Source organism: Colletes latitarsis, unplaced genomic scaffold (genome assembly GCF_051014445.1).
Source record: "Colletes latitarsis isolate SP2378_abdomen unplaced genomic scaffold, iyColLati1 scaffold0013, whole genome shotgun sequence".
Classification (NCBI taxonomy): domain Eukaryota; kingdom Metazoa; phylum Arthropoda; class Insecta; order Hymenoptera; family Colletidae; genus Colletes; species Colletes latitarsis.
Window position 1 is genome coordinate 13,853,129 of NW_027488368.1, and position 72,089 is coordinate 13,925,217.

At 43.3% G+C, this 72,089-nt stretch overlaps 1 protein-coding gene across 1 annotated transcript; it reads right to left on the minus strand.

Moving 5' to 3' along the window:
• Positions 1-24,368: 24,368 nt before the first annotated feature.
• LOC143350673 (uncharacterized) lies at positions 24,369-29,568 on the minus strand. Its single transcript, XM_076782695.1, has 8 exons — positions 29,560-29,568; positions 27,983-28,257; positions 27,381-27,580; positions 26,856-27,285; positions 26,551-26,659; positions 26,240-26,434; positions 25,941-26,187; positions 24,369-25,237 (listed from the first exon to the last, which is right to left on the minus strand). Exons 1-8 carry the CDS (start codon positions 29,566-29,568, stop codon positions 24,369-24,371), a joined length of 2,334 nt encoding a protein of 777 aa, XP_076638810.1.
• Between the last annotated feature and the right edge of the window lie 42,521 nt (positions 29,569-72,089).

Here is a 72,089-nt window from a genome sequence, read left to right on the forward strand (position 1 = left end):
TCATACTTTCGCGATTTTCGCATACTTGTTGGCCAGGTCCTGGCGTTTTTCTGGTTTGGATCACGTAGTAATGCGGTACCACACCGAAACAGTCAATTAAACCTGGATGCGATTAATATTTTAGAGGATAACGCCGGTTATGTCTCGGTCAGGTCTGGGGTTTGCCCTCATATGTCTCGTACCTTCGCATTTTTCGCATACTTGTTGGCCAGATGCTGGCCTTTTTCTGGTTTGGAACACGTAGTAATGCGGTACCACACCGAAATAGTCAATTAAACCTGGTTGCGAGTAATATTTACGAGGATAACGCCGGTTATGTCTGGGTTAGGTCTGGGGTTTGCCCTCATCTGTCTCGTACCTTCGCATTTTTCGCATACTTGTTGGCCAGCTCCTGACCTTTTTCTGGTATGGATCACGTAGTAATGCGGTACCACACCGAAACAGACAATTAAGCCTGGTTGCGAATAATATTTCAGAGGATAACGCCGGTTATGTCTCGGTTAGGTCTGGGAATTGCCTTCATCTGGCTCGTACTTTCGCATTTTTCGCATACTTGTTGGCCAGATCCTGGGCTTTTTCTGGTTTGGATCACGTAGTAATGTGGTACCACAGTGAAACAGACAATAAAAGCTTGTTCCGGTTAGTATTTTAGAGGATAACGCTGGTTATGACTGGGTTAGTCATGGTATTTGCAATTATCTGGCTCATTCTTTCGCTTTTTTCGCATACTTGTTGGCCTGAACCTGCGTTTTTTCTTGTTTGGATCCCGTAGTAATGTGGGTCCTCAACGAAGCAGTCTATTAAACCTGGTTCCGATTAATATCTTAGAGGATAGCGCCGGTTATCTCTGTGTTAGGTCTGGTATTTGCCCTCATGTGGCTCGTACTTTCGCATTTTTCGCATACATGTTGGCCAGATCCTGGGCTTTTTCTGGTTTGGATCACGTAGTAATGTGGTACCACACTGAAACAGTCAATAAAAGCTGGTTCCGATTAGTGTTTTAGAGGATAACGCTGGTTATGTCTGGGTTAGTTCTGGTATTTGCAATCATCTGGCTCATACTTTCGCATTTTTCTCATACTTGTTGGCCAGTTCCTGGCCTTTTTCTGGTTTGGATCACGTAGTAATGCGGTACCACAACGAAACAGTCAATTGAACCTGGTTGCGACTAATATTTCAGAGGATAACGCCGGTTATGTCTCTGTCAGGTCTGGGAATTGCCCTCATCTGGCTCGTACTTTCTCATTTTTCGCATACTTGTTGGCCAGATCCTGGGCTTTTTCTGGCTTGGACCACGTAGTGATATGGTACCACTCTGAAACAGTCAATAAAAGCTTGTTCCGATTAGTATTTTAAAGGATAACGCTGGTTATTTCTGGGTTAGTTATGGTATTTGCAATCATCTGGTTCATACTTTCGCGTTTTTCGCATAATTGTTGGCCAGATCCTGGGCTTTTTCTGTCGTGCATCACGTAGTAATGCGGTACCACCCCGAAACAGACAATTAAACCTGGTTGCGATTATTATTTTAGAGGATAACGCCGGTTATGTCTCGGTTAGGTCTGGGATTTGCCCTCATCTGGCTCGAACTTTCGCATTTTACGCATACTTGTTGGCAATATCCTGGGCTTTTTCTGGTTTGGATCACGTAGTAATGCGTTACCACACCGAAGCAGTCAATTAAACCTGGTTGCGGATAATATTTTCGACGATAACGCCGGTTATGTCTGGGTTAGGTCTGGTATTTGCCCTCATCTGGCTCGTACTTTCGCATTCTTCGCATACTTCTTAGCCAGATACTGACCTTTTTGTGGTTTTGAACACGTAGTAATCCAGTACCACACCGAAACAGTCAATTAAACCTGGTTGCGATTAATATTTAAGAGGATAACGCCGGTTATGTCTCGGTTAGGTCTGGGATTGGCCCTCATCTGGCTCGTACTTTCGCATTTTTCGCATAATTGTTGGCAAGATCCTCGGCTTTTTGTGGTTTGGATCACGTAGTAATCCGGTACCACACCGAAGCAGTCAGTTAAAGCTGGTTGCGATTAATATTTTCGAGGATAACGCTGGTTATGACTGGGTTAGGTCTGGTACTTGCCATCATCTGGCTCGTACTTTCTCATTTTTCGCATACTTGTTGGCCAGATCCTGGCCATTTTCTGGTTTGGAACACGTAGTAATGCGGTACCACACTGAAACAGTTAATTAAACCTGGTTGCGATTAATATTTAAGTGGATAACGCCGGTTATGTCTCGGTTAGGTCTGGGATTTGCCCCCATCGGGCTCGTACTTTCGCATTTTTCGCATAATTGTTGGCCAGATCCTGGGCTTTTTCTATCGTGCATCACGTAGTAATGCGGTACCACACCGAAACAGTCAATTAAACCTGGTTGCGATTAATATTTTCGAGGATAACGCCGGTTATGTCTCGGTTAGGTCTGGTATTTGCCCTCATCTGGCTCGTACTTTTGCATTTTTCTTATACTTGTTGGCCAGATCCTGGGCTTTTTCTGGTTTGGATCACGTAGTAATGCGGTACCATACCGAAACAGTCAATTAAACCTGGTTGCGATTACTATATTAGAGGATAACGCTGGTTATGTCTGAGTTAGTTCTGGTATTTGCAATCATCTGGCTCATACTTTCGCGATTTTCGCATACTTGTTGGCCAGGTCCTGGCGTTTTTCTGGTTTGGATCACGTAGTAATGCGGTACCACACCGAAACAGTCAATTAAACCTGGATGCGATTAATATTTTAGAGGATAACGCCGGTTATGTCTCGGTCAGGTCTGGGGTTTGCCCTCATATGTCTCGTACCTTCGCATTTTTCGCATACTTGTTGGCCAGATACTGGCCTTTTTCTGGTTTGGAACACGTAGTAATGCGGTACCACACCGAAACAGTCAATAAACCTGGTTGGGATTAATATTTTAGAGAATAACGCCGGTTATGTCTGGTTTAGGTCTGGGGTTTGCCCTCATCTGTCTCGTACCTTCGCATTTTTCGCATACTTGTTGGCCAGCTCCTGACCTTTTTCTGGTTTGGATCACGCAGCAGTGCGATACCACACCGAAATAGTCAATTAAACCTGGTTGCGAGTAATATTTACGAGGATAACGCCGGTTATGTCTGGGTTAGGTCTGGGGTTTGCCCTCATCTGTCTCGTACCTTCGCATTTTTCGCATACTTGTTGGCCAGCTCCTGACCTTTTTCTGGTATGGATCACGTAGTAATGCGGTACCACACCGAAACAGACAATTAAGCCTGGTTGCGAATAATATTTCAGAGGATAACGCCGGATATGTCTCTGTCAGGTCTGGGAATTGCCCTCATCTGGCTCGTACTTTCTCATTTTTCGCATACTTGTTGGCCAGATCCTGGGCTTTTTCTGGCTTGGACCACGTAGTAATATGGTACCACTCTGAAACAGTCAATAAAAGCTTGTTCCGATTAGTATTTTAAAGGATAACGCGGGTTATTTCTGGGTTAGTTCTGGTATTTGCAATCATCTGGCTCATACTTTCGCGATTTTCGCATACTTGTTGGCCAGGTCCTGGCGTTTTTCTGGTTTGGATCACGTAGTAATGCGGTACCACACCGAAACAGTCAATTAAACCTGGATGCGATTAATATTTTAGAGGATAACGCCGGTTATGTCTCGGTCAGGTCTGGGGTTTGCCCTCATATGTCTCGTACCTTCGCATTTTTCGCATACTTGTTGGCCAGATACTGGCCTTTTTCTGGTTTGGATCACGTAGTAATGCGGTACCACACCGAAACAGTCAATTAAACCTGGATGCGATTAATATTTTCGAGGATAACGCCGGTTATGTCTCGGTTAGGTCTGGTATTTGCCCTCATCTGGCTCGTACTTTTGCATTTTTCTTATACTTGTTGGCCAGATCCTGGGCTTTTTCTGGTTTGGATCACGTAGTAATGCGGTACCATACCGAAACAGTCAATTAAACCTGGTTGCGATTACTATATTAGAGGATAACGCTGGTTATGTCTGAGCTAGTTCTGGTATTTGCCCACATCTGGCTCGCACTTTCGCATTTCTCGCATACTTGTTGGCCAGATCCTGGCCTTTTTCTGGTTTGTATCACGTAGTAATGCGGTACCACACCGAAACAGTCAATTAAACCTGGTTGCGATTACTATATCAGGGGATAACGCCGGCTATGTCTCGGTTAGGTCTGGGATTTGCCCTCATCTGGCTCGTGCTTTCGTATTTTTCGCATACTTGTTGGCCAGATCCTGGGCTTTTTCTGGTTTGCATCACGTAGTAATGTGGTACGACACTGAAACAGTCAGTAGAAGCTGGTTCCGAATAATATTTTAGAGGATAACACTGGTTACGTCTGGGTTAGTTCTGGTATTTCCAATCATCTGGCCCATACTTTCGCGTTTTTCGCATACTTGTTGGTCAGATCCTGGGTTTTTTCTGGCTTGGATCCCGTAGTAACACGGTACCACACCGAAACAGTCAATTAATCCTGGTTGCGATTAATATTTTAGAGGATAACGCCGGTAATGTCTGGGTCAGGTCAGGTATTTGCCCTCATCTGGTACGTACTTTCGCATTTTTCGCATGCTTGTTGGCCAGATCCTGGCCTTTTTCTGGCTTGGACCAAGTAGTAATGAGGTTCCACACCGAAACAGTCAATTAAACCTGGTTGCGATTACTATATTAGAGGATAACGCTGGTTATGTCTGGGTTAGTTTTGGTATTTGCCCTAATCTGGCTCGTACTTTCGCGTTTTTCGCATACTTGTTGGCCAGTTCCTGGGTTTTTTCTGGCTTGGATCCCATAGTAATGAGGTTCCACACCGAAACAGTCAATTAAAACTGGTTGCGATTAATATTTTAGAGGATAACGCCGGTAATGTCTGGGTTAGGTCAGGTATTTGCCCTCATCTGGCACGTACTTTCGCATTTTTCGCATGCTTGTTGGCCAGATCCTGGGCTTTTTCTGGTTTGGATCACGTAGTAATGTGGTACCACACTGAAACAGTCAATAGAAGCTTGTTCCGATTAGTATTTTAGAGGTAAACTCTGCTTATGTCTGGTTTAGTTCTGGTATTTGCAATCATCTGGCTCATACTTTAGCGTTTTTCGCATCCATGTTGACCAGATCCTGGCATTTTTCTGGTTTGGATCACGTAGTAATGTGGTACCACACTGAAACACTAATGCGGTACCACACCGAAACAGTCAATTAAACCTGGTTGCAATTAATATTTTAGAGGATAACGCCGGTTATGTCTGGGTTAGGTCTGGGATTTGCCCTCATCTGGCTCGTACTTTCCCGTTTTTCGCATACTTGTTGGCCAGTTCCTGGGTTTTTTCTGGCTTGGATCCCGTTGCAATGAGGTTCCACACCGAAACAGTCAATTAAACCTGGTTGCGATTAATATTTTAGAGGATAGCGCCGGTTATGTCTGGGTTAGTTCTGGTATTTGCAATCATCTGGCTCATACTTTCGTGTTTTTCGCATACTTGTTGGTCAGATCCTGGGTTTTTTCTGGTTTGGATCCCGTAGTAATGAGGTTCCACACCGAAACAGTCAATTAAGCCTGGTTCCGATTAATGTTTTAGAGGATAACGCCGGTTATGTCTGGGTTAGTTCTGGTATTTGCAATCATCTGGCCCATACTTTCGCGTTTTTCGCATACTTGTTGGCCAGACCCTGAGCTGTTTCTGGTTTGGTTCAGGTAGTAATGTGGTACCACACTGAAACAGTCAATAAAAGCTGGTTCCGATTAATATTTAAGTGGAGAACGCCGGTTATGTCTCAGTTAGGTCTGGGATTTGGCATCATGTGTTTCGTACCTTCGCATATTTCGCATACTTGTTGGCCAGATCCTGGCCTTTTTCTGTTTTGTATCACGTAGTAATGCGTTACCACACCGAAACAGTCAATTAAACCTGGTTGCGATTAATATTTGAGAGGATAACGCCAGTTATGTCTCTGTTAGGTCTGGGATTTGCCCTCATCTGGCTCGCGCTTTCGTTTTTCTCGCATACTTCTTGGCCAGATCATGGACTTTTTCTGGTTTGGATCACGAAGTAATGTGGTACCACACTGAAACAGTCAGTAGGAGCTGGTTCCGATTAGTATTTTAGACGATAACGCTGGTTATGTCTGGGTTGGTTCTGGTATTTGCCCTCATCTGGCTCATACTTTCGCGTTTTTCGCATACTTGTTGGCTCGATCCTGGGCTTTTTCTGGTTTGGATCACGTAGTAATGTGGTACCACACTGAAACAGTCAATTAAACCTGGTAGCGATTAATATTTTAGAGGATAACGCTGGTTATGTCTCGGTTATGTCTGGGATTTGCCATCATCTGGCTCGTGCTTTCGTTTTTTTCGCATACTTGTTGGGCAGGTCCTGGGCTTTTTCTGGTTTGGGTCACGTAATAATGTGGCACCACACTGAAACAGTCAATAGAAGCTGGTTCCGAATAGTATCTCAGAGGATAACGCTGGTTATGTCTGGGTTAGTTCTGGTATTTGCAATCATCTGGCTCATACTTTCGCGTTTTTCGCATACTTCTTGGCCTGATCCTGGGTTTTTTCTGGTTTGGATCCCGTAGTAATGTGGTTCCACACCGAAACAGACAATTAAACCTGGTTGCGATTAATATTTTAGAGGATAACGCCGGTTATGTCTCGGTTAGGTCTGGGATTTGCCCTCATCTGGCTCGTATGTTCTCATTTTTCGCATACTTGTTGGCCAGGTCCTGGGTTTTTTCTGGTTTGGATCACGTAATAATGTGGCACCGCACTGAAACAGTCAATGCAAGCTGGTTCCGATTAGTATTTTAGAGGATAACGTTGGTTATGTCTCGGTTAGGTCTGGGATTTGGCCTCATGTGTATCGTACTTTCGCATTTTTCGCATACTTGTTGGACAGATCCTGGCCATTTTCTGTTTTGTATCATGTAGTAATGCGGTACCACACCGAAACAGTCAATTAAACCTGGTTGCGATTAATATTTGAGAGGATAACGCCAGTTATGTCTCTGTTAGGTCTGGGATTTGCCCTCATCTGGCTCGCGCTTTCGTTTTTTTCGCATACTTTCTTGGCCAGATCATGGACTTTTTCTGGTTTGGATCACGAAGTAATGTGGTACCACACTGAAACAGTCAGTAGAAGCTGGTTCCGATTAGTATTGTAGACGATAACGCTGGTAATGTCTGGGTTAGTTCTGGTATTTGCCCTCATCTGGCTCGTGCTTTCGTTTGTTTCACATACCTGTTTGTTCGATCCTGGGCTTTTTCTGGTTTGGATCACGTAGTAATGTGGTACCACACTGAAACAGTCAATTAAACCTGGTTGCGATTAATATTTTAGAGGATAACGCCGGGTATGTCTCGGTTAGGTCTGGGATTTGCACTCATCTGGCTCGGACTTTCGCATTTTTCCCATACTTGTTGGCCAGATCCTGGGATTTTTCTGGTTTGGATCACGTAGTAATGTGGTACCACACTGAAGCAGTCAATAGAAGCTGGTTCCGAATAGTATTTCAGAGGATAACGCTGGTTATGTCTCGGTTAGGTCTGGGATTTGGCCTCATGTGTTTCGTACTTTCGCATTTTTCGCATACTTGTTGGACAGATCCTGGCCTTTTTCTGTTTTGTATCACGTAGTAATGCGGTACCACACGGAAACAGTCAATTAAACCTGGTTGCGATTAATATTTAAGATGATAACGCCGGTTATGTCTCGGTTAGGTCTGGGATTTGCCCTCATCTGGCTCGTGCTTTCGTTTTTTTCGCATACTTGTTGGCCAGGTCCTGGGCTTTTTCTGGTTTGGATCACGTAATAATGTGGTACCACACTGAAACAGTCAATGAAAGCTGGTTCCGATTAGTATTTTAGAGGGTAACGCTGGTTATGTCTGGGATAGTTCTGGTATTTGCCCTCATATGGCACGTACTTTCGCATTTTTCCCATACTTGTTGGCCAGATCCTGGGATTTTTCTGGTTTGGATCACGTAGTAATGTGGTGCCACACTGAAGCAGTCAATAGAAGCTGGTTCCGAATAGTATCTCAGAGGATAACGCTGGTTATGTCTGGGTTAGTTCTGGTATTTGCAATCATCTGGCTCATACTTTCGCGTTTTTCGCATACTTCTTGGCCTGATCCTGGGTTTTTTCTGGTTTGGATCCCGTAGTAATGTGGTTCCACACCGAAACAGGCAATTAAACCTGGTTGCGATTAATATTTTAGAGGATAACGCCGGTTATGTCTCGGTTAGGTCTGGGATTTGCAATCATCTGGCCCATACTTTCGCGTTTTTCGCATACTTGTTGGCCAGATCCTGGGTTTTTTCTGGTATGGATCACGTAGTAATGAGGTTCCACACCGAACCAGTCAATTAAAGCTCGTTCCGATTAATGTTTTAGAGGATAACGCCGGTAATGTCTGCGTTATGTCAGGTATTTGCCCTCATCTGGCACGTACTTTCGCATTTTACGCATACTCGTTGGCCAGATCCTGGGTTTTTTTCTGTCTTAGATCTCGTAGTAATGAGGTTCCACACCGAAACTGTCAATTAAACCTGGCTGCGATTAATATTTTAGAGGATAACGCCGTTTATGTCTCGGTTAGGTCTGGGATTTTCCCTCATCTGGCTCGTACTTCAGCATTTTTCGCATACTTGTTGGCCAGATCCAGGGCTTTTCCTGGTTTGGATCACGTAGTAATGCGGTACCATACCGAAACAGTCAATTAAACCTGGTTGCGATTACTATATTAGAGGATAACGCTGGTTATGTCTGGGCTAGTTCTGGTATTTGCCCACATCTGCCTCGCAATTTCGGATTTCTCGCATACTTGTTGGCCAGATCCTGGGCTTTTTCTGATTTGGATCACGTAGTAATGTGGTACCACACTGAAACAGACAATAAAAGCTGGTTCCCATTAGCATTTTAGAGGATATCGCTGGTTATGTCTGGGTTAGTTCTGGTATTTGCAATCATCTGGCTCATACTTTCGCGTTTTTCGCATACTTGTTGGTCAGATCCTGGGTTTTTTCTGGTTTGGATCCCGTAGTAATGTGGTTCCACACCGAAACAGTCAATTAAACCTGGTACCGATTAATGTTTTAGAGGATAAAGCCGGTTATGTCTGGGTTAGGTCTGGTATTTGCCTCATCTGGCTCGTATTTTCTCATTTTTCGCATGCTTGTTGCCCAGATCCTGGCCTTCTTCTGGTTTCGATCACGTAGTAATGCGGTACCATACCGAAACAGTCAATTAAACCTGGTTGCGATTACTATATTAGAGGATAACGCTGGTTATGTCTGAGCTAGTTCTGGTATTTGCCCACATCTGGCTCGCACTTTCGCATTTCTCGCATACTTGTTGGCCAGATCCTGGCCTTTTTCTGGTTTGTATCACGTAGTAATGCGGTACCACACCGAAACAGTCAATTAAACCTGGTTGCGATTACTATATCAGGGGATAACGCCGGCTATGTCTCGGTTAGGTCTGGGATTTGCCCTCATCTGGCTCGTGCTTTCGTATTTTTCGCATACTTGTTGGCCAGATCCTGGGCTTTTTCTGGTTTGCATCACGTAGTAATGTGGTACGACACTGAAACAGTCAGTAGAAGCTGGTTCCGAATAATATTTTAGAGGATAACACTGGTTATGTCTGGGTTAGTTCTGGTATTTCCAATCATCTGGCCCATACTTTCGCGTTTTTCGCATACTTGTTGGTCAGATCCTGGGTTTTTTCTGGCTTGGATCCCGTAGTAACACGGTACCACACCGAAACAGTCAATTAATCCTGGTTGCGATTAATATTTTAAAGGATAACGCCGGTAATGTCTGGGTAAGGTCAGGTATTTGCCCTCATCTGGTACGTACTTTCGCATTTTTCGCATGCTTGTTGGCCAGATCCTGGCCTTTTTCTGGCTTGGACCAAGTAGTAATGAGGTTCCACACCGAAACAGTCAATTAAACCTCGTTGCGATTACTATATTAGAGGATAACGCTGGTTATGTCTGGGTTAGTTTTGGTATTTGCCCTAATCTGGCTCGTACTTTCGCGTTTTTCGCCTACTTGTTGGCCAGTTCCTGGTTTTTTTCTGGCTTGGATCCCATAGTAATGAGGTTCCACACCGAAACAGTCAATTAAACCTGGTTCCGATTAGTATTTTAGAGGATAACGCCGGTTATGTCTCGGTTAGTTCTGGTATTTGCCCTCATCTGGCACATACTTTCGCGTTTTTCGCATACTTGTTGGCCTGATCCTGGGTTTCTTCTGGTTTGGATCCCGTAGTAATGTGGTTCCACACCGAAACAGACAATTAAACCTGGTTGCGATTAATATTTTAGAGGATAACGCCGGTTATGTCTGGGTTAGTTCTGGTATTTGCAATCATCTGGCCCATACTTTCGCGTTTTTCGCATACTTGTTGGTCAGATCCTGGGTTTTTTCTGGTTTGGATCCCGTAGTAATGAGGTTCCACACCGAAACAGTCAATTAATCCTGGTTCCGATTAATATTTTAGAGGATAACGCCGGTTATGTCTCGGATAGGTCCGGGATTTGCCATCATCTGGCTCGTGGTTTCGTTTTTTTAGCATACTTGTTGGCCAGGTCCTGGGCTTTTTCTGGTTTGGATCACGTAATAATGTGGCACCACACTGAAACAGTCAATGAAAGCTGGTTCCGATTAGTATTTTAGAGGATAACGCTGGTTATGTCTGGGTTAGTTCTGGTATTTGGCCTCATGTGTATCGTTCTTTCGCATTTTTCGCATACTTGTTGGACAGATCATGGCCTTTTCATGGTTTGGATCACGCAGTAATGTAGTACCACAATGAAACAGTCAATAGAAGCTGGTTCCGATTAGTATTTTAGTGGATAACGCCGGTTATGTCTCGGTAAGGTCTGGGATTTGCCCTCATCAGGCTCGTACTTTCGCATTTTTCGCATACTTGTTGGGCAGATGCTGGGGTTTTTCTGGTTTTGACCACGTAGTAATGCGGTACCACACCGATACAGTCAATTCAACCTGGTTGCGATTAATATTATAGAGGATAACGCTGGTTATGTCCCGGTTAGGTCTGAGATTTGCCCTCATCTGGCTCGTACTTTCGCATTTTTCGCATACTTGTTGACCAGAGCCAGGGCTTCTTCTGGCTAGCATCTCGTAGTAATGCGGTACCACACCGAAACTGTCAATTCAACCTGGTAGCGATTAATATTTTAGACGATAACGCGGGTTATGTCTCGGTTAGGTCTGGGATTTGCCCTCATCAGGCTCGTACTTTCGCATTTTTCTTATACTTGTTGGCCAGATCCTGGGCTTTTTCTGGTTTGGATCACGTAGTAATGTGGTACCACACTGAGACAGTCAATTAAAGCTTGTTCCGATTAGTATTTTAGAGGAAAACTCTGGTTATGTCTGAGTTAGTTCTGGTATTTGCAATCATCTGGCTCATACTTTCGCGATTTTCGCATACTTGTTGGCCAGTTCCTGGCGTTTTTCTGGTTTGGATCACGTAGTAATGCGGTACCACACCGAAACAGTCAATTAAACCTGGACGCGATTAATATTTTAGAGGATAACGCCGGTTATGTCTCGGTCAGGTCTGGGGTTTGCCCTCATATGTCTCGTACCTTCGCATTTTTCGCATACTTGTTGGCCAGATACTGGCCTTTTTCTGGTTTGGAACACGTAGTAATGCGGTACCACACCGAAACAGTCAATAAACCTGGTTGGGATTAATATTTTAGAGGATAACGCCGGTTATGTCTGGGTTAGGTCTGGGGTTTGCCCTCATCTGTCTCGTACCTTCGAATTTTTCGCATACTTGTTGGCCAGCTCCTGACCTTTTTCTGGTTTGGATCACGCAGTAGTGCGATACCACACCGAAATAGTCAATTAAACCTGGTTGCGAGTAATATTTACGAGGATAACGCCGGTTATGTCTGGGTTAGGTCTGGGGTTTGCCCTCATCTGTCTCGTACCTTCGCATTTTTCGCATACTTGTTGGCCAGCTCCTGACCTTTTTCTGGTATGGATCACGTAGTAATGCGGTACCACACCGAAACAGACAATTAAGCCTGGTTGCGAATAATATTTCAGAGGATAACGCCGGTTATGTCTCGGTTAGGTCTGGGAATTGCCTTCATCTGGCTCGTACTTTCGCATTTTTCGCATACTTGTTGGCCAGATCCTGGGCTTTTTCTGGTTTGGATCACGTAGTAATGTGGTACCACAGTGAAACAGACAATAAAAGCTTGTTCCGGTTAGTATTTTAGAGGATAACGCTGGTTATGACTGGGTTAGTCTTGGTATTTGCAATCATCTGGCTCATTCTTTCGCTTTTTTCGCATACTTGTTGGCCTGAACCTGCGTTTTTTCTTGTTTGGATCCCGTAGTAATGTGGGTCCTCAACGAAGCAGTCTATTAAACCTGGTTCCGATTAATATCTTAGAGGATAGCGCCGGTTATCTCTGTGTTAGGTCTGGTATTTGCCCTCATGTGGCTCGTACTTTCGCATTTTTCGCATACATGTTGGCCAGATCCTGGGCTTTTTCTGGTTTGGATCACGTAGTAATGTGGTACCACACTGAAACAGTCAATAAAAGCTGGTTCCGATTAGTGTTTTAGAGGATAACGCTGGTTATGTCTGGGTTAGTTCTGGTATTTGCAATCATCTGGCTCATACTTTCGCATTTTTCTCATACTTGTTGGCCAGTTCCTGGCCTTTTTCTGGTTTGGATCACGTAGTAATGCGGTACCACAACGAAACAGTCAATTGAACCTGGTTGCGACTAATATTTTAGAGGATAACGCCGGTTATGTCTCTGTCAGGTCTGGGAATTGCCCTCAACTGGCTCGTACTTTCTCATTTTTCGCATACTTGTTGGCCAGATCCTGGGCTTCTTCTGGCTTGGACCACGTAGTAATATGGTACCACTCTGAAACAGTCAATAAAAGCTTGTTCCGATTAGTATTTTAAAGGATAACGCTGGTTATTTCTGGGTTAGTTATGGTATTTGCAATCATCTGGTTCATACTTTCGCGTTTTTCGCATACTTGTTGGCCAGATCCTGGCCTTTTTCTGGTTTGGAACACGTAGTAATGCGGTACCACACTGAAACAGTCAATTAAACCTGGTTGCCGATTAATATTTAAGAGGATAACGCCTGTTATGTCTCGGTTAGGTCTGGGATTTGCCCCCATCGGGCTCGTACTTTCGCATTTTTCGCATAATTGTTGGCCAGATCCTGGGCTTTTTCTGTCGTGCATCACGTAGTAATGCGGTACCACACCGAAACAGACAATTAAACCTGGTTGCGATTATTATTTTACAGGATAACGCCGGTTATGTCTCGGTCAGGTCTGGGGTTTGCCCTCATATGTCTCGTACCTTCGCATTTTTCGCATACTTGTTGGCCAGATACTGGCCTTTTTCTGGTTTGGAACACGTAGTAATGCGGTACCACACCGAAACAGTCAATTAACCTGGTTGGGATTAATATTTTAGAGGATACCGCCGGTTATGTCTCGGTCAGGTCTGGGGTTTGCCCTCATATGTCTCGTACCTTCGCATTTTTCGCATACTTGTTGGCCAGATACTGGCCTTTTTCTGGTTTGGAACACGTAGTAATGCGGTACCACACCGAAACAGTCAATTAAACCTGGTTGCGGATAATATTTTCGAGGATAACGCCGGTTATGTCTGGGTTAGGTCTGGTATTTGCCCTCATCTGGCTCGTACTTTCGCATTCTTCGCATACTTCTTAGCCAGATACTGACCTTTTTGTGGTGTTGAACACGTAGTAATCCAGTACCACACCGAAACAGTCAATTAAACCTGGTTGCGATTAATATTTAAGAGGATAACGCCGGTTATGTCTCGGTTAGGTCAGGGATTGGCCCTCATCTGGCTCGTACTTTCGCATTTTTCGCATAATTGTTGGCAAGATCCTCGGCTTTTTGTGGTTTGGATCACGTAGTAATCCGGTACCACACCGAAGCAGTCAGTTAAAGCTGGTTGCGATTAATATTTTTGAGGATAACGCCGGTTATGACTGGGTTAGGTCTGGTATTTGCCATCATCTGGCTCGTACTTTCTCATTTTTCGCATACTTGTTGGCCAGATCCTGGCCATTTTCTGGTTTGGAACACGTAGTAATGCGGTACCACACTGAAACAGTCAATTAAACCTGGTTGCGATTAATATTTAAGTGGATAACGCCGGTTATGTCTCGGTTACGTCTGGGATTTGCCCCCATCGGGCTCGTACTTTCGCATTTTTCGCATAATTGTTGGCCAGATCCTGGGCTTTTTCTATCGTGCATCACGTAGTAATGCGGTACCACACCGAAACAGTCAATTAAACCTGGTTGCGATTAATATTTTCGAGGATAACGCCGGTTATGTCTCGGTTAGGTCTGGTATTTGCCCTCATCTGGCTCGTACTTTTGCATTTTTCTTATACTTGTTGGCCAGATCCTGGGCTTTTTCTGGTTTGGATCACGTAGTAATGCGGTACCATACCGAAACAGTCAATTAAACCTGGTTGCGATTACTATATTAGAGGATAACGCTGGTTATGTATGAGCTAGTTCTGGTATTTGCCCACATCTGTCTCGCACTTTCGCATTTCTCGCATACTTGTTGGCCAGATCCTGGCCTTTTTCTGGTTTGTATCACGTAGTAATGCGGTACCACACCGAAACAGTCAATTAAACCTGGTTGCGATTACTATATCAGGGGATAACGCCGGCTATGTCTCGGTTAGGTCTGGGATTTGCCCTCATCTGGCTCGTACTTTCGCATTTTTCGCATGCTTGTTGGCCAGATCCTGGCCTTTTTCTGGCTTGGACCAAGTAGTAATGAGGTTCCACACCGAAACAGTCAATTAAACCTGGTTGCGATTACTATATTAGAGGATAACGCTGGGTATGTCTGGGTTAGTTTTGGTATTTGCCCTAATCTGGCTCGTACTTTCGCGTTTTTCGCATACTTGTTGGCCAGTTCCTGGGTTTTTTCTGGCTTGGATCCCATAGTAATGAGGTTCCACACCGAAACAGTCAATTAAACCTGGTTGCGATTAATATTTTAGAGGATAACGCCGGTAATGTCTGGGTTAGGTCAGGTATTTGCCCTCATCTGGCACGTACTTTCGCATTTTTCGCATACTTGTTGGCCAGATCCAGCGCTGTTTCTGGTTTGGATCACGTAGTAATGTTGTACCACACTGAAACAGTCAATAAAAGCTTGTTCCGATTTGTATTTTAGAGGAAAACTCTGGTTATGGCTGGGTTAGTTCTGGTATTTGTAATCATCTGTCTCATACTTTCGCGTTTTTCGCATCCATGTTGGCCAGATCCTGGCATTTTTCTGGTTTGGATCACGTAGTAATGTGGTACCACACTGAAACACTAATGCGGTACCACACCGAAACAGTCAATTAAACCTGGTTGCAATTAATATTTTAGAGGATAACGCCGGTTATGTCTCGGTCAGGTCTGGGGTTTGCCCTCATATGTCTCGTACCTTCGCATTTTTCGCATACTTGTTGGCCAGATACTGGCCTTTTTCTGGTTTGGAACACGTAGTAATGCGGTACCACACCGAAACAGTCAATAAACCTGGTTGGGATTAATATTTTAGAGGATAACGCCGGTTATGTCTGGGTTAGGTCTGGGGTTTGCCCTCATCTGTCTCGTACCTTCGAATTTTTCGCATACTTGTTGGCCAGCTCCTGACCTTTTTCTGGTTTGGATCACGCAGTAGTGCGCTACCACACCGAAATAGTCAATTAAACCTGGTTGCGAGTAATATTTACGAGGATAACGCCGGTTATGTCTGGGTTAGGTCTGGGGTTTGCCCTCATCTGTCTCGTACCTTCGCATTTTTCGCATACTTGTTGGCCAGCTCCTGACCTTTTTCTGGTATGGATCACGTAGTAATGCGGTACCACACCGAAACAGACAATTAAGCCTGGTTGCGAATAATATTTCAGAGGATAACGCCGGTTATGTCTCGGTTAGGTCTGGGAATTGCCTTCATCTGGCTCGTACTTTCGCATTTTTCGCATACTTGTTGGCCAGATCCTGGGCTTTTTCTGGTTTGGATCACGTAGTAATGTGGTACCACAGTGAAACAGACAATAAAAGCTTGTTCCGGTTAGTATTTTAGAGGATAACGCTGGTTATGACTGGGTTAGTCATGGTATTTGCAATCATCTGGCTCATTCTTTCGCTTTTTTCGCATACTTGTTGGCCTGAACCTGCGTTTTTTCTTGTTTGGATCCCGTAGTAATGTGGGTCCTCAACGAAGCAGTCTATTAAACCTGGTTCCGATTAATATCTTAGAGGATAGCGCCGGTTATCTCTGTGTTAGGTCTGGTATTTGCCCTCATGTGGCTCGTACTTTCGCATTTTTCGCATACATGTTGGCCAGATCCTGGGCTTTTTCTGGTTTGGATCACGTAGTAATGTGGTACCACACTGAAACAGTCAATAAAAGCTGGTTCCGATTAGTGTTTTAGAGGATAACGCTGGTTATGTCTGGGTTAGTTCTGGTATTTGCAATCATCTGGCTCATACTTTCGCATTTTTCTCATACTTGTTGGCCAGTTCCTGGCCTTTTTCTGGTTTGGATCACGTAGTAATGCGGTACCACAACGAAACAGTCAATTGAACCTGGTTGCGACTAATATTTTAGAGGATAACGCCGGTTATGTCTCTGTCAGGTCTGGGAATTGCCCTCAACTGGCTCGTACTTTCTCATTTTTCGCATACTTGTTGGCCAGATCCTGGGCTTCTTCTGGCTTGGACCACGTAGTAATATGGTACCACTCTGAAACAGTCAATAAAAGCTTGTTCCGATTAGTATTTTAAAGGATAACGCTGGTTATTTCTGGGTTAGTTATGGTATTTGCAATCATCTGGTTCATACTTTCGCGTTTTTCGCATACTTGTTGGCCAGATCCTGGCCTTTTTCTGGTTTGGAACACGTAGTAATGCGGTACCACACTGAAACAGTCAATTAAACCTGGTTGCCGATTAATATTTAAGAGGATAACGCCTGTTATGTCTCGGTTAGGTCTGGGATTTGCCCCCATCGGGCTCGTACTTTCGCATTTTTCGCATAATTGTTGGCCAGATCCTGGGCTTTTTCTGTCGTGCATCACGTAGTAATGCGGTACCACACCGAAACAGACAATTAAACCTGGTTGCGATTATTATTTTACAGGATAACGCCGGTTATGTCTCGGTCAGGTCTGGGGTTTGCCCTCATATGTCTCGTACCTTCGCATTTTTCGCATACTTGTTGGCCAGATACTGGCCTTTTTCTGGTTTGGAACACGTAGTAATGCGGTACCACACCGAAACAGTCAATTAACCTGGTTGGGATTAATATTTTAGAGGATACCGCCGGTTATGTCTCGGTCAGGTCTGGGGTTTGCCCTCATATGTCTCGTACCTTCGCATTTTTCGCATACTTGTTGGCCAGATACTGGCCTTTTTCTGGTTTGGAACACGTAGTAATGCGGTACCACACCGAAACAGTCAATTAAACCTGGTTGCGGATAATATTTTCGAGGATAACGCCGGTTATGTCTGGGTTAGGTCTGGTATTTGCCCTCATCTGGCTCGTACTTTCGCATTCTTCGCATACTTCTTAGCCAGATACTGACCTTTTTGTGGTGTTGAACACGTAGTAATCCAGTACCACACCGAAACAGTCAATTAAACCTGGTTGCGATTAATATTTAAGAGGATAACGCCGGTTATGTCTCGGTTAGGTCAGGGATTGGCCCTCATCTGGCTCGTACTTTCGCATTTTTCGCATAATTGTTGGCAAGATCCTCGGCTTTTTGTGGTTTGGATCACGTAGTAATCCGGTACCACACCGAAGCAGTCAGTTAAAGCTGGTTGCGATTAATATTTTTGAGGATAACGCCGGTTATGACTGGGTTAGGTCTGGTATTTGCCATCATCTGGCTCGTACTTTCTCATTTTTCGCATACTTGTTGGCCAGATCCTGGCCATTTTCTGGTTTGGAACACGTAGTAATGCGGTACCACACTGAAACAGTCAATTAAACCTGGTTGCGATTAATATTTAAGTGGATAACGCCGGTTATGTCTCGGTTACGTCTGGGATTTGCCCCCATCGGGCTCGTACTTTCGCATTTTTCGCATAATTGTTGGCCAGATCCTGGGCTTTTTCTATCGTGCATCACGTAGTAATGCGGTACCACACCGAAACAGTCAATTAAACCTGGTTGCGATTACTATATCAGGGGATAACGCCGGCTATGTCTCGGTTAGGTCTGGGATTTGCCCTCATCTGGCTCGTACTTTCGCATTTTTCGCATGCTTGTTGGCCAGATCCTGGCCTTTTTCTGGCTTGGACCAAGTAGTAATGAGGTTCCACACCGAAACAGTCAATTAAACCTGGTTGCGATTACTATATTAGAGGATAACGCTGGGTATGTCTGGGTTAGTTTTGGTATTTGCCCTAATCTGGCTCGTACTTTCGCGTTTTTCGCATACTTGTTGGCCAGTTCCTGGGTTTTTTCTGGCTTGGATCCCATAGTAATGAGGTTCCACACCGAAACAGTCAATTAAACCTGGTTGCGATTAATATTTTAGAGGATAACGCCGGTAATGTCTGGGTTAGGTCAGGTATTTGCCCTCATCTGGCACGTACTTTCGCATTTTTCGCATACTTGTTGGCCAGATCCAGCGCTGTTTCTGGTTTGGATCACGTAGTAATGTTGTACCACACTGAAACAGTCAATAAAAGCTTGTTCCGATTTGTATTTTAGAGGAAAACTCTGGTTATGGCTGGGTTAGTTCTGGTATTTGTAATCATCTGTCTCATACTTTCGCGTTTTTCGCATCCATGTTGGCCAGATCCTGGCATTTTTCTGGTTTGGATCACGTAGTAATGTGGTACCACACTGAAACACTAATGCGGTACCACACCGAAACAGTCAATTAAACCTGGTTGCAATTAATATTTTAGAGGATAACGCCGGTTATGTCTTGGTTAGGACTGGGATTTGCCCTCAATTGGCTCGTACTTTCGCATTTTTCGCATACTTGTTGGCCAGGTCCTCGCCTTTTTGTGGTTTGGATCACGCTGTAATGCGGTACCACACCGAAATAGTGAATTAAACCTGGTTGCGAGTAATATTTAAGAGGATAGCGTCGGTTATGTCTCGGTTAGTTCTGGGATTAGCCCTCATCTGGCTCGTACTTTCGCATTTTTCGCATACTTGTTGGCAAGATCCTGGGCTTTTTCTGGATTGGATCCCGTAGTAATGTGGTTCCACACCGAAACAGTCAATTAATCCTGGATGCGATTAATATTTTAGAGGTTAACGCCGGTTGTGTCTCGGTTAGGTCTGGGATTTGCCCCCATCTGGCTCGTACCTTCGCATTTTTCGCATACTTGTTGGCAAGATCCTGGGCTTTTTCTGGTTTGGATTATGTGGTAATGCGGTACCACACCGAAACAGTCAATTAAACCTGGTTGCGATTAATATTTTCGAGGATAACGCTGGTTATGTCTGGGTTAGTTCTAGTATTTGCCCTCATCTGGCTCGTACTTTCGCATTTTTGGCATACTTGTTCGCCAGATCCTGGCCTTTTTCTGGTTTGGATCACGTAGTAATGCAGTACCACACCGAAACAGTCAATTAAACCTGGTTGCGATTAATATTTAAGAGGATAACGCCGGTTATGTCTCGGTTAGGTCTGGGATTGGCCCTCATCTAGCTCGTACTTTCGCATTTTTCGCATAATTGTTGGCAAGATCCTCGCCTTTTTGTGGTTTGGATCACGTAGTACTCCGGTACCACACCGAAGCAGTCAATTAAAGCTGGTTGCGATTAATATTTTCGAGGATAACGCCGGTTATGACTGGGTTAGGTCTGGTATTTGCCATCATCTGGCTCGTACTTTCTCATTTTTCGCATACTTGTTGGCCAGATCCTGGCCTTTTTCTGGTTTGGAACACGTAGTAATGCGGTACCACACTGAAACAGTCAATTAAACCTGGTTGCGATTAATATTTAAGTGGATAACGCCGGTTATGTCTCGGTTAGGTCTGGGATTTGCCCCCATCGGGCTCGTACTTTCGCATTTTTCGCATAATTGTTGGCCAGATCCTGGGCTTTTTCTGTCGTGCATCACGTAGTAATGCGGTACCACGCCGAAACAGTCAATTAAACCTGGTTGCGATTAATATTTTCGAGGATAACGCCGGTTATGTCTCGGTTAGGTCTGGGGTTTGCCCTCATCTGGCTCGTACCATCGCATTTTTCGCGTACTTGTTGGCAAGATCCTGAGCTTTTTGTGGTTTGGATAACGTAGTAATGCGGTACCGCACCGGAGCAGTCAATTAAAGCTGGTTGCGATTAATATTTTCGAGGATAACGCCGGTTATGTCTGGGTCAGGTCTGGTATTTGCCATTATCTGGCTCGCACTTTCGCATTTTTCGCATACTCGTTGGCCAGATCCTGGCATTTTTCTGGTTTGGAACACGTAGTAATGCGGTACCACACCGAAACAGTCAATGAAACCTGGTTGCGATTAATATTTTGGAGGATAACGCCGGTTATGTCTCGGTTAGGTCCGGGATTTGCCACCATCTGGCTCGTACTTTCACATTTTTCGCATACTTGTTGGCCAGATCCTCGCCTTTTTCTGGTTTGGATCACGCAGTAGTGCGGTACCACACCGAAATAGTCAATTAAACCTGGTTGCGAGTAATATTTTAGAGGATAACGCCGGTTATGTCTGGGTTAGGTCTGAGGTTTGCCCTCATCTGGCTCGTACCTCCGCATTTTTCGCATACTTGTTCGCCAGATCCTGGCCCTTTTCTGGTTTGGAACACGTAGTAATGCGGTACCACGCCGAAACAGTCAATTAAACCTGGTTGCGATTAATATTTAAGAGGATAACGCCGGTTATGTCTCGGTTAGGTCTGGGATTTGCCCTCATCTGGCTCGTACTTTCGCATTTTTCGCATACCTCTTGGCCAGATCCTGGCCTTTTTCTGGTTTGGAACACGTAGTAATGCGGTACCACACCTAAACAGTCAATTAAACCTGGTTGCGATTAATATTTAAGAGGATAGCGCCGGTTATGTCTCGGTTAGGTCTGGGATTTGCCCACATCTGGCTCGTACTTTCGCGTTTTTCGCATACTTGTTGGCCAGATCCTGCGTTTTTTCTGGTTTGGATCCCGTAGTAATGTGGTTCCACAACGAAACAGTCAATTAAACCTGGTAGCGATTAGTATTTTAGAGGATAACGCCGGTTATGTCTTGGTTAGGACTGGGATTTGCCCTCAATTGGCTCGTACTTTCGCATTTTTCGCATACTTGATGGCCAGGTCCTCGCCTTTTTGTGGTTTGGATCACGCTGTAATGCGGTACCACACCGAAATAGTGAATTAAACCTGGTTGCGAGTAATATTTAAGAGGATAGCGTCGGTTATGTCTCGGTTAGTTCTGGGATTTGCCCTCATCTGGCTCGTACTTTCGCATTTTTCGACTACTTGTTGGCAAGATCCTGGGCTTTTTCTGGTTTGGATCACGTAGTAATGCGGTACCACACCGAAGCAGTCAATTAAACCTGGTTGCGAGTAATATTTTAGAGGATAACGCCGGTTATCTCTGTGTTAGTTCTGGTATTTGCCCTCATTTGGCTCGTACTTTCGCATTTTTCGCATACTTGTTGGCCAGATTCTGGGCTTTCTGTGGTTTGGATCAGGTAGTAATGTGGTACCACACTGAAACAGTCAATAAAAGCTTGTTCCCATTAGTATTTTAGAGGATAACGCTGGTTAGGTCTGGGTTAGTTCTGGTATTTGCAATCATCTGGCTCACACTTTCGCGTTTTTCGCATACTTGTTGGCCAGATCCTGGCCTTTTTCTGGTTTGGAACACGTAGTAATGCGGTACTACGCCGAAACAGTCAATTAAACCTGGTTGCGATTAATATTTAAGAGGATAACGCCGGTTATGTCTTGGTTAGGACTGGGATTTGCCCTCAATTGGCTCGTACTTTCGCATTTTTCGCATACTTGTTGGCCAGGTCCTCGCCTTTTTGTGGTTTGGATCACGCTGTAATGCGGTACCACACCGAAATGGTGAATTAAACCTGGTTGCGAGTAATATTTAAGAGGATAGCGTCGGTTATGTCTCGGTTAGGTCTGGGATTTGCCCCCATCTGGCTCGTACCTTCGCAATTTTCGCATACTTGTTGGCAAGATCCTGGGCTTTTTCTGGTTTGGATTATGTGGTAATGCGGTACCACACCGAAACAGTCAATTAAACCTGGTTGCGATTAATATTTTCGAGGATAACGCTGGTTATGTCTGGGTTAGTTCTGGTATTTGCCCTCATCTGGCTCGTACTTTCGCATTTTTCGCATACTTGTTCGCCAGATCCTGGCCATTTTCTGGTTTGGATCACGTAGTAATGTGGTACCACACTGAAACAGTCAATAAAAGCTGGTTCCGATTAGTATTTTAGAGGATAACGCCGGTTATGTCTGGGTTAGTTCTGGTATTTGCCCTCATCTGGCTCGTACTTTCGCATTTTTCGCATACTTGTTGGCCAGATCCAGCGTTTTTTCTGGATTGGATCCCGTAGTAATGTGGTTCCACACCGAAACAGTCAATTAATCCTGTTTGCGATTAATATTTTAGAGGATAACGCCGGTTATGTCTCGGTTAGGTCTGGGATTTGCCCTCATCTGGCTCGTACCTTCGCATTTTTCGCATACTTGTTGGCCAGATACTGGCCTCTTTCTGGTTTTGATCCCGCACTTATGTGGTTCCACACCGAAACAGTCAATAAAAGCTTGTTCCGAATAGTATTTCAGAGGATAACGCTGGTTATTTCTGGGTTAGTTATGGTATTTGCAATCATCTGACTCATACTTTCGCGTTTTTCGCATACTTGTTGGCCAGATCCAGCGTTTTTTCTGGATTGGATCCCGTAGTAATGTGGTTCCACACCGAAACAGTCAAGTAATCCTGGTTGCGATTAATATTTTAGAGGATAACGCCGGTTATGTCTCGGTTAGGTCTGGTATTTGCAATCATCTGTTTGATACTTTCGCATTTTTCGCATACTTGTTGGCCAGATCCTGGGCTTTTTCTGACTTGGGTCACGTAGTAATGTGGTACCACACTGAAACTGCCAATAAAACCTGGTTCCGATTAATATTTCAGAGGATAACGCCGGTTATGTCTGGGTTAGTTCTGGTATTTGCAATCATCTGGCTCATACTTTCGCAATTTTCGCATATTTGAATGGCCAGATCCTGGGTTTTTTTCTGGTTAGGATCACGTATTAATGTGGTGCCGCACTGAAATGGTCAATTCAACCTGAATTTGGTCAATATTTTAGAGGATAACACCGGTTAGGTCTGGGTTACGTCTGGTATTTGCCAGCATCTAGCTCATACTTTCGCAATTTTGCATGGTTGTATGGCCAGATCCTGGCCTTTTTCTGGTTTCGATCACGTAGTAATGTGGGACCACACTGAAACAGTCAATTAAACCTGGTTTCGATCAATACTTTAGAGGATAACGCCGGTTATGTCTCGGTTAGGTCTGGTATTTGCAATCATCTGGTTCATACTTTCGCATTTTTGGCATATTTATTCGCCAGATCCTGGGCTTTTTCTGACTTGGGTCACGTAGTAATGTGGTACCACACTGAAACATTCAATAAAACCTGGTTCCGATTAATATTTTAGAGGGTAACGCCGGTTAGGTCTGGGTTACGTCTGGTATTTGCAATCATCTTCCTCATACTTTCGCAATTTTGGCATACTTGTTGGCCAGATCCTGTGCTCTTTCTGATTTGGATCAGGTAACAATGTGGCACTACACTGAAACAGTCAATTAAACCTGGTTTCGATCAATACTTTAGAGGATAACGCCGGTAATGTCTCGGTTAGGTCTGGTATTTGCCATCATCTAGCACATACTTTCGCATTTTTCGCATACTTGAATGGCCAGATCCTGGGCTTTTTCTTATTTAGATCACGTAATAATGTGGTACCTATTGAACTTTATTTACTATTAATATAACAACAGTGGTTTATAACATAAGCAGTAATATATAAAGTTTAATAAACACGTAATTTCTGTATGGTACAAATGAAACAGACTGGAAATGAATGAACAAAATATGTATGAGAAACAAAAACGCAATATCACAGATCGATAAATTTTGTCGTCACTCTGCGTTCCTTCATCACACACACACAAAAGATTCATTCAATTAGATTCGTTGTCCTAGATTCGTTATCCTCCAACACCCTTCCACAACGATATACATTTTAAAATTGTTTTATTTGTTGACGCAGTGCACACTTTTCTGCCATATATTTTAATTTTACTTTTGCAAGAGGTTTAGTTAACATGTCGGCAGGCATTTCATCTGTAGGGCAGTATTGATAATCTATTTTTCCCCGATCCTTAATGTCTTTTATATTATGGAACTTTGTATCAATGTGTTTTGTCCTATTGTTAAACTTCTTGTTGGATGTGAGTTTTAAGCAACTTTGGTTGTCTTCGTAGATGATTGTGTCCTGGGTCCCTTTTCCAAAATCTTCCAGTAGACGTTGTATCCATACAGCTTCTTGAGTAGCTTCGGCAAGGGCTATATATTCCGCTTCAGTAGACGATAGTGAAACACATGGCTGCTTCCTGCAAGCCCAACTTATCGAAGCTCCGGCAAATTGATACAAATATCCGCTATTCGACTTTCTATCATTTCTGTCTTGTGCCCAATCGGCGTCTGCAAAACCAATTAGTTTCCTGCTTTTAACCCTTTGACCAAGTTTCAGTTCATAATCAATTGTTTGTTTTAAATAGCGAGCGACTCTTTTCGTTTCTATCCAGTCATTTGTTGTGGGATGCTTGTTGTGTTGGCTTAAAATAGCAACGCTTGCGGATATGTCCGGTCTACTGTTTACTGCTACGTACAATAAAGCACCGATGAGCTGTTGATACCTGTCACTTTTTGGCATTTCTGATCCATTTTCTTTATATTTAAAATACGTGTGATCTAAAGGTACACTTGATCCTTTTGCATCTTGAAGACCGAATCTGTGTAATATTTTTTTAATATATTTCGCTTGATTTATGCTGTAAAAGCCTTCTTCATTTCTTCTCATCTCTATTCCTAAATAATGTTTCAAGAATCCTAAGTCATTCAAACAAAAATGTTTCTTTAAAAATGTTTATATTAATAATAAAAAATATCGTCAACATAAATAATAACATAAATCAGTTCTCCTTTATCTTCTTTAGTATACAAACATGAGTCTGCCTGACTTTGTTTGAAATCATATTTCACGAGCAAATCGTTTAATTGGTCATTCCAAATTTTGGCAGCCTGCTTCAAACCATAGATGCCCCTTTTAAGTCTGCAAACATAGTCATCTTTTTTACCAGGTATTTCATATCCTTCAGGTTGCTTCATAAATATCGTCTCGGTTAATTTCCAATTTAAAAAAGCAGTTTTTGCATCAAAATGTTTTATCAACATACCTTTTTGTCCAGTGACCGTTAAAAAAGTCCTGAATGTAGATTGTCTTACTACCGGTGCAAAATTTTCATCGTAATCCGTGCCATATTTTTGTGAAAACCCTCGAGCAACAAGTCTGGCTTTATATCTCTCCACACTTCCATCGATGTTTCGCTTAATTTTAAAAACCCATTTACACGAGACTATATTTGTGTCTTTTGGTTTGGATACGATTTCCCAAGAGTCGTTCCCCAATAAGGAATTAATTTCGTCATCCATGGCCCTTTTCCAATGCTCTTTATCAGATCCTGACAATGCTTCCTTCGCACTTCTTGGTTCATGTTCTGTATTTAGGACCATGTTTGACGAAGCTACATACCTATCTGGTGGTACTCCTTTATTCGTTCTTTGAGACCGTCTGCACTGTATGCGATCCGTTTCCTCATGATCACCGTTTGTCTCTTTACTTGACATATATTCGTCTGTACTTGGTCCGTCGTCTGATTCTTGATCGTCAGCTGATTCTTCACTGGATGACTTTTCACTTTCAACATCTTGATCGTCAGCTGATTCTTCACTGGGCGACTTTTCCCTTTCAACATCTTCATGGTCGTCTTCCGTGCTGTCTTTTATTTTCGAAAAAATGACCACATTGTCCATCGGTTTATATTCGCTTACTAAATCTAAAAACACAACGTCGCAGCTGATCTTGATGCGATTTGTTTTTGTGTCTAATAAACGAAACGCCTTTGATTCATCGGAGTAGCCAACGAATGTAAATTTCTCAGCTTTGTCGTCTAATTTCTTCCTCTGTTCCTTATGTATGTGTATGTATGCACTGCAACCAAAAATGTGTAAATTTCCGACATCGGGCTTTTTCGAAAACCACAATTCATATGGGGTTTGATCGATTGCTTTCGTAGGTAATCGATTCTGTAAATAGTTAGCTGTGTTTACAGCTTCTCCCTAATATTTCTTATCTAAATTACCATCGAGCAGCATACATCTTGCCATCTCAAGTAGCGACCGATTCTTTCGCTCAGCAACGCCATTCTGCTGAGGTGAATAAACTGTTGTATACTGTGCTTGAATCCCTTCCTGTCTCAAATAATTCTTTAAATCTTCATTAACATATTCTGTTCCCCGATCCGATCTTATTATCTTTGTTTTTTTCTTAAACTGTGTTTTCATTCTTTCTACATATTCTTTTATACATTTTGCTGTTTCATTTTTATGACTCATAAGATAAATAGTCGAGAAACGAGAATAGTCGTCGATAATTGTTAAAATGTACCTTTTGTTGCTCGGTGTTACTGTTTGCATAGGTCCGAACACGTCCGTATGTATGAGATCTAGAATTGAATTTGTCTTGCTTTTTGATACTTTTGAGAAAGGTAATCTAGCCATTTTACCCTTAACGCAGCATTCACAAATCATCTGCTGTCCACAATTCTTAATCTTGATACCTGTGGCTAGATCTTTATTACCTAAAAACTTTATGGCGTTAAAATCTCTATGCCCGAAGCGACGGTGCCAGGTATGCTGGCAATCCGCTGTATGCCCATTAACAATACTTCCGCTCGCTATATATACTTTTTCAATTGGACTTACTTGATACAACTCGGGTGACAATTTCGCAATCGCTTGTAATTTGTTGTCCTTCATGATCTTACAATCGTTTTCGTCAAACGTCAATCTGTATCCATCTTTCACCAGTTTCTTTACTGATAATAAGTTTGACCCAAGTGTCGGCACATATAACACATCGCACACTTTTATTTTGAAGGCGCATTAGAGTCCAATACACAATCTATTACACCCGAAGCGATTCCTTGCACTTCAGCAATCTTTTGTTCCTCTGCAAGACACACTTGACCTTTCCTTCGCGTGTCGAATTCTTGAAAAAACTTCTTCGAAGTCGCCGTATGGCTTGTTGCCCCAGAGTCGACGATCCATACATTTTTATTGTCCTCTTGATGCTTCTCCGTTCCAAGATATGCTCCATCAGAAATTTCTGCTCTTGCATAAAAACAATAATCATTCGAAGAATCTTGCGAGACTGCATTAGCTTTTTCTTTTTTATCTATCCAGGCTTTATATTTTATACAATCTCCTTTAAAATGCCCTGATTTTTTGCAAAAATAGCAATTTTTCTTCGACTGCGTGCTGTTTGTATTTTTGTATCCAGTTTTCAACGCCGTTTCTGTACACTCTCTTGTGACCTTTGTCCCTTTACGTCTTTTGTATTCGTCCATTAATTTACTTTTTACAAGTTCTAACGTAAAATCACCTTCGGGCATGCTTTCAAGTGCTGTCACGAGAGTTTCATAGGATTCTGGGAGACTTCCAAGCAGCATTGCACCCATAAGATTGTCTGGTAAATCCTATCCGAGGGCAGCTAATTTTTCAAAATAACCGCACATTGTGGTAATATGTTCCTCCATGTTGCCATTTTCTTTCATGGCTGTTCTACATAATTGTTTTAGCAACAATACTTTATTCGTTAACGTGGCCTTTTGGTGATATCCTTGTAGAGAATCCCATACCTCACATGATGTTTTGACATTCCTCATGTGCTGCAGTTGGCTGTCTTCTACTAATAGTCCTATTGTAGCGCGTGCTTCATTATACTTTTGCACCCAAACAGCATCTTCCGTAGCGGGTCTTTCACTTCTTATCACTTCCCATAGTTTTTCCTTAATTAACAGAAGTTCCAATTCGTAACTCCATCACTTTAATTACTGTCCACTGGGCCCATAACCTATTGGACTTTATTTACTAATAATATAACAACAGTGGTTTATAACATAAGCAGTAATATATAAAGTTTAATAAACACGTAATTTCTGCATGGTACAAATGAAACAGACTGGAAATGAATGAACAAAATATGTATGAGAAACAAAAACGCAATGTCATAGATCGATTAATTTTGTCGTCACTCCGCGTTCCTTCAACACACACAAACAAAACATTCATTCATCTAGATTCGTTGTCCTAGATTCGTTGTCCTCCAACAGTACCACACTGAAACAGTCAATTAAACCTGGTCCCGATTAATATTTTAGAGGATAACGCCGGTTATGACTGGGTTAAGTCTGGTATTTGCAATCATCTGGCTCATACTTTCGCATTTTTCGCATACTTGTTGGCCAGATCCTGGGTTTTTTCTGGTTTGGATCACGTAGTAATGTCGTACCACACTGAAACCGTCAATTAAACCTGGATTTGATAAATACTTTAGAGGCTAACACCGGTTAGGTCTGGGTTACGTCTGGTATTTACAATCATCTGCCTTATACTTTCGCATTTTTTGCATACTTGATGGCCAGATCCTGGGTTGTTTTCTGGTTAGGATCACGTATCAATGTGGTGCCACACCGAAATAGTTAATTCAACCTGGCTTCGACTAATATTTTAGAGGATAACAGCGGTTAGGTCAGGGTAAGGCCTGGTATTTGCCATCCTCTGGCTCATACTTTCGCATTTTTCGCCTTCTTATTGGCCAGATCCTGGGTCTTTTTCAGGATAGGATCACGTATTAATGTGGTACCACACTGAAATAGTCAATAAAACCTGGTGGCGATTAATATTTTAGAGGATAACTCCGTTTATGTCTGGGCTAGGTCAGGTATTTGCAATCATCTGGCTCATACTTTCGCATTTTTCGCATACTTGTTGGCCAGATCCTCGGTTTTTCCTAGTTTGGAACACGTAGTAATGTGGTACCACACTGAAGCAGCCCACTAAACCTGGTTTCGAGCAATATTTTAGAGGATAGCACCGGTTGGGTCCCGTTTTGTTCTCGGTTATGCCCGTATCTGGCTCATACTTTCGCATTTTTCGCATACTTGATGGCCAGATCCTTGGCTTATTCTGGTTTCGATCACGTAGTAACGTGGTACCATACTGAAACAGTCAATTAACCCTGGCCTCGATCAATATTTTAAAGTATAACTCCTCTTGGGTCACGTTTAGGTCTGGTGTAAGAACCTCACCTGACTCATACTTTCACATTCTTCGCATACTTATCGGCCAGATCATGGGCTTTTTCTGTGTTGGGTCACGTTGTAATGTGGCGCCACAATGAAACAGTCAACTAAACCTGACCTCGATCAATATTATAGAGGATAACACCGTTTAGGATTGTATTAGGTCTGGTATTTGCAATCATCTGGGTCATACTAACGCACTGTTCGCATACCTGTTGGCCAGATCCTGGGCTTTTTCTGGTTGGGATTATGTAGTAATGTGGTACCACACTGAAACAGTGAGTTAAACCTGGATTCGATCAATATAATAGAGGATAACTCCGGTTGGGTCACGTTTAGGTCTGGGATTTGCCCTCATCTGTCTCATACTTTCGCATTCTTCGCGTACTTGTTGGCCAGACCCTGGGCTTTTTCTGGCTTGAATCACGGAGTAATGTGGTACCACACTGAAACAGTCCATTAAACCTGGTATCGATCAATATTATAATGTATACCACCGTTTGGGTCTCGTTTAGGTCTGGGATTTGCCCTCATCTGGCTTATACTTTCGCATTCTTCGCATACTTGTTGGTCAGATCCTGTGTTTTTTTCTGGTTTGAATCACGTAGTAATGTGGTGCCACACTGAAACAGTTAATTAAACCTGGTCTCGATCAATATTTTAAAGTATAACTCCACTTGGGTCACGTTTAGGTCTGGGATTTGCCCTCATCTGTCTCATACTTTCGAATTCTTCGCATACTTTTTGGCCAGATCCTGGGCTTTTTCAGGCTTGAATCACGCGGTAATGTGGCACCACACTGAAACAGTCCATTAAACCTGGTACGGATCAATATTTTAGAGGATAACACCGTTTAGGATTGTATTAGGTCTGGTATTTACAATCATCTGGATCATACTTTCGCATTTTTCGCATAACTATTGGCCAGATCCTGGGCTTTTTCTGGTTTGGGTCACGTTGTAATGTGGCACCACAATGAAACAGTCAACTAAACCTGACCACGATCAATATTTTAGAGGATAACACCGTTTAGGATTGTATTAGGTCTGGTATTTGCAATCATCTGGGTCATACTAACGCACTGTTCGCATACCTGTTGGCCAGATCCTGGGCTTTTTCTGGTTGGGATTATGTAGTAATGTGGTGCCACACTGAAACAGTTAATTAAACCTGGCCTCGATCAATATTTTAAAGTATAACTCCAGTTGGGTCACGTTTAGGTCTGGGATTTGCCCTCAATTGTCTCATACTTTCGCATTTTTCGCATACTTGATGGCCAGATCCTGGGCCTATTGTTGTTTTGATCACGTAGTAACGTGGTACCGTACTGAAACAGTCAATTAAACCTGGCCTCGATCAATATTTTAAAGTGTAACTCCACTTGGGTCACGTTTAGGTCTGGTATTTACCCTCACCTGGCTCATACTTTCGCATTCTTCGCACACTTGACGGCCAGATCATGGGCTTTTTCTGTGTTGGGTCACGTTGTAATGTGGCACCACATTGAAACAGTCAACTAAACCTGACCTCGATCAATATTTTAGAGGATAACACAGTTTAGGATTGTGTTAGGTCAGGTATTTACAATCATCTGCATCATACTTTCGCATTCTTCGCACACTTGTTGGCCAGATCCTGGACATTTTCTGCTTTGGATCACGCAGTCATGTAGTACCAGAATGAAACAGTCAGTTAAACCTGGATTCGATCAATATTTTAAAGGATAACACCAGTTGGGTCTGAGTTAGGTCTGGTATTTGCAATCATCTGGGTCATACTAACGCACTTTTCGCATACCTGTTGGCCAGATCCTGGGCTTTTTCTGGTTGGGATTATGTAGTACTGTGGTACCACACTGAAACAGTGAGTTAAACCTGGATTCGATCAATATAATAGAGGATAACTCCGGTTGGGTCACGTTTAGGTCTGGGATTTGCCCTCATCTGTCTCATACTTTCGCATTCTTCGCACACCTGTTGGCCTGATCCTGGCCTTATTCTGGTTTGGGTCAGGTAGTCATGTGGTACCACACTGAAACCGTCAATTAAACCTGGTTCCGATCAATAAATTAGATGATAACACCGGTTAGGTCTGGGTTAGGTCTGGTATTTAGCCTCATCTGGATCATACTTTGACATTCTTCGCATACTTGTTGGCCAAACCCTGGCCTTTTTCAGGTCTCGGTCACGTAGTAGTGTGGTACCACAATGAAACAGTCAATTAAACCTGACCACGATCAATATTTTAAAGTATATCACCGGTTGGGTTACGTTTAGGTCTGGGATATGCCCTCATCTGGCTGATACTTTCGCATTTTTCGCATACTTCTTAGCCAGATCCTGGGTTCTTTTCTGGTTTGGATCACGTACTAATGTAGTACCAGAATGAAACAGTCAATTAAACCTGGATTCGACCAATATTTTAGAGGATAACACCGGGTAGGTCTGGGTTAGGTCTGGTATTTGCCCTCATCTGGCTCGTACTTTTTTTTTTTTTTTTTTTTTGTCGTGGGGAAAATCTTCGAAAGACTCCCTCCCACCTCCTTGGGGAGAGGTGGGAGGGGTGTGTGGGATTCCCCGCGCCCGTACAACGACAGGCGCGGGACCTACCCACTAAAAACCCCACGGTGACCCTTCGGCACGCTTTGGGAGGATACCGGGAATCGCTCGAAGCATTCTTCCGGTATCATCCCCGTGCCCGCGCTTTCGCGCCCATCCCCCGGGGGGACAATCGGTCCCCCCAGTAGATACACTGCCTCATAGCGGCGGGACGGGGCCACTCCATCCCGCCGCTATCCGTCCCGGGGCCGCATTTAGTGGCGGCTGCGAGCCCCAACTCGCAACCGCCCGCGACCCCGTTTCCACCCCTCGGCGGCCGGGCGTTCATGGCCGCACCAGACCGCCGAGGGTGCCTCCCCTTGCGTCGGACCGGTAGGGGGAGGCACTCCTACCCACAACCGGTCCGACCCGGCGCCGCCTGGCGGGAGGAGGGTCCCCTCAGGACCCCCCTCCCAGCCTAGGTCATCCGCCACGCCGAGGCGGCCGCCCGCGACGCCTCGCGACCGGGCGACGACCTCGGGCCACCGCACGAGCGCGTGCTTCAGCACGCCGCTGACGCTCGCGCTCCCTCCCCGCGGCCTCCTTCTGCAACATTACGTTCTCGCAGAAGGAGGCCACGGCCCTCCACTTCTCCTCGCTGCCGAGCATGGCGCGCACCACGCCCGGCAGCGAGACATCCCGCCCGACGACGCCGACCAGGACACGGCGCTCCCCCTCCCACGCGGGGCATACCTCCAGGGTATGATCCGCCGTGTCCTGCTCAGCGTCGCAGTTGGCCAACAAGTTTGCGAAAAATGGGAAAGTATGAGGCAGATAATTGCAAACACCAGACGTAACCCAGACCTAACCGGTGTTGTCCTCTAAAATATTGATCGAAGCCAGGTTTAATTGACTGCTTCAGTGTGGCATCACATGAATACGTGACCCTATCGAGAAAAGAACCCAGGATCTGCCCAACAAGTATGCGAAAAATGCGAAAGTATCAGCTAGATGTTGGCAAATACCAGACCTAACACAGACATAACCGGCGTTATCCTGTAAAATATTGGTCGAAACCAGGTTTAATTGACTGTTTCAGTATGGCACCTCATTAATACGTGATCCTAACCAAAAAAAATCCAGGATCTGGCCAACGAGTATGCGAAAGATGCGAAAGAATTAGGGAGATGATTGCAAATACCAGACGTAACCCAGACCAAACCGGTGTTGTCCTCTAAAATATTGATCGAAACCAGGTTTAATTGACTGTTTCAGTATGGCACCTCATTAATACGTGATCCCAACCAAAAAAAACCCAGGATCTGGCCAACGCGGATGCGAAAGATGCGAAAGTATTAGGGTGATGATTGCAAATACCAGACGTAACCCAGACCTAACCGGTGTTGTCCTCTAAAATATTGATCGAAACCAGGTTTAATTGACTGTTTCAGTATGGCACCTCATTAATACGTGATCCTAACCAAAAAAAATCCAGGATCTGGCCAACGAGTATGCGAAAGATGCGAAAGAATTAGGGAGATGATTGCAAATACCAGACGTAACCCAGACCAAACCGGTGTTGTCCTCTAAAATATTGATCGAAACCAGGTTTAATTGACTGTTTCAGTATGGCACCTCATTAATACGTGATCCCAACCAAAAAAAACCCAGGATCTGGCCAACGCGGATGCGAAAGATGCGAAAGTATTAGGGTGATGATTGCAAATACCAGACGTAACCCAGACCTAACCGGTGTTGTCCTCTAAAATATTGATCGAAACCAGGTTTAATTGACTGTTTCAGTATGGCACCTCATTAATACGTGATCCCAACCAAAAAAAACCCAGGATCTGGCCAACGCGGATGCGAAAGATGCGAAAGTATTAGGGTGATGATTGCAAATACCAGACGTAACCCAGACCTAACCGGTGTTGTCCTCTAAAATATTGATCGAAACCAGGTTTAATTGACTGTTTCAGTATGGCACCTCATTAATACGTGATCCTAACCAAAAAAAATCCAGGATCTGGCCAACGAGTATGCGAAAGATGCGAAAGAATTAGGGAGATGATTGCAAATACCAGACGTAACCCAGACCAAACCGGTGTTGTCCTCTAAAATATTGATCGAAACCAGGTTTAATTGACTGTTTCAGTATGGCACCTCATTAATACGTGATCCCAACCAAAAAAAACCCAGGATCTGGCCAACGCGGATGCGAAAGATGCGAAAGTATTAGGGTGATGATTGCAAATACCAGACGTAACCCAGACCTAACCGGTGTTGTCCTCTAAAATATTGATCGAAACCAGGTTTAATTGACTGCTTCAGTGTGTTACAACGATAATACGTGTTCCAAACCAGAACAAACCTAGGATCTGGTCAACAAGTATGCGAAAAATGCGAAAGTATGAGCCAGATTGGGACAAATCCCAGACCTAACCTAGACACAACCGGCGTTATCCTCTAAAATATAAATCGCAACCAGGTTTAATTGGCTGTTTCGGTGTGGAACCACATTCCTACGTGATCCAAACCAGTAAAAACCCAGGAACTGGCCAACAAGTATGCGAAAAATGCGAAAGTATGAGTCTGATGATTGCAAATACCCAAGACATAACCGGCGTTATCCTCTAAAATATTTATCGAAACCAGGTTTAATTGACTGTTTCAGTGTGGTACCAATTTACAAGGTGATCCGAACCAGAAAAGACCCAGGATCTGGCCAACAAGTATGCGAGAAATGCGACTGTATGAGCCAGATGATGACAAATACCAGACCTAACCCAGACATAACCGGCGTTATCCTCGAAAATATTAAACGCGACCAGGTCTAATTGACTCTTACAGTGTCTTACCACATTACTACGTGATCCAAACCAGAAAAAGCCCAGGATCTGGTCAACAAGAATGTGAAAAATGCGAAAATATGAGCCAGATTGGGGCAAATCCCAGACCTAATCCAGACATAACCGGCGATGTCCTCTAAAATATTAATCACAACCAGGTTTAATTGACTGTTTCAGTGTGGTACCACTTTACAACGTGACGCGAACCAGAAGAGACCCAGGATCTGGCCAACAAGTATGCGAAAAATGCGACTGTATGAGCCAGATGATTGCAAATACCAGAACTAACCCAGACCTAACCGACGTTATCCTCTAAAATATTAATCGGAATCAGGTTTAATTGACTCTTTCGGTGTGGTACCACATTACTACGTGATCCAAACCAGAAAAAGCCCAGGATCTGGCCAACAAGTATGCGAAAAATGCGAAAGTACGAGCCAGATGATTGCAAATACCAGAACTAACCCAGACATAACCGGCGTTATCCTCTAAAATATTAATCGCAACCAGGTTTTATTGACTGTTTCGATGTGGTACCACATTACTGCGTGATCCAAATCAGAAAAAGCCCAGTATCTGGCCAACAAGAATGCGAAAAATGCGAAAGTATGAGGCAGATGATTGCAAATACCAGACGCAACCCAGACCTAACCGGTGTCAGCCTCTACAATATTGACCGAATACAGGTTGAATTGAATATTTCAGTGTGGCACCACATTAATACGTGATCCTAAGCAGAAAAAAACCCAGAATATGGCCAACAAGTTTGCGAAAAATGCGAAAGTATGAGGCAGATGATTGCATATTACAGTCGTAACCCAGACCTAACCGGTGTTATCCTCTGAAATATTGTTCGAAACCAGGTTTACTTGACTGTTTCAGTGCGGTACCACATTAATACGTGATCCTAACCAGAAAAAAGCGCAGGATCTGGCCAACAAGTATGCGAATGATGCGAAAGTATGAGGCAGATGATTGCAAATACTAGACCTAACACAAACCTAACCGGTATTGTCCTCTAAAGTATTGATCGAAGCCAGCCTTAATTGACTGATTCAGTCTGGTACCACATTACTACGAGGTCCAAGTCATTAAAAGCCCAGGATCTGGCCAACAAGTATTCGAAAAATGCGAATGTATGAGGAAGATGATTGCAAATACCAGACCTAACCCAAATCTAACCGGTGTTATCCTCTAAAGTATTGATCCAAACCAAGTTTTATCGATTATTTCAGTGTGGTACCACATTAATACGTGATGCTATCCAGAAAAAGACCCAGGATCTGGCCAACAAGTATGCGAAAGATGCGAATGTATGAGGCAGATGTTTGCAAATACCAGACCTAACACAAACCTGACCGGTATTGTCCTATAAAGTATTGATCGAATCCAGGTTTAATTGACTGTTTCGGTGTGGTACCACATTACTACGTGACCTAGATCAGATAAAGTCCAGTATCTGGCCAACAAGTATGCGAAAAATGCGAAAGTATGAGGCAGATGATTGCAAATACCAGAACTAACACAAACATAACCAGCGTTATCCTGCACAATATTCATCGCAACCAGGTTTAATTGACTGCTCCGGTGTGGAGCCACATTCCGACGGGATCCAAACCACAATATACATAAGATCTGGCCAACTAGTACGCGAAAATTGCGAAAGTATGAGCCAGATGATTGCAAATACCTGAACTAACCCAGACATAACCAGCGTTATCCTCTAAAGAATTAATCGGAACCAGGTTTAATTGACTGTTTCAGTGTGATACCACATGACTATGTGATCCAAGCCAGAACAAGGCCAGGATCTGGCCAGCAAGTATGCGAAAAATACGAAAATACGAGCCAGATGACGGCAAATCCCTGACCAAACCGTGACATAACCGGCGTTTTGCTCTAAAATATTAATCGCAACCAGGTTTAATTGACTGTTTCGGTGTGGTATCGCTTTACTACGTGATCCAAACCAGAAAAAGGCCAGCATCTGGACAACAAGTATGCGAAAAATGCGAAAGTACAAGCCAGATGAGGGCAAATACCAGACCTAACCCAGACATAACCGGCGTTATCCTATAAAATATTAATCGCAACTAGGTTTAATTGACTGCTTCGGTGTGGTACCGCATTACTACGTGATCCAAACCAGAAAAACCCCAGGATCTTACCAACAAGTATGCGAAAAATGCGAAAGTATGAGGCAGATGATTGCATATTACAGTCGTAACCCAGACCTAGCCGGTGTTATCCACTGAAATATTGTTCGAAACCAGGTTGACTTGACTGTTTCAGTGCGGTACCACATTAATACGTGATCCTAACCAGAAAAAAACTCAGGAGCTGGCCAACAAGTATGCGAAAGGAGCGAAATAATCAGGCAGATGATTGCAAATACCAGACCTAACACGAACCTAACCGGTGTCAGCCTCTACAATATTGACCGAATCCAGGTTGAATTGACTATTTCAGTGTCGTACCACATTGACACGTGATCCTGCCCAGAAAAAAGCGCAGGATCTGGCCAACAAGTATGCGAATGATGCGAAAGTATGAGGCAGATGATTGCAAATACCAGACCTAACACAAACCTAACCGGTATTGTCCTCTAAAGTATTGATCGAAGCCAGCCTTAATTGACTGATTCAGTCTGGTACCACATTGCTACGAGGTCCAAGTCAGTAAAAGCCCAGGATCTGGCCAACAAGTATCCGAAAAATGCGAAAGTATGAGGAAGATGATTGCAAATACCAGACCTAACCCAAATCTAACCGGTGTTATCCTCTAAAGTATTGATCGAAACCAGGTTTTATTGATTATTTCTGGGTGGTACCACATTAATACGTGATGCTATCCAGAAAAGGACCCAGGATCTCGCAAACAAGTATGCGAAAGTTGCGAATGTATGAGGCAGATGTTTGCAAATACCAGACCTAACACAAACCTGACCGGTATTGTCCTATAAAGTATTGATCGAATCCAGGTTTAATTGACTGTTTCGGTGTGGTACCACATTACTACATGACCTACATCAGAAAAAGTCCAGTATCTGGCCAACAAGTATGCGAAAAATGCGAAAGTATGAGGCAGATGATTGCAAATACCAGGCGCAACCCAGACGTAACCGGTGCCAGCCTCTACAATATTGATCGAATCCAGGTTGAATTGACTATTTCAGTGTGGCATCACATGAATACGTGACTCTATCGAGAAAAGAACCCAGGATCTGCCCAACAAGTATGCGAAAAATGCGAAAGTATCAGCTAGATGTTGGCAAATACCAGACCTAACACAGACATAACCGGCGTTATCCTGTAAAATATTGGTCGAAACAAGGTTTAATTGACTGTTTCAGTATGGCACCTCATTAATACGTGATCCTAACCAAAAAAAATCCAGGATCTGGCCAACGAGTATGCGAAAGATGCGAAAGAATTAGGGAGATGATTGCAAATACCAGACGTAACCCAGACCAAACCGGTGTTGTCCTCTAAAATATTGATCGAAACCAGGTTTAATTGACTGTTTCAGTATGGCACCTCATTAATACGTGATCCCAACCAAAAAAAACCCAGGATCTGGCCAACGCGGATGCGAAAGATGCGAAAGTATTAGGGTGATGATTGCAAATACCAGACGTAACCCAGACCTAACCGGTGTTGTCGTCTAAAATATTGATCGAAACCAGGTTTAATTGACTGTTTCAGTATGGCACCTCATTAATACGTGGTCCTAACCAAAAAAAATCCAGGATCTGGCCAACGAGTATGCGAAAGATGCGAAAGAATTAGGGAGATGATTGCAAATACCAGACGTAACCCAGACCAAACCGGTGTTGTCCTCTAAAATATTGATCGAAACCAGGTTTAATTGACTGTTTCAGTATGGCACCTCATTAATACGTGATCCCAACCAAAAAAAACCCAGGATCTGGCCAACGCGGATGCGAAAGATGCGAAAGTATTAGGGTGATGATTGCAAATACCAGACGTAACCCAGACCTAACCGGTGTTGTCCTCTAAAATATTGATCGAAACCAGGTTTAATTGACTGCTTCAGTGTGTTACAACGATAATACGTGTTCCAAACCAGAACAAACCTAGGATCTGGTCAACAAGTATGCGAAAAATGCGAAAGTATGAGCCAGATTGGGACAAATCCCAGACCTAACCTAGACACAACCGGCGTTATCCTCTAAAATATAAATCGCAACCAGGTTTAATTGGCTGTTTCGGTGTGGAACCACATTCCTACGTGATCCAAACCAGTAAAAACCCAGGAACTGGCCAACAAGTATGCGAAAAATGCGAAAGTATGAGTCTGATGATTGCAAATACCCAGACATAACCGGCGTTATCCTCTAAAATATTTATCGAAACCAGGTTTAATTGACTGTTTCAGTGTGTTACAACGATAATACGTGATCCAAACCTGAAAAAGCCCTGGATCTGGCCAACAAGTATGCGAAAAATGCGAAAGTACGAGCCAGATGATTGCAAATACCAGAACTAACCCAAACATAACCAGCGTTATCCTGCACAATATTCAACGCAACCAGGTTTAATTGACTGCTCCGGTGTGGAACCACATTACGACGGGATCCAAACCACAATATACATAAGATCTGGCCAACTAGTACGCGAAAATTGCGAAAGTATGAGCCAGATGATTGCAAATACCTGAACTAACCCAGGCATAACCAGCGTTATCCTCTAAAGTGTTAATCGGAACCAGGTTTAATTGACTGTTTCAGTGTGATACCACATGACTATGTGATCCAAGCCAGAACAAGGCCAGGATCTGGCCAACAAGTATGCGAAAAATACGAAAATACGAGCCAGATGACGGCAAATCCCTGACCAAACCGTGACATAACCGGCGTTTTGCTCTAAAATATTAATCGCAACCAGGTTTAATTGATTGCTTCTGTGTGGTACCGCATTACTACGTGATCCAAAGCAGAAAAAGCCCAGGATCTTGCCAACAAGTAGGCGGAAAATGCGAAGGTACGAGCCAGATGAGGGCAAATCCTAGACCTAACCGAGACATAAGCGGCGTTATCCTCCAAAATATTAATCGCATCCAGGTTTAATTGACTGTTTAGGTGTGATATCGCTTTACTACGTGATCCAAACCAGAAAAAGGCCAGCATCTGGACAACAAGTATGCGAAAAATGCGAAAGTACAAGCCAGATGAGGGCAAATACCTGACCTAACACAGACATAACCGGCGTAATCCACTAAAATATTAATCGGAACCAGGTTTAATTGACTGTTTCAGTGTGGTACCAAACTACTACGTGGTCCAAACCAGAAAAAGCCCAGGATCTGGCCAACAAGTATGCGAAAAATGCGAAAGTACGAGCCAGATGAGGGCAAATACCAGACCTAACCCAGACATAACCGGCGTTATCCTATAAAATATTAATCGCAGCTAGGTTTAATTGACTGCTTCAGTGTGGCATCACATGAATACGTGACTCTATCGAGAAAAGAACCCAGGATCTGGCCAACAAGTATGCGAAAAATGCGAAAGTATCAGCTAGATGTTGGCAAATACCAGACCTAACACAGACATAACCGGCGTTATCCTGTAAAATATTGGTCGAAACAAGGTTTAATTGACTGTTTCAGTATGGCACCTCATTAATACGTGATCCTAACCAAAAAAAATCCAGGATCTGGCCAACGAGTATGCGAAAGATGCGAAAGAATTAGGGAGATGATTGCAAATACCAGACGTAACCCAGACCTAACCGGTGTTGTCCTCTAAAATATTGATCGAAACCAGGTTTAATTGACTGCTTCAGTGTGTTACAACGATAATACGTGATCCAAACCAGAAAAAGCCCTGGATCTGGCCAACAAGTATGCGAAAAATGCGAAAGTACGAGCCAGATGATTGCAAATACCAGAACTAACCCAAACATAACCAGCGTTATCCTGCACAATATTCAACGCAACCAGGTTTAATTGACTGCTCCGGTGTGGAACCACATTACGACGGGATCCAAACCACAATATACATAAGATCTGGCCAACTAGTACGCGAAAATTGCGAAAGTATGAGCCAGATGATTGCAAATACCTGAACTAACCCAGGCATAACCAGCGTTATCCTCTAAAGTGTTAATCGGAACCAGGTTTAATTGACTGTTTCAGTGTGATACCACATGACTATGTGATCCAAACCAGAACAAGGCCAGGATCTGGCCAACAAGTATGCGAGAAATACGAAAATACGAGCCAGATGACGGCAAATCCCTGACCAAACCGTGACATAACCGGCGTTTTGCTCTAAAATATTAATCGCAACCAGGTTTAATTGATTGCTTCTGTGTGGTACCGCATTACTACGTGATCCAAAGCAGAAAAAGCCCAGGATCTGGCCAACAAGTATGCGAAAAATGCGAAAGTACGAGCCAGATGAGGGCAAATACCAGACCTAACCCAGACATAACCGGCGTTATCCTATAAAATATTAATCGCAGCTAGGTTTAATTGACTGCTTCAGTGTGGCATCACATGAATACGTGACTCTATCGAGAAAAGAACCCAGGATCTGGCCAACAAGTATGCGAAAGATGCGAAAGAATTAGGGAGATGATTGCAAATACCAGACGTAACCCAGACCTAACCGGTGTTGTCCTCTAAAATATTGATCGAAACCAGGTTTAATTGACTGCTTCAGTGTGTTACAACGATAATACGTGATCCAAACCAGAGAAAGCCCTGGATCTGGCCAACAAGTATGCGAAAAATGCGAAAGTACGAGCCAGATGATTGCAAATACCAGAACTAACCCAAACATAACCAGCGTTATCCTGCACAATATTCAACGCAACCAGGTTTAATTGACTGCTCCGGTGTGGAACCACATTACGACGGGATCCAAACCACAATATACATAAGATCTGGCCAACTAGTACGCGAAAATTGCGAAAGTATGAGCCAGATGATTGCAAATACCTGAACTAACCCAGGCATAACCAGCGTTATCCTCTAAAGTGTTAATCGGAACCAGGTTTAATTGACTGTTTCAGTGTGATACCACATGACTATGTGATCCAAGCCAGAACAAGGCCAGGATCTGGCCAACAAGTATGCGAAAAATACGAAAATACGAGCCAGATGACGGCAAATCCCTGACCAAACCGTGACATAACCGGCGTTTTGCTCTAAAATATTAATCGCAACCAGGTTTAATTGATTGCTTCTGTGTGGTACCGCATTACTACGTGATCCAAAGCAGAAAAAGCCCAGGATCTTGCCAACAAGTAGGCGGAAAATGCGAAGGTACGAGCCAGATGAGGGCAAATCCTAGACCTAACCGAGACATAACCGGCGTTATCCTCCAAAATATTAATCGCATCCAGGTTTAATTGACTGTTTAGGTGTGATATCGCTTTACTACGTGATCCAAACCAGAAAAAGGCCAGCATCTGGACAACAAGTATGCGAAAAATGCGAAAGTACAAGCCAGATGAGGGCAAATACCTGACCTAACACAGACATAACCGGCGTAATCCACTAAAATATTAATCGGAACCAGGTTTAATTGACTGTTTCAGTGTGGTACCAAATTACTACGTGGTCCAAACCAGAAAAAGCCCAGGATCTGGCCAACAAGTATGCGAAAAATGCGAAAGTACGAGCCAGATGAGGGCAAATACCAGACCTAACCTAGACATAACCGGCGTTATCCTCTAGAATATTAATCGCAACCAGGTTTAATTGACTGTTTCGGTGTAGAACCACATTACTACGTGATCCAAACCAGAAAAAGCCCAGGATCTGGCCAACAAGTATGCGAAAAATGCGAAAGTACGAGCCAGATGAGGGCAAATACCAGACCTAACCCAGACATAACCGGCGTTATCCTATAAAATATTAATCGCAGCTAGGTTTAATTGACTGCTTCGGTGTGGTACCGCATTACTACGTGATCCAAACCAGAAAAACCCCAGGATCTTGCCAACAAGTAGGCGAAAAATGCGAATGTACGAGCCAGATGAGGCCAAATCCCAGACCCAACCGAGACATAACCGGCGTTATCCTATAAAATATGAATCGCAACCAGGTTTAATTGACAGTTTCGGTGTGGTACCGCATTAGTACGTGATCCAAACCAGAAAAAGGCCAGGATCTGGCCAACAAGTATGCGAAAAATGCGAAAGTACGAGGCAGACAATGGCAAATACCAGACCTAACCCAGACACAACAGGCGTTATCCTCTAAAATATTAATCGCAACCTGGTTTAATTGACTGTTTCAGTGTGGTACCGCATTACTACGTGATCCAAACCAGAAAAAGGCCAGCATCTGGACAACAAGTATGCGAAAAATGCGAAAGTACAAGCCAGATGAGGGCAAATACCTGACCTAACACAGACATAACCGGCGTAATCCACTAAAATATTAATCGGAACCAGGTTTAATTGACTGTTTCAGTGTGGTACCAAATTACTACGTGGTCCAAGCCAGAAAGAGGCCAGGATCTGGCCAGCAAGTATGCGAAAAATGCGAAAGTACGAGCCAGATGAGGGCAAATACCAGACCTAACCTAGACATAACCGGCGTTATCCTCTAGAATATTAATCGCAACCAGGTTTAATTGACTGTTTCGGTGTAGAACCACATTACTACGTGATCCAAACCAGAAAAAGCCCAGGATCTGGCCAACAAGTATGCGAAAAATGCGAAAGTACGAGCCAGATGAGGGCAAATACCAGACCTAACCCAGACATAACCGGCGTTATCCTATAAAATATTAATCGCAGCTAGGTTTAATTGACTGCTTCGGTGTGGTACCGCATTACTACGTGATCCAAACCAGAAAAACCCCAGGATCTTGCCAACAAGTAGGCGAAAAATGCGAATGTACGAGCCAGATGAGGCCAAATCCCAGACCCAACCGAGACATAACCGGCGTTATCCTATAAAATATGAATCGCAACCAGGTTTAATTGACAGTTTCGGTGTGGTACCGCATTAGTACGTGATCCAAACCAGAAAAAGGCCAGGATCTGGCCAACAAGTATGCGAAAAATGCGAAAGTACGAGGCAGACAATGGCAAATACCAGACCTAACCCAGACACAACAGGCGTTATCCTCTAAAATATTAATCGCAACCTGGTTTAATTGACTGTTTCAGTGTGGTACCGCATTACTACGTGATCCAAACCAGGAAAAGGCCAGGATCGGCCCAACAAGTATGCGAACAATGCGAAAGTACGTGCCAGATGAGGGCAAATACCAGACCTAACCCAGACATAACAGGCGTTATCCTCTAAAATATTAATCGGAACCAGGTTTAATTGACTGTTTCGGTCTGGTACCGCATTAGTACGTGATCCAAACCAGAAAAAGGCCAGGATCTGGCCAACAAGTATGCGGAACATGCGCAAGTACGAGCCAGATGAGGGCAAATCCCAGACGTAACCGAGATATAAACGGTGTTATCCCCTAAAATATTGATCGAAACCAGGTTTTATCGATTATTTCAATGTGGTACCACATTAATACGTGATGCTATCCAGAAAAAGACCCAGGATCTGGCCAACAAGTATGCGAAAGATGCGAATGTATGAGGCAGATGTTTACAAATACCAGACCTAACACAAACCTGACCGGTATTGTCCTATAAAGTATTGATCGAATCCAGGTTTAATTGACTGTTTCGGTGTGGTACCACATTACTACGTGACCTAGATCAGAAAAAGTCCAGTATCTGGCCAACAAGTATGCGAAAAATGCGAAAGTATGAGGCAGATGATTGCAAATACCAGACGCAACCCAGACGTAACCGGTGCCAGCCTCTACAATATTGATCGAATCCAGGTTGAATTGACTATTTCAGTGTGGCACCACATTAATACGTGATCCTTACCAGAAAAAAACCCAAGATATGGCCAACAAGTTTGCGAAAAATGGGAAAGTATGGGGCAGATAATTGCAAACACCAGACGTAACCCAGACCTAACCGGTGTTGTCCTCTAAAATATTGATCGAAGCCAGGTTTAATTGACTGCTTCAGTGTGGCATCACATGAATACGTGACTCCATCGAGAAAAGAACCCAGGATCTGGCCAACAAGTATGCGAAAAATGCGAAAGTATCAGCTAGATGTTGGCAAATACCAGACCTAACACAGACATAACCGGCGTTATCCTGTAAAATATTGGTCGAAACAAGGTTTAATTGACTGTTTCAGTATGGCACCTCATTAATACGTGATCCCAACCAAAAAAAACCCAGGATCTGGCCAACGAGGATGCGAAAGATGCGAAAGTATTAGGGAGATGATTGCAAATACCAGACGTAACCCAGACCTAACCGGTGTTGTCCTCTAAAATATTGATCGGAACCAGGTTTAATTGACTGTTTCAGTGTGATACCACATGACTATGTGATCCAAGCCAGAACAAGGCCAGGATCTGGCCAACAAGCATGCGAAAAATACGAAAATACGAGCCAGATGACGGCAAATCCCTGACCAAACCGTGACATAACCGGCGTTTTGCTCTAAAATATTAGTCGCAACCAGGTTTAATTGATTGCTTCTGTGTGGTACCGCATTACTACGTGATCCAAACCAGAAAAAACCCAGGATCTTGCCAACAAGTAGGCGGAAAATGCGAAGGTACGAGCCAGATGAGGGCAAATCCTAGACCTAACCGAGACATAACCGGCGTTATCCTCCAAAATATTAATCGCATCCAGGTTTAGTTGACTGTTTCGGTGTGGTATCGCTTTACCACGAGATCCAAACCAGAAAAAGGCCAGCATCTGTACAACAAGTATGCGAAAAATGCGAAAGTACAAGCCAGATGAGGGCAAATACCTGACCTAACACAGACATAACCGGCGTTATCCACTAAAATATTAATCGGAACCAGGTTTAATTGACTGTTTCAGTGTGGTACCAAATTACTACGTGGTCCAAGCCAGAAAGAGGCCAGGATCTGGCCAGCAAGTATGCGAAAAATGCGAAAGTACGAGCCAGGTGAGGGCAAATACCAGACCTAACCCAGACATTACAGGCGTTATGCTCTAAAATATTAATCGCAACCAGGTTTAATTGACTGTTTCGGTGTAGAACCACATTACTACGTGATCCAAGCCAGAAAAAGCCCAGGATCTGGCCAACAAGTATGCAAAAAATGCGAAAGTACGAGGCAGACAAGGACAAATACCAGACCTAACCCAGACATAGCAGGCGTCATCCTCTAAAATATTAATCGCAACCTGGTTTAATTGACTGTTTCAGTGTGGTACCGCATTACTACGTGATCCAAACCAGGAAAAGGCCAGGATCTGGCCAACAAGTATGTGAGAAATGCGAAAGTACGAGCCAGATGAGGGCAAATCCCTGACCTAACCGAGACATAACCGGCGTTATCCTCTAAAATATTAATCGCAACCAGGTTTAATTGACTGTTTCGGCGTGGTACCACATTACTACGCGGTCCGAGCCAGAAAAAGGCCAGGATCTGGCCAACAACTATGCGAAAAATGCGAAAGTACGTGCCAGATGAGGGCAAATACCAGACCTAACCCAGACATAACAGGCGTTATCCTCCAAAATATTAATCGGAACCAGGTTTAATTGACTGTTTCGGTCTGGTACCGCATTAGTACGTGATCCAAACCAGAAAAAGGCCAGGATCTGGCCAACAAGTATGCGGAACATGCGAAAGTACGAGCCAGATGAGGGCAAATCCCAGACGTAACCGAGATATAAACGGCGTTATCCTCTAAAATATTAATCGAAACCAGGTTTAATTGACTGTTTCGGTGTGGAGCGTCATTATTACGGGATCCAAACCAGAAAAAACCCTGGATCTGGCCAAGAAGTATGCGAAAAACGCGAAAGTATGAGCCAGATGATTGGAAATACCAGAACTAACCAAGACATAGCCAGCGTTGTCCTCTAAAATACTAATCGGAACCAGCTTTTATTGACTGTTTCTGTGTGGTACCACATTACTACGTGATACAAACCAGAAAAAGCCTAGGATCTGGCCAACAAGTATGCGAAAAATACGAAAGCACGAGACAGATGAGGGCAAATCCCAGACACAACCGAGACATAACCGGCGTTATCCTCTAAAATATTAATCGCAACCAGGTTTAATTGACTGTTTCGGTGTGGTACCGCAATACTACGAGATCCCCACCAGAAAAAACGCAGGATCTGGCCAACAAGTATGCGAAAAATGCGGAAGTATGAGGCAGATGATCCCATACACCAGACCTAACACAAACCTAACCGGTATTGTCCTCTAAAAGTATTGATCGAAGCCCGCCTTAATTGACTGTTTCAGTGTGGTACCACATAACTACGTGGTCCAAGTCAGTAAAAGCCCAGGATCTGGCCAACAAGTATGCGAAAAATGCGAAAGAATGAGGAAGATGATTGCAAATACCAGACGTAACCCAGACCTAACCGGTGTTATCCTCTAAAATATTAATCGGAACTAGGTTTTACTGACTACTTCTGTGTGGTACCACATTACTACGTGATCCATACCAGAAAAATCCAGGATGTGGCCAAAAAGTATGCCAAAAATGCGAAAGTATGAGCCAGATGATTGCAAATACCAGAACTAACCCAGACATAACCGGCGTTATCCACTAAAATATTAATCGGAACCACGTTTTATTGACTATTTCAGTGTGGTACCACATTGAGACGTGATCCTAACCAGAAAAAAGCGCAGGATCTGGCCAACAAGTATGCGAAGGATGCGAAAGTATGAGGCAGATGATAGCAAATACCAGACCTAACCCAGACATAACCGGCGTTATCCTCTAAAATATCAATCGCAGCTAGGTTTAATTGACTGCTTTGGTGTGGTACCGCATTACTACGTGATCCAAACCAGAAAAACCCCAGGATCTTGCCAACAAGTAGGCGAAAAATGCGAAGGTACGAGCCAGATGATTGCAAATACCAGAACTAACACAGACGTAACCAGCGTTATCCTCTAAAATAATAATCGGAACCAGGTTTAATTGACAGTTTCGGTCTGGTACCGCATTAGTACGTGATCCAAACCAGAAAAGGGCCGAGATCTGGCCAACAAGTATGCGAAAAATGCGAAAGTACGAGCCAGATGATAGCAAATACCAGACCTAACCCAGACATAACCGGCGTTATCCTCTAAAATATTAATCGCAGCTAGGTTTAATTGACTGCTTTGGTGTGGTACCGCATTACTACGTGATCCAAACCAGAAAAACCCCAGGATCTTGCCAACAAGTAGGCGAAAAATGCGAAGGTACGAGCCAGATGATTGCAAATACCAGAACTAACACAGACATAACCAGCGTTATCCTCTAAAATAATAATCGGAACCAGGTTTAATTGACAGTTTCGGTCTGGTACCGCATTAGTACGTGATCCAAACCAGAAAAGGGCCGTGATCTGGCCAACAAGTATGCGAAAAATGCGAAAGTACGAGCCAGATGAGGGCAAATACCAGACCTAACCTAGGCATAACCGGCGTTACCCTCTAAAATATTAATCGCAACCAGGTTTAATTGACTGTTTCGGTGTAGAACCACATTACTACGTGATCCAAACCAGAAAAAGCCCAGGATCTGGCCAACAAGTATGCGAAAAATGCGAAAGTACGAGCCAGATGAGGGCAAATACCAGACCTAACCCAGACATAACCGGCGTTATCCTCTAAAATATTAATCGCTACCAGGTTTAATTGACTTTTTCGGTGTGGTACCGCATTACTACGTGATCCAAACCAGAAAAAGCCCAGCATCTGGCCAACAAGTACGCGAAAAATGCGAAAGAACGAGCGAGATATGGGCAAATCCCAGACCTAACCCAGACATAACCGGCGTTTTCCTCTAAAATATTAATCGCAACCAGATTTAATTGACTGTTTCGGTGCGGCACCGCATTACTACGTGATCCAAAGCAGAAAAAGGCCAGGATCTGGCCAAAAAGTATGCGAAAAATTCGAAAGTATGAGCCAGATGTTTGCAAATCCCAGAACTAACCCAGACATAACCAGCGTTATCCTTTAAAATATTTATCGGAACCAGGTTTAATTGACTTTTTCGGTGTGGTACCGCATTACTACGTGATCCAAACCAGAAAAAACCCAGGATCTGGCCAACAAGAATGCGAAAAATGCGAAAGTATGAGCCAGATAATTGCAAATACCAGAACTAACCCAGACATAACCAGCGTTATCCTCTAAAATATTTATGGGAACCAGGTTTAATTGACTGTTTCGGTGTGGTACCGCATTACTACGTGGTCCAAACAAGAAAAAGGCCGGGATCTGGCCAACAAGTATCCAAAAATGCGAAAGGACGAGCCAGATGAGGGCAAATCCCAGACCTAACCGAGACATAGCCGGCGTTATCCCCCAAAATATTAATCGCAACCGGATTTAAATGACTTTTTCGGTGTGGTACCGCATCACTACGTGATCCAAACCAGAAAAAGCCCAGCATCTGGCCAACAAGTATGCGAAAAATGCGAAAGAACGAGCGAGATGAGGGCATATCCTAGACCTAACCCAGACATAACCGGCGTTATCCTCTAAAATATTAATCGCAACCAGGTTTAATTAACTTTTTCGGTGTGGTACCGCATTACTACGTGATCCAAACCATTAAAAGACCAGGATCTGGCCAACAAGTATGCAAATAGTGCGAAAGGACGAGCCAGATGAGGGCAAATCCCAGACCTAACCGAGACATAGCCGGCGTTATCCTCCAAAGTATTAATCGCAACCGGATTTAATTGACTTTTTCGGTGTGGTACCGCATCACTACGTGATCCATACCAGAAAAAGTCCAGCATCTGGACAACAAGTATGCGAAAAATGCGAAAGAACGAGCGAGATGAGGGCAGATCCTAGACCTAACCCAGACATAACCGGCGTTATCCTCTAAAATATTAATCGCAACCAGGTTCAATTGACTGCTTCGGTGTGGAACCACATTACCACGGGATCCAAACCAGAAAAAGCCTAGGTTCTGGCCAACAAGTATGCGAAAATCGCGAAAGTATGAGCCAGATGATTGCATATACCAGATGTATCCCGGACGTAACCAGCGTTATCCTTTAAAATATTAATCGGAGCCAGATTTATTGACTGTTTCAGTGTGGTACCACATTACTACGTCATCCAAACCAGAAAAAGCTCTGGATCTGGCCAACAAGTATGCGAAAAATGCGAAAGTATGAGCTAGATGATTGCAAATACCAGACCTAACCGAGACATAACCGGTGGTATCCTCTAAAATATTAATCGCAACCGGGTTTAATTGACTGTTTCGGTGTGGTACCACATTACGACGTGATCCAAAGCAGAAAAAGGCCAGGATCTGGCCAACAAGTATGCGAAAAATTCGAAAGTATGAGCCAGATGATTGCAAATACCAGAACTAACCCGGACATAACCAGCGTTATCCTTTAAAATATTTATCGGAACCAGGTTTAATTGACTTTCAGGGTGTGGCACCGCATTACTACGTGATCCAAACCAGAAAAAACCCAGGATCTGGCCAACAAGAATGCGAAAAATGCGAAAGTATGAGCCAGATGATTGCAAATACCAGAACTAACCCAGACATAACCAGCGTTATCCTCTAAAATACTTATCGGAACCAGGTTAAATTGACTTTTTCGGTGTGGTACCGCATTACTACGGGATCCAAACCAGAAAAAACCCAGGATCTGGCCAACAAGTATGCGAAAAATGCGAAAGTATGAGCCAGATGATTGCAAATACCAGAACTAACCCAGACATAACCGGCGTTATCCTCTAAAATATTTATGGGAACCAGGTTTAATTGACTGTTTCGGTGTGGTACCGCATTACTACGTGGTCCAAACAAGAAAAAGGCCGGGATCTGGCCAACAAGTATCCAAAAATGCGAAAGGACGAGCCAGATGAGGGCAAATCCCAGACCTAACCGAGACATAGCCGGCGTTATCCTCCAAAATATAAATCGCAACCGGATTTAATTGACTTTTTCGGTGTGGTACCGCATCACTACGTGATCCAAACCAGAAAAAGCCCAGCATCTGGCCAACAAGTATGCGAAAAATGCGCAAGAACGAGCGAGATGAGGGCATATCCTAGACCTAACCCAGACATAACCGGCGTTATCCTCTAAAATATTAATCGCAACCAGGTTTAATTGACTGCTTTGGTGTGGCACCGCATTACGACGTGATCCCAACCAGAAAAAGGCCAGGATCTTGCCAACAAGTAGGCGAAAAATGCGAAGGTACGAGCCAGATGATTGCAAATACCAGAACTAACACAGACATAACCAGCGTTATCCTCTAAAATAATAATCGGAACCAGGTTTAATTGACAGTTTCGGTCTGGTACCGCATTAGTACGTGATCCAAACCAGAAAAGGGCCGTGATCTGGCCAACAAGTATGCGAAAAATGCGAAAGTACGAGCCAGATGAGGGCAAATACCAGACCTAACCTAGGCATAACCGGCGTTACCCTCTAAAATATTAATCGCAACCAGGTTTAATTGACTGTTTCGGTGTAGAACCACATTACTACGTGATCCAAACCAGAAAAAGCCCAGGATCTGGCCAACAAGTATGCGAAAAATGCGAAAGTACGAGCCAGATGAGGGCAAATACCAGACCTAACCCAGACATAACCGGCGTTATCCTCTAAAATATTAATCGCTACCAGGTTTAATTGACTTTTTCGGTGTGGTACCGCATTACTACGTGATCCAAACCAGAAAAAGCCCAGCATCTGGCCAACAAGTACGCGAAAAATGCGAAAGAACGAGCGAGATATGGGCAAATCCCAGACCTAACCCAGACATAACCGGCGTTTTCCTCTAAAATATTAATCGCAACCAGATTTAATTGACTGTTTCGGTGCGGCACCGCATTACTACGTGATCCAAAGCAGAAAAAGGCCAGGATCTGGCCAAAAAGTATGCGAAAAATTCGAAAGTATGAGCCAGATGTTTGCAAATCCCAGAACTAACCCAGACATAACCAGCGTTATCCTTTAAAATATTTATCGGAACCAGGTTTAATTGACTTTTTCGGTGTGGTACCGCATTACTACGTGATCCAAACCAGAAAAAACCCAGGATCTGGCCAACAAGAATGCGAAAAATGCGAAAGTATGAGCCAGATAATTGCAAATACCAGAACTAACCCAGACATAACCAGCGTTATCCTCTAAAATATTTATGGGAACCAGGTTTAATTGACTGTTTCGGTGTGGTACCGCATTACTACGTGGTCCAAACAAGAAAAAGGCCGGGATCTGGCCAACAAGTATCCAAAAATGCGAAAGGACGAGCCAGATGAGGGCAAATCCCAGACCTAACCGAGACATAGCCGGCGTTATCCCCCAAAATATTAATCGCAACCGGATTTAAATGACTTTTTCGGTGTGGTACCGCATCACTACGTGATCCAAACCAGAAAAAGCCCAGCATCTGGCCAACAAGTATGCGAAAAATGCGAAAGAACGAGCGAGATGAGGGCATATCCTAGACCTAACCCAGACATAACCGGCGTTATCCTCTAAAATATTAATCGCAACCAGGTTTAATTAACTTTTTCGGTGTGGTACCGCATTACTACGTGATCCAAACCATTAAAAGACCAGGATCTGGCCAACAAGTATGCAAATAGTGCGAAAGGACGAGCCAGATGAGGGCAAATCCCAGACCTAACCGAGACATAGCCGGCGTTATCCTCCAAAGTATTAATCGCAACCGGATTTAATTGACTTTTTCGGTGTGGTACCGCATCACTACGTGATCCATACCAGAAAAAGTCCAGCATCTGGACAACAAGTATGCGAAAAATGCGAAAGAACGAGCGAGATGAGGGCAGATCCTAGACCTAACCCAGACATAACCGGCGTTATCCTCTAAAATATTAATAGCAACCAGGTTCAATTGACTGCTTCGGTGTGGAACCACATTACCACGGGATCCAAACCAGAAAAAGCCTAGGTTCTGGCCAACAAGTATGCGAAAATCGCGAAAGTATGAGCCAGATGATTGCATATACCAGATGTATCCCGGACGTAACCAGCGTTATCCTTTAAAATATTAATCGGAGCCAGATTTATTGACTGTTTCAGTGTGGTACCACATTACTACGTCATCCAAACCAGAAAAAGCTCTGGATCTGGCCAACAAGTATGCGAAAAATGCGAAAGTATGAGCTAGATGATTGCAAATACCAGACCTAACCGAGACATAACCGGTGGTATCCTCTAAAATATTAATCGCAACCGGGTTTAATTGACTGTTTCGGTGTGGTACCACATTACGACGTGATCCAAAGCAGAAAAAGGCCAGGATCTGGCCAACAAGTATGCGAAAAATTCGAAAGTATGAGCCAGATGATTGCAAATACCAGAACTAACCCGGACATAACCAGCGTTATCCTTTAAAATATTTATCGGAACCAGGTTTAATTGACTTTCAGGGTGTGGCACCGCATTACTACGTGATCCAAACCAGAAAAAACCCAGGATCTGGCCAACAAGAATGCGAAAAATGCGAAAGTATGAGCCAGATGATTGCAAATACCAGAACTAACCCAGACATAACCAGCGTTATCCTCTAAAATACTTATCGGAACCAGGTTAAATTGACTTTTTCGGTGTGGTACCGCATTACTACGGGATCCAAACCAGAAAAAACCCAGGATCTGGCCAACAAGTATGCGAAAAATGCGAAAGTATGAGCCAGATGATTGCAAATACCAGAACTAACCCAGACATAACCGGCGTTATCCTCTAAAATATTTATGGGAACCAGGTTTAATTGACTGTTTCGGTGTGGTACCGCATTACTACGTGGTCCAAACAAGAAAAAGGCCGGGATCTGGCCAACAAGTATCCAAAAATGCGAAAGGACGAGCCAGATGAGGGCAAATCCCAGACCTAACCGAGACATAGCCGGCGTTATCCTCCAAAATATAAATCGCAACCGGATTTAATTGACTTTTTCGGTGTGGTACCGCATCACTACGTGATCCAAACCAGAAAAAGCCCAGCATCTGGCCAACAAGTATGCGAAAAATGCGCAAGAACGAGCGAGATGAGGGCATATCCTAGACCTAACCCAGACATAACCGGCGTTATCCTCTAAAATATTAATCGCAACCAGGTTTAATTGACTGTTTCGGTGTGGCACCGCATTACGACGTGATCCCAACCAGAAAAAGGCCAGGATCTGGCCAACATGTGTGCGAAAAATGCGAAGGTATGAGCCAGATGATTGCAAATACCAGAACTAACCCAGACATAACCAGCGTTATCCTCTAAAATACTTATCGGAACCAGGTTTAATTGACTTTTTCGGTGTGGTACCGCATTACTACGTGATCCAAACCATTAAAAGGCCAGGATCTGGCCAACAAGTATGCAAAAAGTGCGAAAGGACGAGCCAGATGAGGGCAAATCCCAGACCTAACCGAGACATAGCCGGCGTTATCCTCCAAAGTATTAATCGCAAACGGATTTAATTGACTTTTTCGGTGTGGTACCGCATCACTACGTGATCCATACCAGAAAAAGTCCAGCATCTGGCCAACAAGTATGCGAAAAATGCGAAAGAACGAGCGAGATGAGGGCAGATCCTAGACCTAACCCAGACATAACCGGCGTTATCCTCTAAAATATTAATCGCAACCAGGTTCAATTGACTGTTTCGGTGTGGAACCACATTACCACGGGATCCAAACCAGAAAAAGCCTAGGTTCTGGCCAACAAGTATGCGAAAATCGCGAAAGTATGAGCCAGATGATTGCAAATACCAGATGTATCCCGGACGTAACCAGCGTTATCCTTTAAAATATTAATCGGAGCCAGATTTATTGACTGTTTCAGTGTGGTACCACATTACTACGTCATCCAAACCAGAAAAAGCTCAGGATCTGGCCAACAAGTATGCGAAAAATGCGAAAGTATGAGCTAGATGATTGCAAATACCAGACCTAACCGAGACATAACCGGTGGTATCCTCAAAAATATTAATCGCAACCGGGTTTAATTGACTGTTTCGGTGTGGTACCACATTACGACGTGATCCAAACCAGAAAAAACCCAGGATCTGGCCAACAAGTATGCGAAGAATGCGAAAGTACGAGCCAGATGATGGCAAATACCAGACCTAACCCCGCCATAACCGGCGTTATCCTCTGAAATATTAATCGGAACCAGGTATTATTGACATTTTCAGTGTGGTACCACATTACTACGTGGTCCAAACCGGAAAAAGACCAGGACCGGACCGTTCAAGTATGCGAAAAATGCGAAAGTATGTGCTAGATGATGGCAAATACCAGACCAAACCCTGACATAACCGGCGTTATCCTCCAAAATATTACACGGAATCAGGTTTAATTGACTGTTTCGGTGTGGAACCACATTACTACGGTATCTAAACCAGAAAAAACCCAGGATCTGGCCAACAAGTATGCGAAAAATGCGAAAGCATGAGCCTGATGAGGGCAAATCCCAGACCTAACCGAGACATAACCGGCGTTATCCTCTAAAATAATAATCGCAACCAGGTTTAATTGACTGTTTCAGTGTGGTACCACATTACTACGTGATCCAAACCAGAAAAAGCCCAGTATCGGACCAACAAGAATGCGCAAAATGCGAAAGTACGAGCCAGATGGGGACAAATCCCAGACCTAACCCAGACATAACCGGCGTTATCCTCTAAAATATTAATCGCTACCAGGTTTAATTGACTGTTTCAGTGTTGTACTTCATTACTACGTGATGCAATCCAGAAAAAGCCCAGGATCTAGCCATCAAGTATGAGAAATATGCGAAAGAATGAGCCTGATGAGAGCAAATCCCAGACCTAACCTAGACCTAACATGAATTATTCTCTAAAATATTGATCGAAAACAGGTTTAATTGTCTGTTTCAGTGTTGTACTTCATTACTACGTGATGCAATCCAGAAAAAGCCCAGGATCTAGCCATCAAGTATGAGAAATATGCGAAAGAATGAGCCTGATGAGGGCAAATCCTAGACCTAACCCAGACCTAACATGCGTTATCCTCTAAAAAAATTAACCAAGACCAGGTCTAATTGAATGTTTCAGTGTGGTACCACATTACTACGTGAAACAAACCAGAAAAAACCCAGCATCCGTTCAACAAGTATGTTAAAACTGCGACAGTATGACCCTGATGAGGGCAAATCCCAGGCCTAACCTAGACCTAACATGCGTTGTCCTCTAAAATATTGATGGAAACCAGGTTTAATTGATTGTTTCAGTGTTGTACTTCATTACTACGTGATGCAATCCAGAAAAAGCCCAGGATCTAGCCATCAAGTATGAGAAATATGCGAAAGAATGAGCCTGATGAGAGCAAATCCCAGACCTAACCTAGACCTAACATGAATTATTCTCTAAAATATTGATCGAAAAAAGGTTTAATTGACTGTTTCAGTATTGTACTTCATTACTACGTGATGCAATCCAGAAAAAGCCCAGGATCTAGCCATCAAGTATGAGAAATATGCGAAAGAATGAGCCTGATGAGGGCAAATCCTAGACCTAACCCAGACCTAACATGCGTTATCCTCTAAAATATTTATCAAGACCAGGTTTAATTGAATGTTTCAGTGTGGTACCACATTACTACGTGATGCAATCCAGAAAAAGCCCAGGATCTACCCATCAAGTATGAGAAATATGCGAAAGAATGATCCTGATGAGAGCAAATCCCAGACCTAACCTAGACCTAACATGAATTATTCTCTAAAATATTGATCGAAACCAGGTTTAATTGACTGTTTCAGTGTTGTACTTCATTACTACGTGATGCAATCCAGAAAAAGCCCAGGATCTAGCCATCAAGTATGAGAAATATGCGAAAGAATGAGCCTGATGAGAGCAAATCCCTGACCTAACCTAGACCTAACATGAATTATTCTCTAAAATATTGATCAAAAGCAGGTTTAATTGAATGTTTCAGTGTGGTACCACATTACTACGTGATCCAAACCAGAAAAAACCCAGGATCCGTCCAACAAGTATGTGAAGATTGCGAAAGTATGAGTCTGATGAGTGAAAATCTCAGGCCTTACCTAGACCTAACTTGCGTTGTCCTCTAAAATATTGATGGAAACCAGGTTTAATTGACTGTTTCAGTGTTGTACTTCATTACTACGTGATGCAATCCAGAAAAAGCCCAGGATCTAGCCATCAAGTATGAGAAATATGCGAAAGAATGAGCCTGATGAGAGCAAATCCCAGACCTAACCTAGACCTAACATGAATTATTCTCTAAAATATTGATCGAAACCAGGTTTAATTGACTGTTTCAGTGTTGTACTTCATTACTACGTGATGCAATCCAGAAAAAGCCCAGGATCTAGCCATCAAGTATGAGAAATATGCGAAAGAATGAGCCTGATGAGAGCAAATCCCTGACCTAACCTAGACCTAACATGAATTATTCTCTAAAATATTGATCAAAAGCAGGTTTAATTGAATGTTTCAGTGTGGTACCACATTACTACGTGATCCAAACCAGAAAAAACCCAGGATCCGTTCAACAAGTATGTGAAGATTGCGAAAGTATGAGTCTGATGAGTGAAAATCTCAGGCCTTACCTAGACCTAACTTGCGTTGTCCTCTAAAATATTGATGGAAACCAGGTTTAATTGACTGTTTCAGTGTTGTACTTCATTACTACGTGATGCAATCCAGAAAAAGCCCAGGATCTAGCCATCAAGTATGAGAAATATGCGAAAGAATGAGCCTGATGAGAGCAAATGCCAGACATAACCTAGACCTAACTTGCGTTGTCCTCTAAGATATTGATGGAAACCAGGTTTAATTGACTGTTTCAGTGTTGTACTTCATTACTACGTGATGCAATCCAGAAAAAACCCAGGATCAGTTCAACAAGTATGTGAAGAATGCGAAAGTATGAGTCTGATGAGTGAAAATCGCAGGGCTAACCTAGACCTAACATGCGTTATCCTCTAAAATATTGATCGAAACCAGGTTTAATCGACTGTTTCAGAGTGGTATCACACTACTACGGGATCCAAACCAGCAAAAACCCAGGATCTGGCCAACAAGTATGCGAAAAATGCGAAAGTATGTGCTAGATGATGGCAAATACCAGACCTAACCCAGGCATAACCGGCGATCTCCTCTAAAATATTAATCGGAACCAGCTTTTATTGTCTGTTTCAGAGTGGTATCGCATTACTACGTGATCCAAACCAGAAAAAGCCCCGCATCTGGCCAACAAGTATGCGAACTATGCGAAAGAACGAGCCAGATGAGGGCAAATCCCAGACCTAACTCAGACATAACCGGGCGTTATCCTCTAAAATATTAATCGCTACCAGGTTTAATTGACTTTTTCGGTGTGGTACCGCATTACTACGTGATCCAAACCTGAAAAAGCCCAGGATCGGCCAACAAGAATGCGGAAAATGCGAAAGTACGAGCCAGATGGGGGCAAATCCCAGACCTAACCGAGACATAACCAGCGTTATCCTCTAAAATATTAATCGCTACCAGGTTTAATTGACTTTTTCGGTGTGGTACCGCATTACTACGTGATCCAAACCAGAAAAAGCCCAGCATCTGGCCAACAAGTTGGCGAAAAATGCGAAAGAACGAGCGAGATAAGGGCAAATCCCAGACCTAACCCAGACATAACCGGCGTTTTCCTCTAAAATATTAATCGCAACCAGATTTAATTGACTGTTTCGGTGCGGCACCGCACTACTACGTAATCCAAAGCAGAAAAAGGCCAGGATCACGACAACAAGTGTGCGAAAAATGCGAAAGTATGAGGCACATGATTGGAAATACAAGACGTAACCCTGAACTAACCGGTGTTATCCCCTGAAATATTGATCGAAACCAGGTTTAATTGACTGTTTCAGTGTGGTACTACTCTACTACGTGATCCAAACCAGAAAAAGCCCAGGATCTGGCCAACAAGTATGCGAAAAATGCGAAAGTATGAGGCAGATGTTTGAAATTACGAGCGAAAGTACGAGCCAGATGAGGGCAAATCCCAGGCCTAACCTAGACCTAACATGCGTTGTCCTCTAAAATATTGATGGAAACCAGGTTTAATTGATTGTTTCAGTGTTGTACTTCATTACTACGTGATGCAATCCAGAAAAAGCCCAGGATCTAGCCATCAAGTATGAGAAATATGCGAAAGAATGAGCCTGATGAGAGCAAATCCCAGACCTAACCTAGACCTAACATGAATTATTCTCTAAAATATTGATCGAAAAAAGGTTTAATTGACTGTTTCAGTATTGTACTTCATTACTACGTGATGCAATCCAGAAAAAGCCCAGGATCTAGCCATCAAGTATGAGAAATATGCGAAAGAATGAGCCTGATGAGGGCAAATCCTAGACCTAACCCAGACCTAACATGCGTTATCCTCTAAAATATTTATCAAGACCAGGTTTAATTGAATGTTTCAGTGTGGTACCACATTACTACGTGATGCAATCCAGAAAAAGCCCAGGATCTACCCATCAAGTATGAGAAATATGCGAAAGAATGATCCTGATGAGAGCAAATCCCAGACCTAACCTAGACCTAACATGAATTATTCTCTAAAATATTGATCGAAACCAGGTTTAATTGACTGTTTCAGTGTTGTACTTCATTACTACGTGATGCAATCCAGAAAAAGCCCAGGATCTAGCCATCAAGTATGAGAAATATGCGAAAGAATGAGCCTGATGAGAGCAAATTCCTGACCTAACCTAGACCTAACATGAATTATTCTCTAAAATATTGATCAAAAGCAGGTTTAATTGAATGTTTCAGTGTGGTACCACATTACTACGTGATCCAAACCAGAAAAAACCCAGGATCCGTCCAACAAGTATGTGAAGATTGCGAAAGTATGAGTCTGATGAGTGAAAATCTCAGGCCTTACCTAGACCTAACTTGCGTTGTCCTCTAAAATATTGATGGAAACCAGGTTTAATTGACTGTTTCAGTGTTGTACTTCATTACTACGTGATGCAATCCAGAAAAAGCCCAGGATCTAGCCATCAAGTATGAGAAATATGCGAAAGAATGAGCCTGATGAGAGCAAATCCCAGACCTAACCTAGACCTAACATGAATTATTCTCTAAAATATTGATCGAAACCAGGTTTAATTGACTGTTTCAGTGTTGTACTTCATTACTACGTGATGCAATCCAGAAAAAGCCCAGGATCTAGCCATCAAGTATGAGAAATATGCGAAAGAATGAGCCTGATGAGAGCAAATCCCTGACCTAACCTAGACCTAACATGAATTATTCTCTAAAATATTGATCAAAAGCAGGTTTAATTGAATGTTTCAGTGTGGTACCACATTACTACGTGATCCAAACCAGAAAAAACCCAGGATCCGTTCAACAAGTATGTGAAGATTGCGAAAGTATGAGTCTGATGAGTGAAAATCTCAGGCCTTACCTAGACCTAACTTGCGTTGTCCTCTAAAATATTGATGGAAACCAGGTTTAATTGACTGTTTCAGTGTTGTACTTCATTACTACGTGATGCAATCCAGAAAAAGCCCAGGATCTAGCCATCAAGTATGAGAAATATGCGAAAGAATGAGCCTGATGAGAGCAAATGCCAGACATAACCTAGACCTAACTTGCGTTGTCCTCTAAGATATTGATGGAAACCAGGTTTAATTGACTGTTTCAGTGTTGTACTTCATTACTACGTGATGCAATCCAGAAAAAACCCAGGATCAGTTCAACAAGTATGTGAAGAATGCGAAAGTATGAGTCTGATGAGTGAAAATCGCAGGGCTAACCTAGACCTAACATGCGTTATCCTCTAAAATATTGATCGAAACCAGGTTTAATCGACTGTTTCAGAGTGGTATCACACTACTACGGGATCCAAACCAGCAAAAACCCAGGATCTGGCCAACAAGTATGCGAAAAATGCGAAAGTATGTGCTAGATGATGGCAAATACCAGACCTAACCCAGGCATAACCGGCGATCTCCTCTAAAATATTAATCGGAACCAGCTTTTATTGTCTGTTTCAGAGTGGTATCGCATTACTACGTGATCCAAACCAGAAAAAGCCCCGCATCTGGCCAACAAGTATGCGAACTATGCGAAAGAACGAGCCAGATGAGGGCAAATCCCAGACCTAACTCAGACATAACCGGGCGTTATCCTCTAAAATATTAATCGCTACCAGGTTTAATTGACTTTTTCGGTGTGGTACCGCATTACTACGTGATCCAAACCTGAAAAAGCCCAGGATCGGCCAACAAGAATGCGGAAAATGCGAAAGTACGAGCCAGATGGGGGCAAATCCCAGACCTAACCGAGACATAACCAGCGTTATCCTCTAAAATATTAATCGCTACCAGGTTTAATTGACTTTTTCGGTGTGGTACCGCATTACTACGTGATCCAAACCAGAAAAAGCCCAGCATCTGGCCAACAAGTTGGCGAAAAATGCGAAAGAACGAGCGAGATAAGGGCAAATCCCAGACCTAACCCAGACATAACCGGCGTTTTCCTCTAAAATATTAATCGCAACCAGATTTAATTGACTGTTTCGGTGCGGCACCGCACTACTACGTAATCCAAAGCAGAAAAAGGCCAGGATCACGACAACAAGTGTGCGAAAAATGCGAAAGTATGAGGCAGATGATTGGAAATACAAGACGTAACCCTGAACTAACCGGTGTTATCCCCTGAAATATTGATCGAAACCAGGTTTAATTGACTGTTTCAGTGTGGTACTACTCTACTACGTGATCCAAACCAGAAAAAGCCCAGGATCTGGCCAACAAGTATGCGAAAAATGCGAAAGTATGAGGCAGATGTTTGAAATTACGAGCGAAAGTACGAGCCAGATGAGGGCAAATCCCAGACCTAACCGAGTCATAACCGGCGTTATCCTCTAAAATATTAATCGCAGCCAGGTTTAATTGACTGTTTCGGTGTGGAACCGCATTACTACATGATCCAAACCAGAAAAAGGCCCGGATCTGGCCAACATGTATGGGAAAAATGCGAAAGTACGAGTCAGATGAGGGCAACTACCAGACCTATCCCAGACATAACCGGCGTTATCCTCTAAAATATTAATCGCAACCAGGTTTAATTGACTGTTTCGGTGTGGAACCACATTACCACGGCATCCATACCAGAAAAATCCCAGGATCTGGCCAACAAGTATTAGAAAAACGCGAATGTATGAGCCAGATGATTGCAAATACCAGATCTAACCCAGACATAACAGGCGTTATCCTCTAAAATATTAATCGGAACCAGGTTTAATTGACTGTTTCAGTGTGGTACCACATTAGTACGTGATGTCAGTCAAAAACAGCCCAGGATCTGACCAACAATTATGCCAAAAATGCGAAACTATGAGCTAGATGATGACAAATACCAGACCTAACCCAGACATAACCGGCGTTATCCTCTAAAATATTAATCGGAACCACATTTCAAAGGACTATTTCAGTGTGGTACCACATTAATACGTGATACTAACCAACAAAAAGCCCAGGATCTGGACAACAAGTATGCGAAAAATGCGAAAGTATGAGGCAGATGATTGCAAATACAAGACGTAACCCTGACCTAACAGGTGTTATCCCCTGTAATATTGATCGAAACCAGGTTTAATTGACTGTTTCAGTGTGGTACTACTCTACTACGTGATCCAAACCAGAAAAAGTCCAGGATCTGGCCAACAAGTATGCGAAAAATGCGAAAGTATGAGGCAGATGATTGCAATTACCAGACCCAACCCAGGCATAACCGGCGTTCTCCTCTAAAATATTAATCGGAACCAGCTTTTATTGACTGTTTCAGCGTGGTACCATATGACTACGTGATCCGAGCCAGAAAAATGTCAGGATCTGGCCAACAGGTATGCGAAAATGCGAAAGTACGAGCCAGATGAGGGCAAATCCCAGACCTAACCGAGTCATAACCGGCGTTATCCTCTAAAATATTAATCCCAACCAGGTTTAATTGACAGTTTCGGTCTGGTACCGCATTAGTACGTGATCCAAACCAGAAAAGGGCCGAGATCTGGCCAACAAGTATGCGAAAAATGCGAAAGTACGAGCCAGATGAGGGCAAATACCAGACCTAACCTAGGCATAACCGGCGTTACCCTCTAAAATATTAATCGCAACCAGGTTTAATTGACTGTTTCGGTGTAGAACCACATTACTACGTGATCCAAACCAGAAAAAGCCCCGCATCTGGCCAACAAGTATGCGAACTATGCGAAAGAACGAGCCAGATGAGGGCAAATCCCAGACCTAACTCAGACATAACCGGGCGTTATCCTCTAAAATATTAATCGCTACCAGGTTTAATTGACTTTTTCGGTGTGGTACCGCATTACTACGTGATCCAAACCTGAAAAAGCCCAGGATCGGCCAACAAGAATGCGGAAAATGCGAAAGTACGAGCCAGATGGGGGCAAATCCCAGACCTAACCGAGACATAACCAGCGTTATCCTCTAAAATATTAATCGCTACCAGGTTTAATTGACTTTTTCGGTGTGGTACCGCATTACTACGTGATCCAAACCAGAAAAAGCCCAGCATCTGGCCAACAAGTTGGCGAAAAATGCGAAAGAACGAGCGAGATAAGGGCAAATCCCAGACCTAACCCAGACATAACCGGCGTTTTCCTCTAAAATATTAATCGCAACCAGATTTAATTGACTGTTTCGGTGCGGCACCGCACTACTACGTAATCCAAAGCAGAAAAAGGCCAGGATCACGACAACAAGTGTGCGAAAAATGCGAAAGTATGAGGCAGATGATTGGAAATACAAGACGTAACCCTGAACTAACCGGTGTTATCCCCTGAAATATTGATCGAAACCAGGTTTAATTGACTGTTTCAGTGTGGTACTACTCTACTACGTGATCCAAACCAGAAAAAGCCCAGGATCTGGCCAACAAGTATGCGAAAAATGCGAAAGTATGAGGCAGATGTTTGAAATTACGAGCGAAAGTACGAGCCAGATGAGGGCAAATCCCAGACCTAACCGAGTCATAACCGGCGTTATCCTCTAAAATATTAATCGCAGCCAGGTTTAATTGACTGTTTCGGTGTGGAACCGCATTACTACATGATCCAAACCAGAAAAAGGCCCGGATCTGGCCAACATGTATGGGAAAAATGCGAAAGTACGAGTCAGATGAGGGCAACTACCAGACCTATCCCAGACATAACCGGCGTTATCCTCTAAAATATTAATCGCAACCAGGTTTAATTGACTGTTTCGGTGTGGAACCACATTACCACGGCATCCATACCAGAAAAATCCCAGGATCTGGCCAACAAGTATTAGAAAAACGCGAATGTATGAGCCAGATGATTGCAAATACCAGATCTAACCCAGACATAACAGGCGTTATCCTCTAAAATATTAATCGGAACCAGGTTTAATTGACTGTTTCAGTGTGGTACCACATTAGTACGTGATGTCAGTCAAAAACAGCCCAGGATCTGACCAACAATTATGCCAAAAATGCGAAACTATGAGCTAGATGATGACAAATACCAGACCTAACCCAGACATAACCGGCGTTATCCTCTAAAATATTAATCGGAACCACATTTCAAAGGACTATTTCAGTGTGGTACCACATTAATACGTGATACTAACCAACAAAAAGCCCAGGATCTGGACAACAAGTATGCGAAAAATGCGAAAGTATGAGGCAGATGATTGCAAATACAAGACGTAACCCTGACCTAACAGGTGTTATCCCCTGTAATATTGATCGAAACCAGGTTTAATTGACTGTTTCAGTGTGGTACTACTCTACTACGTGATCCAAACCAGAAAAAGTCCAGGATCTGGCCAACAAGTATGCGAAAAATGCGAAAGTATGAGGCAGATGATTGCAATTACCAGACCCAACCCAGGCATAACCGGCGTTCTCCTCTAAAATATTAATCGGAACCAGCTTTTATTGACTGTTTCAGCGTGGTACCATATGACTACGTGATCCGAGCCAGAAAAATGTCAGGATCTGGCCAACAGGTATGCGAAAATGCGAAAGTACGAGCCAGATGAGGGCAAATCCCAGACCTAACCGAGTCATAACCGGCGTTATCCTCTAAAATATTAATCCCAACCAGGTTTAATTGACAGTTTCGGTCTGGTACCGCATTAGTACGTGATCCAAACCAGAAAAGGGCCGAGATCTGGCCAACAAGTATGCGAAAAATGCGAAAGTACGAGCCAGATGAGGGCAAATACCAGACCTAACCTAGGCATAACCGGCGTTACCCTCTAAAATATTAATCGCAACCAGGTTTAATTGACTGTTTCGGTGTAGAACCACATTACTACGTGATCCAAACCAGAAAAAGCCCAGGATCTGGCCAACAAGTATGCGAAAAATGCGAAAGTACGAGCCAGATGAGGGCAAATACCAGACCTAACCCAGACATAACCGGCGTTATCCTCTAAAATATTAATCGCTACCAGGTTTAATTGACTTTTTCGGTGTGGTACCGCATTACTACGTGATCCAAACCAGAAAAAGCCCAGCATCTGGCCAACAAGTACGCGAAAAATGCGAAAGAACGAGCGAGATATGGGCAAATCCCAGACCTAACCCAGACATAACCGGCGTTTTCCTCTAAAATATTAATCGCAACCAGATTTAATTGACTGTTTCGGTGCGGCACCGCATTACTACGTGATCCAAAGCAGAAAAAGGCCAGGATCTGGCCAAAAAGTATGCGAAAAATTCGAAAGTATGAGCCAGATGTTTGCAAATCCCAGAACTAACCCAGACATAACCAGCGTTATCCTTTAAAATATTTATCGGAACCAGGTTTAATTGACTTTTTCGGTGTGGTACCGCATTACTACGTGATCCAAACCAGAAAAAACCCAGGATCTGGCCAACAAGAATGCGAAAAATGCGAAAGTATGAGCCAGATAATTGCAAATACCAGAACTAACCCAGACATAACCAGCGTTATCCTCTAAAATATTTATGGGAACCAGGTTTAATTGACTGTTTCGGTGTGGTACCGCATTACTACGTGGTCCAAACAAGAAATAGGCCGGGATCTGGCCAACAAGTATCCAAAAATGCGAAAGGACGAGCCAGATGAGGGCAAATCCCAGACCTAACCGAGACATAGCCGGCGTTATCCCCCAAAATATTAATCGCAACCGGATTTAAATGACTTTTTCGGTGTGGTACCGCATCACTACGTGATCCAAACCAGAAAAAGCCCAGCATCTGGCCAACAAGTATGCGAAAAATGCGAAAGAACGAGCGAGATGAGGGCATATCCTAGACCTAACCCAGACATAACCGGCGTTATCCTCTAAAATATTAATCGCAACCAGGTTTAATTGACTTTTTCGGTGTGGTACCGCATTACTACGTGATCCAAACCATTAAAAGACCAGGATCTGGCCAACAAGTATGCAAATAGTGCGAAAGGACGAGCCAGATGAGGGCAAATCCCAGACCTAACCGAGACATAGCCGGCGTTATCCTCCAAAGTATTAATCGCAACCGGATTTAATTGACTTTTTCGGTGTGGTACCGCATCACTACGTGATCCATACCAGAAAAAGTCCAGCATCTGGACAACAAGTATGCGAAAAATGCGAAAGAACGAGCGAGATGAGGGCAGATCCTAGACCTAACCCAGACATAACCGGCGTTATCCTCTAAAATATTAATCGCAACCAGGTTCAATTGACTGCTTCGGTGTGGAACCACATTACCACGGGATCCAAACCAGAAAAAGCCTAGGTTCTGGCCAACAAGTATGCGAAAATCGCGAAAGTATGAGCCAGATGATTGCATATACCAGATGTATCCCGGACGTAACCAGCGTTATCCTTTAAAATATTAATCGGAGCCAGATTTATTGACTGTTTCAGTGTGGTACCACATTACTACGTCATCCAAACCAGAAAAAGCTCTGGATCTGGCCAACAAGTATGCGAAAAATGCGAAAGTATGAGCTAGATGAATGCAAATACCAGACCTAACCGAGACATAACCGGTGGTATCCTCTAAAATATTAATCGCAACCGGGTTTAATTGACTGTTTCGGTGTGGTACCACATTACGACGTGATCCAAAGCAGAAAAAGGCCAGGATCTGGCCAACAAGTATGCGAAAAATTCGAAAGTATGAGCCAGATGATTGCAAATACCAGAACTAACCCGGACATAACCAGCGTTATCCTTTAAAATATTTATCGGAACCAGGTTTAATTGACTTTTTCGGTGTGGCACCGCATTACTACGTGATCCAAACCAGAAAAAACCCAGGATCTGGCCAACAAGAATGCGAAAAATGCGAAAGTATGAGCCAGATGATTGCAAATACCAGAACTAACCCAGACATAACCAGCGTTATCCTCTAAAATACTTATCGGAACCAGGTTAAATTGACTTTTTCGGTGTGGTACCGCATTACTACGGGATCCAAACCAGAAAAAACCCAGGATCTGGCCAACAAGTATGCGAAAAATGCGAAAGTATGAGCCAGATGATTGCAAATACCAGAACTAACCCAGACATAACCGGCGTTATCCTCTAAAATATTTATGGGAACCAGGTTTAATTGACTGTTTCGGTGTGGTACCGCATTACTACGTGGTCCAAACAAGAAAAAGGCCGGGATCTGGCCAACAAGTATCCAAAAATGCGAAAGGACGAGCCAGATGAGGGCAAATCCCAGACCTAACCGAGACATAGCCGGCGTTATCCTCCAAAATATAAATCGCAACCGGATTTAATTGACTTTTTCGGTGTGGTACCGCATCACTACGTGATCCAAACCAGAAAAAGCCCAGCATCTGGCCAACAAGTATGCGAAAAATGCGCAAGAACGAGCGAGATGAGGGCATATCCTAGACCTAACCCAGACATAACCGGCGTTATCCTCTAAAATATTAATCGCAACCAGGTTTAATTGACTGTTTCGGTGTGGCACCGCATTACGACGTGATCCCAACCAGAAAAAGGCCAGGATCTGGCCAACATGTGTGCGAAAAATGCGAAGGTATGAGCCAGATGATTGCAAATACCAGAACTAACCCAGACATAACCAGCGTTATCCTCTAAAATACTTATCGGAACCAGGTTTATTGACTTTTTCGGTGTGGTACCGCATTACTACGTGATCCAAACCATTAAAAGGCCAGGATCTGGCCAACAAGTATGCAAAAAGTGCGAAAGGACGAGCCAGATGAGGGCAAATCCCAGACCTAACCGAGACATAGCCGGCGTTATCCTCCAAAGTATTAATCGCAAACGGATTTAATTGACTTTTTCGGTGTGGTACCGCATCACTACGTGATCCATACCAGAAAAAGTCCAGCATCTGGCCAACAAGTATGCGAAAAATGCGAAAGAACGAGCGAGATGAGGGCAGATCCTAGACCTAACCCAGACATAACCGGCGTTATCCTCTAAAATATTAATCGCAACCAGGTTCAATTGACTGTTTCGGTGTGGAACCACATTACCACGGGATCCAAACCAGAAAAAGCCTAGGTTCTGGCCAACAAGTATGCGAAAATCGCGAAAGTATGAGCCAGATGATTGCAAATACCAGATGTATCCCGGACGTAACCAGCGTTATCCTTTAAAATATTAATCGGAGCCAGATTTATTGACTGTTTCAGTGTGGTACCACATTACTACGTCATCCAAACCAGAAAAAGCTCAGGATCTGGCCAACAAGTATGCGAAAAATGCGAAAGTATGAGCTAGATGATTGCAAATACCAGACCTAACCGAGACATAACCGGTGGTATCCTCAAAAATATTAATCGCAACCGGGTTTAATTGACTGTTTCGGTGTGGTACCACATTACGACGTGATCCAAACCAGAAAAAACCCAGGATCTGGCCAACAAGTATGCGAAGAATGCGAAAGTACGAGCCAGATGATGGCAAATACCCGACCTAACCCCGCCATAACCGGCGTTATCCTCTGAAATATTAATCGCTACCAGGTTTAATTGACTGTTTCAGTGTTGTACTTCATTACTACGTGATGCAATCCAGAAAAAGCCCAGGATCTAGCCATCAAGTATGAGAAATATGCGAAAGAATGAGCCTGATGAGAGCAAATCCCAGACCTAACCTAGACCTAACATGAATTATTCTCTAAAATATTGATCGAAAACAGGTTTAATTGTCTGTTTCAGTGTTGTACTTCATTACTACGTGATGCAATCCAGAAAAAGCCCAGGATCTAGCCATCAAGTATGAGAAATATGCGAAAGAATGAGCCTGATGAGGGCAAATCCTAGACCTAACCCAGACCTAACATGCGTTATCCTCTAAAAAAATTAACCAAGACCAGGTCTAATTGAATGTTTCAGTGTGGTACCACATTACTACGTGAAACAAACCAGAAAAAACCCAGCATCCGTTCAACAAGTATGTTAAAACTGCGACAGTATGACCCTGATGAGGGCAAATCCCAGGCCTAACCTAGACCTAACATGCGTTGTCCTCTAAAATATTGATGGAAACCAGGTTTAATTGATTGTTTCAGTGTTGTACTTCATTACTACGTGATGCAATCCAGAAAAAGCCCAGGATCTAGCCATCAAGTATGAGAAATATGCGAAAGAATGAGCCTGATGAGAGCAAATCCCAGACCTAACCTAGACCTAACATGAATTATTCTCTAAAATATTGATCGAAAAAAGGTTTAATTGACTGTTTCAGTATTGTACTTCATTACTACGTGATGCAATCCAGAAAAAGCCCAGGATCTAGCCATCAAGTATGAGAAATATGCGAAAGAATGAGCCTGATGAGGGCAAATCCTAGACCTAACCCAGACCTAACATGCGTTATCCTCTAAAATATTTATCAAGACCAGGTTTAATTGAATGTTTCAGTGTGGTACCACATTACTACGTGATGCAATCCAGAAAAAGCCCAGGATCTACCCATCAAGTATGAGAAATATGCGAAAGAATGATCCTGATGAGAGCAAATCCCAGACCTAACCTAGACCTAACATGAATTATTCTCTAAAATATTGATCGAAACCAGGTTTAATTGACTGTTTCAGTGTTGTACTTCATTACTACGTGATGCAATCCAGAAAAAGCCCAGGATCTAGCCATCAAGTATGAGAAATATGCGAAAGAATGAGCCTGATGAGAGCAAATCCCTGACCTAACCTAGACCTAACATGAATTATTCTCTAAAATATTGATCAAAAGCAGGTTTAATTGAATGTTTCAGTGTGGTACCACATTACTACGTGATCCAAACCAGAAAAAACCCAGGATCCGTCCAACAAGTATGTGAAGATTGCGAAAGTATGAGTCTGATGAGTGAAAATCTCAGGTCTTACCTAGACCTAACTTGCGTTGTCCTCTAAAATATTGATGGAAACCAGGTTTAATTGACTGTTTCAGTGTTGTACTTCATTACTACGTGATGCAATCCAGAAAAAGCCCAGGATCTAGCCATCAAGTATGAGAAATATGCGAAAGAATGAGCCTGATGAGAGCAAATCCCAGACCTAACCTAGACCTAACATGAATTATTCTCTAAAATATTGATCGAAACCAGGTTTAATTGACTGTTTCAGTGTTGTACTTCATTACTACGTGATGCAATCCAGAAAAAGCCCAGGATCTAGCCATCAAGTATGAGAAATATGCGAAAGAATGAGCCTGATGAGAGCAAATCCCTGACCTAACCTAGACCTAACATGAATTATTCTCTAAAATATTGATCAAAAGCAGGGTTAGTTGAATGTTTCAGTGTGGTACCACATTACTACGTGATCCAAACCAGAAAAAACCCAGGATCCGTTCAACAAGTATGTGAAGATTGCGAAAGTATGAGTCTGATGAGTGAAAATCTCAGGCCTTACCTAGACCTAACTTGCGTTGTCCTCTAAAATATTGATGGAAACCAGGTTTAATTGACTGTTTCAGTGTTGTACTTCATTACTACGTGATGCAATCCAGAAAAAGCCCAGGATCTAGCCATCAAGTATGAGAAATATGCGAAAGAATGAGCCTGATGAGAGCAAATGCCAGACATAACCTAGACCTAACTTGCGTTGTCCTCTAAGATATTGATGGAAACCAGGTTTAATTGACTGTTTCAGTGTTGTACTTCATTACTACGTGATGCAATCCAGAAAAAACCCAGGATCAGTTCAACAAGTATGTGAAGAATGCGAAAGTATGAGTCTGATGAGTGAAAATCGCAGGGCTAACCTAGACCTAACATGCGTTATCCTCTAAAATATTGATCGAAACCTGGTTTAATCGACTGTTTCAGAGTGGTATCACACTACTACGGGATCCAAACCAGCAAAAACCCAGGATCTGGCCAACAAGTATGCGAAAAATGCGAAAGTATGTGCTAGATGATGGCAAATACCAGACCTAACCCAGGCATAACCGGCGATCTCCTCTAAAATATTAATCGGAACCAGCTTTTATTGTCTGTTTCAGAGTGGTATCGCATTACTACGTGATCCAAACCAGAAAAAGCCCCGCATCTGGCCAACAAGTATGCGAACTATGCGAAAGAACGAGCCAGATGAGGGCAAATCCCAGACCTAACTCAGACATAACCGGGCGTTATCCTCTAAAATATTAATCGCTACCAGGTTTAATTGACTTTTTCGGTGTGGTACCGCATTACTACGTGATCCAAACCTGAAAAAGCCCAGGATCGGCCAACAAGAATGCGGAAAATGCGAAAGTACGAGCCAGATGGGGGCAAATCCCAGACCTAACCGAGACATAACCAGCGTTATCCTCTAAAATATTAATCGCTACCAGGTTTAATTGACTTTTTCGGTGTGGTACCGCATTACTACGTGATCCAAACCAGAAAAAGCCCAGCATCTGGCCAACAAGTTGGCGAAAAATGCGAAAGAACCAGCGAGATAAGGGCAAATCCCAGACCTAACCCAGACATAACCGGCGTTTTCCTCTAAAATATTAATCGCAACCAGATTTAATTGACTGTTTCGGTGCGGCACCGCACTACTACGTAATCCAAAGCAGAAAAAGGCCAGGATCACGACAACAAGTGTGCGAAAAATGCGAAAGTATGAGGCAGATGATT

What these genes read in the sequence shown, in the direction of transcription:
- LOC143350673 (XM_076782695.1), bottom strand. An exon ending in AAGATGTATGCTGCTCGATG is followed by an intron (nt 26,435 to 26,550) that starts GTAATTTAGATA and finishes TTTTCGAAAAAG; the next exon opens with CCCGATGTCGGAAATTTACA. An exon ending in ACGTTGTGTTTTTAGATTTA is followed by an intron (nt 26,188 to 26,239) that starts GTAAGCGAATAT and finishes CGAAAATAAAAG; the next exon opens with ACAGCACGGAAGACGACCAT.